The sequence below is a fragment of the Leptonychotes weddellii genome, chromosome 4 (assembly GCF_054177405.1).
Source record: "Leptonychotes weddellii isolate Sample4059 chromosome 4, ASM5417740v2, whole genome shotgun sequence".
Classification (NCBI taxonomy): Eukaryota; Metazoa; Chordata; class Mammalia; order Carnivora; family Phocidae; genus Leptonychotes; species Leptonychotes weddellii.
In genome coordinates this window covers 85,864,160-85,916,059 of record NC_138372.1, presented here as the reverse complement: position 1 = coordinate 85,916,059, position 51,900 = coordinate 85,864,160, and the positions used below count along the sequence as shown (strand labels likewise).

The window sequence follows — 51,900 nt, the reverse complement described above, 5'->3', positions numbered from 1 at the left end:
CAAGCTGAAAGATAATCAGCCATAAACTCAGAGGTGAGAATAATACACCCGGTAGGTTGCAGGAACAGCAAAAGGCCAGTATGGCTGAATGGAACCAGCTAGCCAGAGAGCAGGTGTGAAGAGAGGTGTGGAAGGATTAGATCCTGTGGAGCCTTGTGGGCTGTTGTAAGAGCAACTGAAAGCCATGGGAGGGTGAGCAGAGGAATGACCACATCTGATTCACATTTTTAAAAGTTATTCATGCACATATTCTTTACACATATTAATGTGTAAAATACACAGTAGGGAAGCACAAATGTCTACAAGAAGACCACTAAGGATGTTGGTGGTGGTAACTTGGAATAGGATGGCAACAAAGGAGTGAGAAGGCTATTCAGATACATTTTGAATTGGCATGGATTTGGCAGAGAGTGTGTGAAGGAAAAAACATCATGGATGATTCTTAGGTTCAGGTCCTGAAGGATGGGTTAATGGTGGTGCCATTTCAGAAGATGGGGAAGACTCAAACAGGAGAAATTTGGGGATGGGGGAAATCAGGAGTTCTGTTTTGTACATGTTACATAAGGTGCTTGTTATATATCCACATGGAACGTTGAGTACAACAGTTGGATATAAATTTGGGATTCATCAGCACGTAGATGCTTTTTACGCCTGAAATCTACATAAAAGCACTTAGGGAGAGTAGCTGGAGGAGAGGACTAAGAGGAATCCAACACTTGGAGATTAAGTAGAAGAGGAGGAGGAGCTACCAGTCAGATCAGAGGAATACCAGGAAAGGGTGAGTGATGGAAGATAAGAGAATTGTTTCTGGGAGGTGGGAGTCATCACTCTTATCAAATACTGCTGAAACAAGTTAGCTGAGGACAGAGTTTGAACACTGGATTTGGCCGGATGAAGGTTACCAACGTCCTTGATGAAAGCAGTTTCAATGGTGTTGTAGGGGAGAAAGTCTGATTAGGGTGTGTTAACAGAGCATGGGAAGTGCGGAAAAGAGAATGTTTATAGCAAGTCTAAACAGCTCTTGAGGAGCTTTGCTATAAAGAGTAACCGAGAAAAGGGTAGTAGCCCCAGGAGTATTTGGGATCAAGGGAGAGTATTTTAAGTTGGGAGATGTTTTCCTTTGTTGGTATGCTGGACCGATCCTTCAGAGAGGCAAATGTGATGGAACAGAAGACAAGAGGAGACAAGTGCAGAAAGATTGTCCTCAAGAAGATATGAAGCAATGAGACCTAGCATGGAAGTTAAGGTTGTGGCCTTGGATAGGAGCAAGGACAGTATGTTCACACACTATTTGGGGGGAGAAGGCAAAGTCTGTGGATGCAAATGCAGGTAGGTCAGGTAGTCCATTTGGTGGTGGCATGCTCAGACCACTGCAGAGCAGAAGGGGACAGGTGGGAGCTAATATCCAGCCCCTGTTCTGCCAACCCAGCTGTGAGGCCATGGCAGCCTGGAGGAAGTGGGGGGGGGCACCTTTTCTAATTACTCCACTTGGAAGAGTGGTGCCTTTTAGCCATCCTCCCCACCCTCCTACACACACACAGACACACACACACACCATGCACGTTTTCCCCGTTTGCATGGAGTACTGAATGTGCCGGATACCTCATTGGGTCTGAGGAGATAGATCTGGGCTGTGTGCTTTCCTTTATTCTGTGCAATGAAAAACTGTGAATGGGGAGGGGCTATTGGCTATTTAAGGAGCTAGAAGAAGGTGAGCAAGAATTCCCCTGAAGGGTGGAAGAGTTACTGGAGAAGTATAGTGTGGACAGCGCTGAGGGCCCTATTGAGTTGGCAGTCCTATATTGAAAGTGAGACCATTCAGCAAGGTTGTGTGGTTTTCTTCAGCCACATGCCATTGCTTGGGGGACTGCAGGAGGGTTGGATTTGATCCGGGCTGGGTTTGCTGATGAAAGTAAATGAGGGGGTGAGGGAGTGTACACCAGGGAATGGTTATAGTAACAGACCTTGGAATCTCAGCTGGGAAGGAAGAGAGGCAAGTAAAAAAGCGGTGGGGTCAGTGGTTTGGTGGTCCCTGTGAGAAAGAATTGTTCAGGAGGAAGCAGTCGAATAAGTGGGGAAAGGGGACTTTCCAAGGATCAAGCATGGGGAAGGTTGAGTGAGGTGGTTGGGAAAGAGGAAGCGAAGGCATTTGTGAGAAAAATGGGTTCAGGGAGGAGCCATGGAACTGAGGAACCAGCAGGGCCCTCGGGCTCTTGCCCTGTCACAGCATACTTGAGCTGTTGGTCTGGGGGGAGTTTGAGGGGGCTATGCAAACTGGAGAGAAACTGAGCGCAGCAGGGGATAAGCCAACTGGACTCTGCCAGGGCCTCTTTATAAGTCTTGGGATAGCCCACTGGGGCCTTTATTTTACCTGCCCTTTTTTTTTTTCTCCACTGACTGAGGACACCATGCATTTGTGTACACACTTTATCCTACCTGGTGTTTGACAGAAACTAAATGACATATTTCCTCCTAAATCCTCCTGATTTTGCCTTTTCTACTCGTGACACTATCTTTCTCAGTTACTCAGCCACCAAGCCTCAGCTGCCTGTAATCTTCCCCATCCCTGTGCCCCGTCAGTCCCCAAAGTATAACAATCTGCACCATCCAGTGGAACATTCTGCCATGTTCTTTATCTACATAGTCTTGTCCAATAGCCCCATGTGGCTATCAAGCCCTTGAAATGTGGCTAACACGACTGAGGAACTGGATTTTCAATCTTATTTAACTTCAACGAATTTAAATTAGCCTTAAATGGGCCCATATGGCTGGGGGCTCCTATATCGGACAGACGGGTAGAGGTCCTTCCTACACAACGTCTCTTCTACCAGCCACTCCTCTCTCCTTCCACCGCCATGACTGATTACCTCTAGTCCAGACTTTTCCTGTAGTCTCCTCTTTGGTCTCCTGCTTAGTTCCTTTCCCTTCCGTCCATCCTGTGTTCTTGACGGAACCACCTCTCTAAAGCAGTGGCCAAATCAGGACTCCACCCTATTTTTAAAATTATCGCTATTTCTCTGAAGAGCATTTATGCCTCTCTCTGACTCTGAGTACAATCACTGAACCTCAGAGAGAATGTCCTTATACTGGGGAGAAACAAAAAAAGGACAAGAAGCAGAAGCCAAAAAGCAATTATTTCACAGCACTCCTATTACAACTGAGAATTTCTTAAGTTGGAACGCCAGGTTTGGGGCCGCGCTCTTGGAAATTAAGAAGCAATGAATGAAAGAAGAACCAGCAGGGGAAAAAATGAGGCAGGAAACAGCTTTTTGAAATAGATCATAATCAGGACACAACTAATAGCCAGTTCTTGGAGGATGCTAGAAACAACGTGGAAGTGGATGAGTCTTTGTTCCAGGAGCTGCACGTGAGGACGATCTCACCTACAATCCCGCTGACCCAGAGAGTGACTGGACTGGCGAATGGATCTTCCTCTCTGCAGAGCTTGACTGCCACAGCGTGCTGAGAGGGTGGTGATTTGCCTTTCTTTTTTTTCTAAGAAAAAATCGTTTTCAGGAGCATATTCTTTTGCTAGCTTTCATCACTGGACTCAATGAACTGACCTTAAAATTAAAACAAAAACATAACCATGACATTTCCTAACATGAGATTCAAATTTTGAAGAGAAACAGACTAACTATACTGCTTTTCATGCTACTGTTCACTGAGAATTTCTTCCAAACACTTCCCAACTTAGGGCACTTTTACAACTCCGTTCTATCTCATAATCCTAGAGAGCGCAGGTATGCTTAGAACTAGCAGGACCAACACAGCTCGCTACTCTGACGGTCAATTTATGGAAGGGCCCTTTAAGAAGCATTCAGATTGGGGAACCTGGGTGGCTCAGTCGGTGATAAGTCGGCTCAGGTCATCATCCCAGAGTCCTGGGATCGAGCCCCACATTGAGCCCCACATCGGGCTCCCTGCTCAGCGGGGAGCCTGCTTCTCCCTTTCCCTCTGCCTGCCTCTCTACCTACTTGTTCTCTCTCTCTCTCTGTCAAATAAATAAATAAATAAAATCTTTAAAAAAAAAAAAGCATTCAGATTGTGATACAAATCAATAAAAAGAGGCTTCCATCCAATCAATGTTTAGAAAATGTGTTTTTAGACCAGGATTCTTGGAAACCTGTAACCCAAGAGTAGAATTACATATGCTATGCCCCGCAATACCTAATACACTTTTCTTGTTGGTGCAGTGGTTTTAAGGATTTGAAGAGCAGGCATATTTTACACAAAAAATATACCTCACACATATAGGACCTTACAAACATTTAGTCAACAAATCTTAACAGTGCTTGCTACTTTCTGCTTGTTGCAAAAAAAAAAAATACAAAGGACCTGGCATGGGTATACCATTTTACAGTTTCCAAAATGACTCTACAGTACCTAATTTAATCCTACCAACAATATCATTAAAGTAGGTATAAGTCTCATTTTGCAGAAGGGAAAACTTGCTTAAAGGGATTAAATGAATTGCACAGAAGCACAGAGCTATTAATTGGCAAGATCTCAAACAGGAACACAGACCTTTGGGTGTCAAAACATTGATTAGATTAGAATATAAATTCCCAGAGGGCACGGACTTGATCTGTTTTCTTCATTACTGTATTTTCAAAGCCTAGAATATAGGAGGCATATTGTAGGTTCTCAATAAATATTTCAGGAATGGGTGTGTGTGTGTGTGTGTGTGTGTGTGTGTGTGTGTGTGTTGTAGAGGGAGGGCTAAGGAGAGAATATAAGCCAACCATCTAATTCGTTAACATTTTTGTATATTTTAATTAATTACGTGCTAAGCTGATCTTTTCTTTATTAGTGCTATTCAAAGTATGGTTCACAAACTGGTGCTGGCCCACAAAATTTTTTTATTACCAGTTGTCTTGGTCCATTCGGGCTGTTGTCACAGAACACCACAGACTGGATAGCTTGTAAACAACAGAAATTTCTTTTTCAAGTTCTGGAGGCTGAAAGTCTTGAGATCAAAGTAAAGCAAGGTCACATTCTGGTTAGAGCTTGCTTTCTGGTTTACAGTGGTGCCTTCTTGCTGTGTCCTTACCTGGTGAAAGGCGCTAGAGATCTTTCTGCAACCTTTTTTTATAAGGGCACCAGTCCCATTCGTGAGACCTCTACCCTTATGACCTAAGCAAGGTCTCCCAAGTCCCCACCTCCTAATACCATCATCATCTTTGGGGGCTAGGATTTCAACATATGAATTGTAGGGGGATACAGACATTCAGATCATAGCACCGGTTGACATTAAGTGCAGAAAACAAGAGTAAGCACTTAGAATCCTTTGCGGCAACTTGAGATCGCTGGGACATGCAACCGAGCGATCAGGAGACTTGTCCAGTTGAGCAGGGCAGAGACAACAGGTGTTGCCTGACGGACTCGTGTGGTGGGTCACGTGTGGTATGAGTTGGGTACTAGTCATACAGCATCCAGTTTGTTTTTTAACCTTTTGACCCTTTTCACCTATTTCTCCTACTCTCCCACCCCCATCTCACCTCACCAATTTGTTCTCTGTATCTATGAGCTTGGGTTTTGTTTTGTTTTGTTTTGTTTTCCAGATTCCAAATAAAAGAGAGATTTGATAGTATTTGTATTCTCTGACTTATTTCACATACGTGTGTGTCTGTGTGTGTGTATATAAATTTCTTTACCCATTAATCCATCCATGGACACTTACGTTGTTTCCATAGCTTGGCTATTGTAAATAGTGTTGCAGTGAACATGGGGTTGCAGGTATCCTTCTGAGTTAGGTTTTCATTGACTTTGGATAAATACCCAGTACTGGAATTACTGGATCATATGGGAGTTCTGTTTTTCATTTTTGAGGAACCTCCATACAGTTTCCCATAGTGGGTGCACCAATTTGCATTCCCACCAACAGCGCACAGGGTTCCCTTTTCTCCACATCCTCATTAACACTTGTTTTCTCTTATTGTTGTTGTTGTTGTTGTTATAATAGCTATTCCGACAGGTGTGAGGTGATATCTCATTGTGGTTCTGACTTGTATTTCCCTGATGATGAGTGATGTTGAGCGTCTTTCATGTACCTGTTGGCAAGAACAATGTCTTGTCATTGTTCTTTGGAACAGTGTCTATTTAGACTTTCTGTCCATTTTAAAATCAGATTTTTTTTTGGTTTTTTTAGGGTTTGTTTTTTTTTGGCTATTGAGTTGCTTGAGTTCTTTGTATAGTTTGGATAATAACCCCTTTCAGATATATGATTTGCAAATCTTTTCTCACAGTAAGTAGATTGCCTTCTTATTTTGTCGATGGTTTCCTTTTCTGGGCAGAAATTTTTTAGTTTGATGTAATCCCACTTGTTTATTTTTGCTTTTGGTGCTCTTATCTTTGGTGTCAGATTTAGAAAAATCATCACCAGACCTATGTGAAGGAGCTTACCTTCTAAGTTTTCTCCTATGGGTGGGGGAGGGGTGTGTGTGCATTGTAAATCTCTTTCTTATAGTTTATTATTAGTATAGAAATTTTTGTGCATGTGTATTGATTTTGTATTCTGCAACATTACTGAATTCATTTAACCTAATAGTTTTTCAATGGAAACTTTAGAGTTTTCTATATGTAATATCATGTCATCTGCAAATAGTGACACTTTTACCTCTTCCTTTCCAACTTGGATGACTATTTTTTTCCTTTTCTTGCCTAATTGCTCTGGCTAGGACTTCCAAACTGTATTAAATAAAAGTGGTGAAAGTGGGCATCCTTTCTTGTTCCTGATTTTAGAGGAAGAGCTTTCAGATTTTCACCATTGAGTATGATACTAGCTGTGGGATTGTCTTTTGTAGCCTTTATATTAAGGTCTGTTCCCTCTATACCCTCTTTGTTTTTATCATAAATGGATGTTGAATACTATTTATATGTTTTCTATTTATTATCTATTTCTATTTATTTGTTTTCTGCATCTATTGATTTTGTCAATATGGTGTATTACCCTGACTGATTTGCAGTTGTTGAACCAGCCTTGCATCCCTAGAACAAATCCTACTTGATCATGATATATGATCCTTTTAATGTGTTCTTGAATTCAGTTTGCTGATGTTTTGTTGAGGATTTTTACATCTATATTCATCAGGAATCTTGGCCTGTAATTTTCTTTTCCTGTGGCTTCCTTGTCTGGTCTTGGTATCAGGGTAATGCCAGCCTTATAAAATGAGTTTGGAAGTACTCCCCCCTCTTCTATCTTTTTGGAAGAGTTTGAGAAGGATTGGTATTAATTCTTCTCTGAATGTTTAGTAGAGTTCACCAGGGAAGCCATCTGGTCCTGGACTTCGGTTCATTGGGAGGTTTTTGATTACTGATTCAGTCTCCTTACTAGTAATTGATCTGCTCAGATTTTCTATTTCTTCATGATTCAGTCTTAGTAGGTTGTATGTTTGTAGGGATTTAATAATCTAATTTAATCCTGACCAGTTTGGCTATTTGCCACCCACCTTTTCTCCGCCTGGATATCCTTTACTTTTTCGGAAAGAGAACACCTCATGCGTTCAGAATGAAAGAGTTAACAACAAATTTGAATTTAAAAACAAAACCAAAACTGCTTTTTCACTGCAGAAGCTATGTCTACTGATCTGATGCCACAGAGGCATTATTGCTCATAATTAAGCATGTGGTCTCTGGAGTGAGACTACATGGGTTTAAATGCAAGTTCTGCCACTGACCAACTGTGCAACCTTGGGCAAATTGCTTAACCTCTTGCAGCCTCTGTGTTCTTACCTGTGATATAATAAAAGTACAGAATTTCACAGGGTTTTGGTAAAAATCATGTGATCGGGCATGTAAAGTGCTGTCACGGAGCCTATCACACGATGACAAGATGTTGCTTTATGTTATAATAAATATTATCTATCATTATTTCATCCGGGGCTCATAAAAATTCATGCCATTTGAAATATTTAAAAAACCTGGACTATCAGGGTGATTCTGTAACTATCCAGGCTTGTCAATAGGTGGTCACTTTTCAGTTATTCATATTACTAAAAGATAATAAACATGAGCTAATTCCAAAGCCCTTTATATTTGTTTTTTAATGCATTTGTGATCTGGGGGGCAATCCATGTGTCTCCTAAGTGGCCATTAAAGGCAGTTTCTATTTCTGCAGCACAGGTCGTTTGGGTGGTAACAGGAGGCAGTCAGGTGCACGTCGTGCATTGTGGGGAACTACATTGGAGTGGAGAGTGCACACACAGATAAGCAAGAGTTGTTTGTTTTGGGGTGTATGCACTGCCTATTTATATGTTTTATACCACAGACTTTATATGCAGGGCCCCTTTCTGCTAAGAGGCAGACAACTCCTTTTCCATTACCTCCTGGGAACACTCATCTGGAAGGAAGCATCTATGCAGCCACTCGGCACTCTAACTCCTAGAAAGAATCAAGGATTTCTGCAGCAAGGAAGTTGGATAAGGATGAGCACCAGGGAGGACACTGCCGGCCACTGAAGGGAAAGCCCAATGTAGGCAGGAGGCCAGAATGCGCCAACAGCAAGCAAAGTTTTTTCTTATCAGGAGAGAAAAGCTTGCACTGAACTGTGCTATCAAGGAGAAGGCTGTCCCCAGCCATCAATAAATGGAGGGAAAAGGAATCCAAGAGGGCTTGCCGCAGCTTTGTGGATATAAGTTAATGTAATTTATTCTGTAATAAAATTCAAGCACATGTAAAGCACTGAATTAAGCAACCTGAATATAGATAGATCTATGAATTTATAGAAGGCAACATAGTGTGCTTAGGTTTGCTAGATTTGACGAGTAAAAAGACAAGATGTCCAGTTAAATTTGAATTTCAGATAAACAACAGATATGCTTTTAGTATAAATATGCTCCATGCAATATTTGGAGTTTGTTTATCTGAAATTCAGGACTTTCTGTATTTTATCTGGCAACTCTAAGTGTGACTAAACATGTAGGCTCTGGAATCATCCTGTGTGAGTGAGTTCAAATTCTAGTCCTGCCACTCATCAGCTATGTGACCTTGGTCATATTACTTAACCTCTCTGAGCCTGAGTTTCTCTGTGTATAAAATGAAAATAGCATTTACCTCGTTGAGTTGTTGTGAAGATGAAATAATACATAAAAATTCATAATGGTAACTGACACATAGTCAATGCTGAGAAACATACTTCTGTAGGACACATAAATGGTTATTTACTAACCCCCAGTTTTATCTTGAATTGACATTATGATTCCAGGTGCCCTTTTAAAGGTACTATTTTCATGGTACTTTCACGGTACTTTCAATTTTGTTTACAACCAATTAAATGAGGATAACTTTTAGAAGCTATAGCATAAAGGAACATACAACCAACATCTTACTATCAGTCTTCCTGTTTCTTTGCTTAACACTTGGACCCAATCTTAGAGATGTCCTAAATGCCAAATTTCCACTGAGAAATTTGTATAAACGCTCGTGAAGTATCACTTGAGTATTTACTGGATGAAACCCAGGAGCCAGGGCCAGCTCTAGAATGGGGTTGTGTCAGAATAATATTTGCTGTAATGGGATTTTGTGCTCTGTAGGTTCTTTTAAGAGCCGCCATCTTGTACGGATTTCTAGTTCTTGCATATAGGATTCTATTAGCATACAGTTAAGAAGCAGACAAGAGGAAACATGACGAAATGAAAAGAACAGTAGACCTAGTATCCAAAAATCTGGTTCTACCACTCAACACAGGTCACCTAGTTAGTACTTTTAAACATTTGCTTCCTCATTTATAAAATGAAAACATCGATACTACCTGAAAGGGCAAGAATTAAGTTAAATGAGATAATATAATGGACAATACAGTACTGGGAACAACAGAAGTGCTCGATGAATATTCATTAGCATTCACTGGGCATGGGCTTGAACTCACGACACTGAGGTGAAGACCTGAGCTGGGATCAAGAGTCAGATGCTTAACGGACTGAGCCACCCAGGTGCCCCTGTGCTACTTTATATGGCTGAGTTAAAACAGTAACTCCTTGCTTTGTCCCTGTCTGCTTCTGGATGAGAACCAATAAGTTCCAAACAATGATACAACCTAAGGGGAATTCAAGCAAGGACCGCATCTTTCTCATTGCCAGTAACTCCAGTGGGGGGCGGGGCAATGGTGAGATAGGGAAAGGCCAGGGAAGGAGTTGGAAATTTCTTTTTCATTTAATAACTTAATTGAACCAGATAGCAATCTTTGTGTGTAAAAAATATTAGTTTGAGGCCAGAAAGTAGAAAACACACTTCCAGTAAATTTATAACATTAATTTTGAGTTGCAGGAGCAAATCCCAAATTCAAACCAGATTCAGAAGTTATGACCTCAGCTCTTCCAGAGTTTGTACTGATTAAGCTTGTTACAGATTAACCAGAAGTAGAAAGTATTAGGGGAAAAACCTAGAAGAGAAAAATAGAATTCATGAGACCATCCAAGCTCAGAGAATGAAATCTCCTGTCTTAGCATTTGCTACAATGAAGAAGTATGGGATTTTCTAAGGAGGAGTAAAAGGGTGAGCATTAGGGTTTTGCCAAGGGGAGTACCAAGGGAGTCAGTTGTTTTGGACTGGAAGGTCATTAAGGACAATACTGGGATGATGGTAAACTGGGGGGACAGAGCTGGTAGTCATAGAATGAGCTAGATGACTGTTTTGAAAGTCAACTCAACAACATTCAGTTTTTTTTAAAGATTTTTATTTATTTATTTGAGAGAAAGAGAGAGAGGGCACAAGTGGGGTGAAGGGCAGAGGGAGAAGCAGACTCCCCACTGAGTAGGGAACCCGATGCTGGGCTCCATCCTGGGACTCCGGGATCATGACCTGAGCCAAAGGCAGACGCTTAATCAACTGAGCCACCAAGGCGCCCCATCAACAGTCCTATGTTAACAGTCCTTATATGTTAAGTGTCAACTATGTGCTCAACAGCATAATAAGCGTTGAGGGGCTACAATGACACGTAAAGCACAGACCCGTGAGACCTGAAGAGGAAGAAGATAAAAGGAAGGCTCTCACACCAGAGGGTTAAGAAATCTTGAATGACTAACAATTTGCTACCAAGAACAGGATGCCTGACAAAATGCATTAAGTGTCATTAAGTGTCAGGTACGGTGGGGACATGATTGGAGGCCTTGCCTGGGCTTTGAACTTGGCAAGGGGTAGAGGGCAAACCTTTCTCGAGGCCTTCCCTTGCCTCCTGTAGAACTGAGGTGAATGGTGTAAAGGAAGAAAAGCCAGAGCGTGTGCGTCTCTGGACAGGGTTCTGAGATGAATCATAATCTTCCTGGGGGGGCGTATAGTTGTAGGGTCCTGCCACCCCCCTCTTCATCCCCTGAGCTGTAATTGCCAAAATGAACAGATTATCACAATCTCAGCCTATGCAACTACCTCCCTAATGCTCATTTGCTGACTTTAATGAGTTCCCAAACCCATTTGTGATCTTACAATCAGCTCAGGTTCACCCCTGAAAGAAAAGCGCTGAAAGTCTTGTTAGAGAATTCGGCTCTGCAGAATGCAGATACATTGATATGAAAATAAATTCAAATGAATTCTTGTGGGCATTGTAAGGCATCCCAGTTTCCTGATACCATTCAGCACAAAAATGTTAGGTGTTGGATGTCCTGATGAGCCATCGGGCGTACAAAACCTGTCTTGCAAACTACATTCATCTCCTTTTGTTCTCTCTTCACATTTCACAGCTTCCTCTGCTCTGCCTAAAAAGGAAAACTCACATCTTCGAGCTGTTACAATAAAACTATTGGCAGTGTGTAAAGTGAGAATGGAGCCTTGCCTTAATTTATTGCACCATGTAGATTTATTACACATCAGGGTAATAATAACAACACCATGACTTGCCGCCTGATAATCTCCTATGCTCCAGGAGGAGTGCAGGGAAGGGAGCCTGCAGGCCCCGCAGACTCCCTGTATGGTGCTAAGCACTCCAGGCACACTCCTGGCCCAGTGCCACTGCACGATGTGATAATACTGGGCCATGCAGCGTCAAGATGTGATGCAGAGCTGGTGAGGAGATGTAGTGTTTGGACAGAAAACCCTGGAGGCCATTTGCCAGGGCTGTGAGAGCAGTGTTTCCACAGTAGCTCACTGCCGGGGGAGCAAGCATCCCCAGCTACCTTCTTGTATGTAAGAGGCTCCTCCACCTGAAATCTGAGGGGAACACAGGCTGACAACATTTACCGGGCATTTTACCTGCCTTTAGGTGGCACCATACTTAGAACCTGGGACCTTCCAAGGTAAATTTGTTCAGCGTCTGAGGAACAGTTAACAATATGCGGGGTTAAAGACAATCACCCCTCAGGCCCAGGGTCTCCTTTGGGGTGTTGGTCTCGCTTCTGGGCTGCTTCTCTGTCTGTTCATGGCTTCTGAGTCCAGGGGCGCCCAATCCATCTTGGCTGCTTCCGGGGAAACTGCTCTGAGGCGCTGGGGCAGTCAGCCTGCCCACCGTGCCAGTGACATCCTCCCAGAGGACAGCGTTCATCAGAGGGGCCCTCCTGCTGCTCCGCTTGCTCTGGAAGCTTCTCATTAGGGTTTCTAATTTTTAAGATAATGGGAACTTAATGGGGATTATTTTGATTTTCTCTCACCAGCCAAGGCTTTTGTCCCCGAAGCCCTGCTGCCCCCAGCTGCACTGCCTGAACAAATTGCATTCTGAGCAAGCAAAAGCTGTGGCCCAGGAGACTGTTGACGCAACCTCAGAAACACAGTCCAATCCCATGGCCCAGTTTTCTTTGCTCTTATGCCAAGAGTTTTGCCTGTAACAGTATTTGGGTTTCTGGCCATCTTGGCAACCCCTTTGGACCCACCCGTGTCTCTCCACCAATTTTTAGAGGGAAACATCTTTAAAAATCATCAATGGACGAATCAATTAATTAATTCTAAGCATTGGAGAGGCTCAGGCTCCTGTTGGTCTTTTGCCTCTCCTTCCATGTTTTATAAAATCAAGAATTTAGTCTGCCCATGATCTGTTACCTGGTTGTGCTCTAGGACAGAGATTTACCCTCCAAGGACAGTGCCAAGATCGAAAGGATTGGAAAATCATGTGTGATTAACCCTCAGAATAATCAAAGGACCTCAATAAATATATTTTGAGATCATGAGGTCCTGGGGATCTGAAGACATTGTCCCTGTCCTCTGCCAAAGCTTTGGTTTTCTTCTCAATAAACAAACTTAAGTTTGTTTGTTTTTGCATTTGTAGGGGGTGGCCGGTGGGGTAAATTGGCCCTTGGGGATTTCTATCTTGCCAAAATGATGGCCAAACTACAAAAATGTGCAAACCACCTTCACAGAATAGGCTCGTTTTGGGTGTCCCCTTCCCCCTGTGGGCTGCTAACTATGAGGACCCCCCAGCAAATCCCGAGTCTTGGAAAGCACTTCAGTCCTGTGGGTGCTGATTACTGACGGGTAAGAAACCATGTCAGCCTTCTGTCTGCAGTTTAATGGAGTTATGATCACTATCAACTTGAACCTCTGTCAGTAGGTCTTCATCTCACAACTAACTCCAAGGTAATCTCACAACATGGAAACCAGAGTCAGAGAGGTCAATGAGTCACAGAATGAGATAAACAGGGCCCTAGGTCTGTTCAGAGAGGCGACAGGCTTGGATGTTTCAAAGCACGTTGCTCATCACTTCTGAAATAGGGCTCAAGACTGTTGCAACTAAACTTGTTTTAAGGCTAAGTTTATCAGACAGGAAATTCACTGTTCAACCATTTTGTGGAATGACCGTCAACGGGTTGGCCCAAAAAGGAGGAAGAAGGAAAAGGATGCCAAAGACAGCAAGCGACAATGCAAGATGGGAAGTAGGTAGGAAACGTGGCGCCGTAAACAGGTCAAAAAATCAAAATGATTTAAGGGTAAAAGCTAAACTGTGGACACCCTTGCCCCTGGGAATTGATTTCGAGGGGAACCAGCATGTATCAGGGACTCAAAGAAGACTATGGATCCAAGCATGGTGCTGAGGGAGAAGGTGGAAAAGAGAACGAGGCAGAGACTTTAGGCCCACGAGAAGCAGCCTCCCGACCCCAAAGGATGTCTATGTCACCGACAGCGTCCAGGAGAGCAGACAGTGGGCAGAAATTCGGCCCGCCAGCCCCTGGTTACTGATTGCTCTGGCAGTTTCCCTGTGGGCCACCAGGCACATGCTCTTTGGCTGCCTTCACCAGCCTGTAGGTGCTGACTTGGCTGATAGTCTCCACCGCAGGCACCGGGCCTCTTCCCACTTCCTCCTCTTCACGCTGCTCTTGTGAGCGTGGCAGCCAAGGCCTCCTCTAGCCTGCTTTGCCCTCCCTTACCGACACCCGAGGTTTGGGAGGGCCAATTGCAAATGATCGTTGCCATCTTTTCTGTTGTGCTCTTGAAGTTTGAGCAGAGAGGCAACCAAGGGGCCCCTGAGCAAATAAACATCTCCATTTCCGAAATGAGTGTGAAATAAAGCCCAGCCAAGAAAAGCAAAGGCGACGTTCAGGGCAAAAGCTGAACAGGATCAAAAGCTGAGGAGAGTCTCAACCCCTGCAAATTTTACTTGTTTTGTTAAAAAGAGAAGGAAAGAAAAGAAAGAAGCTAGCTACTATCCCCTTTGTAGGCATGGTGTGAAGACGAATCGAAAAGATGCTCACTCTGTTTTTAAATTGCAGTCCTGAACAATTCAGCTGGGAGAAGTGGGTTTTGTATTCCAACACAGCTGTTCATGATGCCTCTGGCTTGGAAGGAGTGAGGTTGAGGTACTTTACAAAGAAAAAAAAAATAAGATAATTGTTATCTAAAATGTTCTACCTTGACAAAAATTTAAAGTTCTGTTGACCAGATCAAGGAACAGTCTGTCAAATCTTCACTGCACCCCAGCTGACACCCTATTGTTTGCCTCAGCCCTGCGAGGTCATCTTGGCACCTTTTATCTCAAAATACACAGTAAATACTCATTAATCTCCACAGCATTTTCAAGTTGGTCAAGTCATTCGCACTTAGAGCAATGACAGGCGGGGTAATAGGTAGCAATTTTCCTTTGCTGTCATTAGCCTTCCCACATGCTGGGAAATGGGCATGGAAGGCTTTGAGGTTCTGGGCCAAATCAGTGGTGGTCCAGGAACCCAGCATTGGGTGCCTCTGTCCTCTCTGGGAAGTGGCTTCTGGACTCCGCGGCAGGTACTTTTCCGAGTCAGCTCCTGTGTGTGTCCGCAGCTACGGTGACTCCTCCCGTCCAAGGGGCCCCCGGTTGTTGACCTCCGCTCCACCTCTGGGAAGTTCTCTGGCAGTTGAAGAAAATGGAGCAGGTGGGAAAGTAGGGTGAAGCCTTGGAGATTTGGTGGTTGGGTGCTTGAATGGATCCAAGTGGGGAAAAAGGGCTCTATGATTGTGAATTAATACAGCTGGAGGGGACTAGTTGCAGACTCAGCTTTGTCCTTAAACTCTGGTAAGAAGCTAGCAGGATGTGTATGACCTCCCTTGATAATGAAGCATCACGGTGCCCAGGCCGAGCCTGACCCCTGGCCTCACTTGTCCTGCCTGCCCCCTTGGGTTTGCGCACATCCTGCAAACCTTGGTAGGGGCCGTATTGGGGTAGATTTTCTTGAGGCCTTATTTGTTTCCGCCTTCAATAGAGAGCCACAGGACACTTTTACCTAGGTTTATCAAGATGATCTTAGAGTAGCTAGATAAATTCGGTATCAGCTGGACTTGGATCTTTTTTTTTTTTTTAAGTACTGGAAGAGAAAGACGGACAATTTTCACCAGGTAGAAAAGATTAGAACAATGGGTGCTTGTTTCCTCCCATCTTCATGATCTCTTGCCTCAGAAAAGTGGGAGGAAAATAAACTAACACATTATTTGATGACTGCCCCCTCCCCACGCTGTAGGCTAACTCTGTATCTCAGCAGGAAATGGGGGAAGAGGAAGTGGGAACTGACATTGAGCGCCAGCACTATGCTAGTCACTTTATAGAAATAATTTAACTCTCCCTCCCCATACCCTACTATGTAGGTATTATTAGCCCAATATTTAAAAAAATTTTTTTTATTTAAATTCTATTAATTAACATATGGTGTATTATTAGTTTCAGAGGTAGAATTCAGTGCTTTATCAGTTGCATATAATACCCAGTGCTCGTTCCATCAAGTGCCCTCCTTCATGCCCATCACCCAGCTTATCCCATCCCCCAATGCTATCCCCCTATTTTTAAAGACCACTCTCTTCGGCTCTTGTAGTTAGGAAGCCAAGAAACCAATGTTTAAACCCTAACAGTTAAAACTGACTCCACATTCCTTCCGTGAGTATTGTTGTCTTGCTGACGCGCCCATTCTGAAATGAAGACTGGCCTGATCCTGAACTCAGCCTTCAGCGGGAAAAAAAGAGTAGTCCCGTACTCTCTTCTGACACAACACGGTTATCAGACTGTCCAGTGACACGAAGGGTCAGGATGTCAAACTCATTTTGAAACCCTCTTTTGCTGAAGGATCTGAATGAACACTTTTTTTTCCAGGGTGTGGGCTGCAGGTCCCTGCGAAGGTCATTGGCCTGTGGAGGGAGATAGTCTATGACTTGTTTGTTGAAAAATTCTCTTAAAGTTTACCCTCAATCACCTGTCAATAAATTTAGGGATACCTTAAACTAGAAGAAACTTCAAAATCATACCATTTTATCCTTGTCAGAAAAGTAATCATTGCCAAATTGATCGAGGGCCTATTCTATGCCAGGAACTGTTCTTTGGGCTTTATATGCGTTATTTATTCCTCTAACAATCCTATAAAGAAGGTACTATTAGTTTCTCCCGTTTTACAGATGAAAGTACACATGCAAGGTGTTAGGAGAGGTTAAGTGACTTGCCCAAGGTTATACAGGAAGGAAGTGACAAAACTGGGATTTGAACTTCCCAATCTGGGCGCCTATCAACTATACTTTCTGCTGCGGGTCATAAGGGAGGATGGACAGAGATAGAAAGGCTCATTCCTGTACTTGGAGAAGAGTCTTCTTTTCTCGTTTTCCATGTACAGAGTAACGGCAACCTTCTGCCACATAGAACCCTGAGCCCCTTTACCCCGAGATGTGTTAACCTTCTAGAGGCCTGCTGAGACTAACTCCTCAGTCTCTCATGACAGCTTTGCTCATCTCTTGCCTTCTCCTCAGGGGGTCTTCAGCACCTTCCTCTTGTGATGGGAATGAGGGGTGCTTGGAACCTTAGGTCTTCCTTCTCAGCTGAGGGTTACCCCGCTGTGGTGGTCAGTGTCCTCGTCACCCACGGGCAATAGAAATTGGCTGCAATTCTACTCCTTGGGCCTAGAGGATGCCACCATCATCACTGACCTCACCAGAAAAAACACAGGCAGTTTACCCACACTGAACACGGTGGTTGAGCTTAGTGAATGTGTTCTTTTTTTTTTTCAGTAATCTCTACACCCAATGTGGGGCTCAAACCCATGACCCTGTGGTCAAGAGTAGAATGCTCTACCGACTGAGACAGCCGGGCACCCCATTGAACGTGTTCTTTTATTGTCTAAATATAAGTATGTGGACCTCACTGGGGGAGAGACCAGGTCTTCAAAGAAAGGTCCTGGGGCTCCCACCCCCCTCTGCTATGGAGAAGGGAGGAAGTGAAGCCCTAGGAGCCTCTCCGCTTTTGATTTTGACTGCTGAAACTCACATCTGCTTACCCTTTCATGTGTAAACCAGGATTCACAATTACTCACTCCACTCAGTTGTCTAAACAACACATAGTTTCTTTTCTCTCTGAATCACCCTGATATCTCTTATGAGCCTGCACCTGCTGGGTAGCAAGAGGGAAAAAACTAATTTTAGTTCAATAGGTTTTAAAATTTAGTCATTCACTGATTTAAGCAGTTTCTTTAGGCCTAACTCTGTGTCTTTGGGTTAAGGCTCAGTCTTTCAGTTTCTTCCCATCCTGTGCTTGCTTCTCTCTAAGTGGTATTCGTGGTTCTGAGACCAGGTCCCTGGCTCTCTTGTCACCGCTATGCTCTTTTAAACATGGTAGGCTAACAAGGGATTTCACAGGGAATGGGAAAGAGCTGTCCTGCTTTGATTCTTCTAATTTATTTCATTCTCCTTCAGGCAGAGACCTGGACAGGAGAGGCCAGGAGAGGGCAAGGGGGCTCTGGGCCTGGCACGTGGCCTCCTCTTCCAGCCTCCTCCTAGCATCGGGCTGGAAGAGGAGGCCTACCAGCCTCTATCACAACCAGAGGAATCTCTCTTTGTACTAAGGGGAAACTGAAATCACAGTGCTTGGTTCTTGAACTTCTAAAGAGTGTAGATTACCCAGGTGGTTTTTCAAGTTTGTAGTAACAGTCCTGACCTGCCTGAGGCATGATGCCTCCAGGCAGGCCTCTGGGATGTGAGCCATAGAGAGATTAAGAGAGGAATTGAGGGCGCCTGGGTGGCTCAGATGGTTAAGCGGCTGCCTTCAGCTCAGGTCATGATCCCAGGGTCTTGGAATCGAGTCTCACATTGGGCTCCCTGCTCCTTGGGAGCCTGCTTCTCCCTCTGCCTTTCTCTCTCTGTCTCTCATGAATAAATAAATAAAAAAAAAAAAAAAAGAGAGAGGAATTGAATTGCTATGTTTGCTGAATAGCATATCAGTGTAAGCTTGGGATGGTTGAAGGGGAGAGTGGGATTCTAGAATGTGCTTAGAAGGACTCCTCAAAGGAGAGGCAGAGTACTGCGGTGCTTAAATGCACGGACTTGGGGGTCCAGACTGAGTTCTGCTATTTCCTTGTGATTTGGACAAGTTTATTTGCTTGAAAATTCAGTTCCCCATCTTTAAAATGGAGGATTAGATAATAGCAGTATCTACCTCATAAGATGATTACAAAGTTAACATATATGAAGAACTCTGACTTTTGCCTATTTCACAGTAAGCACTCCACACATGCTAGCAATTTATTTTTTTTTTAAAGATTTTATTTATTCGAGGGGCGCCTGGGTGGCCAATCGTTAAGCGTCTGCCTTCGGCTCAGGTCATGATCCCAGGGTCATGGGATCAACCCCGCGTTGGGCTCCCTGTTCAGTTGGAAGCCTGCTTCTCCCTCTCCCACTGCCCCTGCTTGTGTTCCTGCTCTCTCTCTCTGTCAAATAAATAAATAAAATCTTAAAAAAAAAGATTTCATTTATTTGAGAGAGAGAGAGTGCACATGCACATACAAGCGGGGGCGTGGGGTGGGGAGAAGATGGCTCTCTGCAGGCAGAGGCAGAGGGAGAAGCAGACTCCCCGCTGAGCAGGGAGCCCGATGAGGGACTCAATCCCAGGACCCCGGGATCATGACCTGAGCCGAAGACAGACCCTCAACCAACTGAGCCACCTAGGCGCCCCTAAATGCTAAGTATTTAGAAGACAAACACATATAACATTAGATTTTAAGCCGTAGAAGCTTCTTATGTATGATATAGGAGAAAGAGCATGGATTTTCAAAATAGCCTAAGTTATATGATGTTGAGCAAATTATTTGGTCACTGTGATACTGGTTCTGAAAAACGAGGATGATCGTATCATAAGAAAGCTGTCGGAATTAAATGAAATAATGTGCGTAAAACACTTAGCAAAAAGTTTGGCACACAACTGAGGATCAACCAAAGTTTCTTCCCTTTTCTCCTCATGTCAGTGACATGTTCTCTTATAATTGTTTACTGTTACATCCTCAACCAGGAATCTTAAGCTTTTATAATCTCCTAACTGGCCAGCGCAGAGAAGCTCCAGAAATTCATTGACAAATTCAAATGAGCCTCCAAATCTGGGGCTCAAGACCCACACCTTCTCCCCATCGAGTGTGGCTGGTCAGAGGACAGTTGCTTTAACTCTTCCAGGCATATATATTTCTCTCTTCTCTTTATTAAAGTGACAGTGTGGTCCCTTGGAGGCATTTGCATCTGCTTCACTCACATTGCTCAACCCACACTTGGAGAGAAATGTGTTTGCATAAATACTAGCAGATGAATTTTTTAAATATCACTTTTTCTTTCCTGGCACTTGGTGAGAGAAATGAGCAAATATAAACAGAAGAGTATCACACCAGAAATATAGCAGATGGGTTCCTGCTGGGGATCTGGACTTTCCTGGAGTTTACACATTTGGGAGATGTAGGATTATGACAAAATCCACTTGTAATGCTCTTACTTTTTGCTTCTTGGGCACAATATTAATTGCTTAATGATGGGGCTTAATGTATACTTTCAGCCCAAATTTTCCCTTTGGGGAATAAGCAGGATGCTGTAGGCACTCTCTGCAGGAGGGATTCTCTTCCTAAGCCTAGCATTAATCCAGTTTGATTGAGGAATCAAGGGCAAGAGAAAAAGAGAATGTTTATCTTCACTCCATGCTGCAAGAGCAGGGGAAAAAGGAAACTCTTCACTTCCCAAGTCAGATGGCTACATGCTTCCCAACCAAGAGTTTATTATGAATATTTTAAAAATGGAAGCTGATTGCACACACTCCCTGATCAATCCTGCTTTGGGCCACCTCAATTCAGATGGTACATCCTGAGAAACACATCCATACCTGGGGAGTTGATCATGAAACATCCTTAACTCCAGTAGACACCTTTGGCACAGACTTGGTAAGATATTATTTTCATTCATTCATTTAACAAATTTTATTGAGCATCTACTGTGGATGAAGCACTAATTTAGGAGTGAGAATATAGCAATGAAGAAGACAGGTATGGTCCTTGGCTTCACAAAACTCAAGTCTAGTGGGAAAACACTTATGTTATGATCTAATCATTCTGTTATTCAGGTATTAAAAAGCACAGTAAACTAATTGTTTTCATTTCTATCAACCATAATATGTCTCAAGGACTGGCCTTGGACAAAATGGGAGGTGGAAGCTCCCTATGGGCTCTTGTTGTCAGAGCCTCCATGGGGTCATTAAAACCATCTTATGGGGGTGCCTGGGTGGCTCAGTGGGTTAAGTGTGTGCCTTCGGCTCAGGTTATGATCTCAGAGTCCTGAGATGGAGCCCCACATCGGGCTCCCTGCTCAGCGGGGAGCCTGCTTCTCCCTCTCCCTTTGCCCCTCCCCCCCACTTATGCTGACTCTCTCTCTCAAATAAAGAAATAAAATCTTTAAAAAGAATAAAACCACCTTATGGACAAGCCCCTTTTCCACAGTTGATTTGGCTGACTGCTAGTCTTCATGGGTTGTCCTTAGGGCCTCAAGAAAATGCTATGAAGGATCCTACCTGTCCATAATGATGACTTCCGGAACTCAGAGAAAGCCCCACCTTTTATCAATGAGTATTAACTCATCTTTTATGTTTATCTATTAGGTTTAACAAGAGAGGTGGCATGATATATTGCAAAGACCACAGGCTTTGAAGTTAGCCCTGGGTTCTAATCTTGGCTCAAACATTTTTTAGCCATTTCCCTTTGGGAGGATTATTTCACTTCTCTGTGGTTTAATTGCCTCATGCAAAATGGGGAAAATAGCACTTAACTTGGGATTGTTCACATTCTTAAATGAAATAATCACTAAGAAGTGCTTGGTATGCAGCAGATTCTCCTCCATGATGCTTGGGAACTATATATGACACAGATCTTGCCTTTGAAAGAATATAGCATTTGCATGAAATATTTAATGACAACCATACACAAGCTATTTGGTAAATGATAAATTATACCCATAGTTGACTCTGCCCGTCCTGAATGCTGCCAACTCTTCCTGCTTCTGCTGCCCCAACTCTGTTGCTCAAACCACACTTCTCCAGCAAGTGGCCTCGCCAGGAAAGCCCCAAAGAAATCAGAATGCTCCAGTAAGAAACCAGAATAAGAGACAGACACTTCATGTTCTTTTAAATGAGATCCTCAGCTTTGTCACACCAAGTGTAGCCCCCGTCCTCCATTTTACTGTTTTTTCCGCTCACTGGAAATATTTTGTCTTATCTCCAGGATGCTGGAAAATATGGAGCTGGAGATAGAACTTGTGGCCACATCTGGCAGAGAAATACACAGCTAGATGCTAATGATAATGCCTTAAGCAATTTCTATGTCCTTTAAGACCCTTGTACCAGAAATCCATGAATCTTACAGCTCAAGAGGGGTGAGATTCCCCCATAGAGTCTGAAGGGCAGCTCCCACCGATTGTCTTGTCCTACAGGGACTTCCCCTGGCTAAGTGATGGGCTGATGGGAAAATCTCCAAATTGTGTACATTAATTAAATAAAGACTCAGAGTTTTAAAAACAGGAAACAAATATAATGTCCAAAACAGAGCGAGTGATTAAGTTAACTCTATGGGTTAAGTTAATTCTCTCTCTATATATAATGGAAAGTTATGTAACCATAATTAATAATTTTAATAATAGCAGAATTATTATATATATAACAGAGTTACATATATAGCAGAGTTATTATATATAATATATAATAATAATTAATAATAATATAATTTTCCATATGATAGCAGGAAAAAACAGTAAGATATACTTAGCAAAAAGCAGTGTACAAAATCCTATATACGGAATGAGAGCGACTGTGTTAAAAGAATAAATCTATGCCTGTAAAAAAAAACTGGAAGGAAACACTTTAACATTTGAGTGTTGGAACTGTGGCTAATTTTTTGTTTCTGTTTATTTTCATAATAAGCATATATTGTTTATAGCATCTTAAAAAAGCATTTTGAAATGAAGACTTCTGAGGCCAAGCATATGGACTTCCCGGAGGCAATTTGCATGTATCATTTCCAAGAAGGATATTCAGTAATTCACCGGTTGGCTCTGCTGGGAGAGGGTCAAAGTGAGCAGAGGCAACACTTTTTTAGGAACTTAACGGGGATCAGAAAGTTTGCCCTGATCAGGTCTTGACTTCTGGTCTTTCTTCACAGGGACTGTAGTTGTTTTCTATCTAGCTGCCGAGCCTCGTTAGCTTTAAGTCTCCCCACTTCCTCTTGAGATCAAGCTCCGCTCTTTCCGAGTCATGGCATCTGGTTGCGCACTTATGCGGGATAGGGGCAGGAGGGCTGCTAGAGATGAAACCCAAGGCTGAGGCCGGCCCCCCTGCAGGGTCAACTGAAGCGGAACTTGGCTGCAGCCATAAAAAACCCAAATCAACTTATTCTGTTTTCCTCTGTTTTTAAGCTAGTCTCCAAACTTCCTGGTTTTGTCCTAAAACGAGAACCAGCTTGTGAGCAAATCCTGTCATCCCCATGATCTGAGACAGCCTATCTCAGGGGACATTTTATACATTTTTTTTGTCTTTTTCCAAAAGATTCTCCTGGAATCTCACTTTAGTGGTACTGCGTGCCTCTTGGCCCTTGTTCCTTGAGCACGTGTTTTTTCTTTCTGGCTTCTTGTGACAGTTTAAAAGTCTTCGAGAAGGACTGTGGGCTGGTCAGCCAGATCCCCACGAAATCAGACCATTAGACATGTTCCAAGGCCTCGGCCTCCGTAGGAGTCATGTCCTAAGCAAGACACACGCCCTGGTGGCTTCTCAGCCAAGCCCATCCTGGTGCGGCAGCGTCCCTGCATCCCTCAGCACAGCCGCTGCCTGAGTTGGCCATGGTGTGTGTGTGCGCCCCCCCCTCCCCCCCATTCTGCCTGCAGCCTTAGCTTAGCCTTGGGCCGGCATCCAGCACCACTATTATACTTCAAGATCAGGTCTCAGGAAAATATGCATTCTAAAAAATCCCAACTGACTGAAAAGTACCAAGAAGCCATTTGGGTTACACCCTGACTCTTGTCACCCAGATACCACGTGACCAGAAAGGGAATGGCCCTGGAGCAACATCATTGTGTCCCTGATTAGCAGCCTTGCCGCAACCTGAACAAAGAATTCCAAGCCCCGGGACCCAGAACTTGTAAACAGAAGAGAGCAGTCAGGTGACTTATCCAGCTGAGCTTTACTAGACAGCCCAGTATTAGCAGTTCCCGAGGGGCCCGCACTTAGCCTGAGTCAGCCAGGGTGTGACAAGCCACAATGCTGATCTCACCTTTGCAATCCACCCAAGTTCCCCGCCCCTTCCACCCACTCAGCTGCTGTCAGCCACCTCTGCCAACTTGTTCATTTTGTTTCTATTTTCCTCCCTCTCTCTTTCTCTGGGCAGTCACCTCTTCTGCTATTTATCCCCTAACATACCCGGCTGATCTTCAGAGATCTGCCGTTGAAGTATGGTGACTCATTTGTTACTTAAGGTATTTTGGGTTTGTTACTTCTCAACCACTTTACCAAGAACCACTCAGAGCCAAAACAGAGAGAGAGGAAATGGGGACGTGCAGATGGGAGGGGGTGGGGCAGAAATCCAAAGCTGCTATGGAAAAATTCAGCGGAGGGGCCGTGGTCAAAGCTTGGACTCAGAGAACAAGGCCATTCCAAAAGCAACAATGGGAAGGAAACAGTGCTTTGATTAAAACTTCATTGAGAGGCCTGCACACACACCCCATAGTTCTCCCACAACAGAGATGGTGTGGTCAGGAATCCAAAAGAATCGTCATTGCTCTTTGGGAATATTTATGAGCAACCACACCCAAACTGTGTGGACTTGACCAAGGCAAGGTGGAAGGGTGCAGCCGGGGGACAGCCAAACACCACCTGCAAGATATAATCCAAATCATCTGCCCTAAACTTCCGTCTCCCACTCCCCAATATCCATGTGCCTTTGGCTCGATCATCTAGGTTTGCTTTGTGGCTAATACCCGGTGTGGAGCTGCAGCTGTCCTGAGTAGACAGACGCCGCTTACGTTGTGAACAATGGAAAAATCACGTGGGACAGGTCGGCCAGAAGATTCATGAATGTATATGTTTGAGAGACTTCCAGAAAGTTGTTGTTTAGAAATTGTCCCCCCAAGCCAGACTATGCAGTACATGATTCTTCTGCTTGCGCTGTAAGTCACTCGTGTTTTGGTTCCCATAGCTTTAGTAAGAGTGTTGAATTGCTGTTTGCGACATTTACCATCCGTTTCTGGTTTGGGGCTTGCAAGATTAGCATGCTGAGAGTATTCATTCCTCTTTAATTATGCATTCTTTACTTTGACAAATATTTCCTAAATGCTAAATGTTGGAGGCAGGCCTTAAGGTCCAGAGCTGGGGCATGAGATAGAGCCCAGGCTTCCGATGAGCAATTCCAGAACAGGATTCTGAACTCTATCTGGGAGGAAGAAGCTGATGAAAAGAGAGAGATACTATTTCATGGATTTCATGACAAATCTAATGATTATTCAGTCTGGGCTGTTGATTCCTTCTTATGCAGCATGGTACGTTGTACTTCAGCTGCTACGTGCAAACCATCTTCCTGGAAACAGTGAGAAATACAAAGAAGGTATGTGACAGAAGCATTGTATTAGGATGACAAAACAGAAAGATGGAAGGATGCAGGCCTCTGATGGCATCATAAAGCTATCTATCTCAGCCCAGACGACAACAAATAGTATCATAGAGATCACAGCCTCCGAACTACAAGAAAACTTACTTTAAAAGTTACTTGTTAAAAAACCTAACCTTGGGGGCTCCTGGGTGGCTCAGTCGTTGAGCGTCTGCCTTCGGCTCGGGTCATGATCCCAGGGTCCTGGGATCGAGCCCCGCATCGAGCCCCTCATCGGGCTCTCTGTTCAGCGGGGAGCCTGCTTCTCCCTCTCCCTCTGCCTGCTGCTCCCCCTGCTTGTGCTCTCTCTCTCTGTCAAATAAATAAAATCTTAAAAAAAAAAACAAAACCCTAACCTTGATTTCCATAAATTAAGAAAATTTAAAATACTTTTAAAGAACATTAGGAATAAATTATAATTAATGGTTCAGAGAAATAAATAACTATATTTATATAATCTTATATATAACCAAGATTAGATAATGTAGAAACTAAAGAAACTGTATTTTAAGACTTGTTTGATGAAGCAAAAGCTACAGAGAAATTACAGAGAGAAACTTACAAAAGCTTTAAAATGCTTCCTTAGAAAAGAAAAAAGTCTAGAAATTAATGAGCCATGTGTCCAACTCAGGACACTGGTAAAACAGCACACACAGCATACCCACAAAGGAAGTAGAAATAATATGGAGGAGATATAATAATAAAAGAAATAATATGGAGGGGAAATTAATTAAATAGAAAACAGAGGCACCTCGGTGGTTCAGTTGGTTGAGTGTCTGCCTTTGGCTCAGGTCATGATCCCAGAGTACTGGGATCAAGCACTGAGTCAAGCTCCCCACTCGGTGGGGAGTCTGCTTCTCCCTCTGACCCACCCCCTCTTGTGCTCTCTCATTCTCTTTCAAATAAATAAATAAAATCTTTCAAAAAAATTAAATAGAAAACAAAGTTACAATGGAAATGATTAAGAAAACAGCTAGTGCTTTTTTTTTTTTAAAGATTTTTATTTATTTATTTGACAGAGAGAGACACAGTGAAAGAGGGAACACAAGCAGAGGGGGAGGGAGTGGGAGAGGGAGAAGCAGGCTTCCTGCTGAGCAGGGAGCTCTATGCGAGGCTCAATCCCAGGACCCTGGGATCGTGACCTGAACCGAAGGCAGACACTTAACGACTGAGCCACCCAGGCGCCCCAGAAAGCTAGTGCTTTGAAGGGCACCTGGGTGGTGCAGTCAGTTAAGCGTCTGACTCTTGGTTTCGGCTCAGGTCATGATCTCAGGGTCATGAGATCGAGCTCCTCATCGGGCTTCCCACTCAGTGAGGAATCTGCTTAAGATTTCTCCCTCTCCCTCTGCCCCTGCCCCCCAATGCTTGCATTCTCTCTCTCGCTTTCTAAAATAAATAAATCTTAAAAAAGAAAGCTAGTGCTTTGAAAGACTACTAAAATTGACAGATTAAAAGGGAAAATCACTACATATATAGTAGAACTTTTAAAAAATAAGAGAATGTTAAAACTTCATTCAACTAAATTTGAACACTTATATGAAATGTCCAGTTCTCTAGAAAAATGAAACCTACTAGAACTGACTCAAGAGAAAATAGGAAATCTAATTAGAGAGCTATAGCTATTTTTAAAAAGTTGAATTGGTAGTTTAAAATCTACCTACAAAAGTGAAACAAAATACAAAAGGGCTAGACTGGTTTATAAGCAAATCTGACAGAGATTTGTCACTTAAGAAAAAGAGAAACATAATCCCAGGCAATCTGTTTCAGAGAACAGAAAAATAAAAGATGACTACAACTCATTATATGATGCTGACAGAATTTTGATATCAAAACCAGACAAGGATAGATAGAAAAGGAAAATTATCAACCCATCTCTCATAAATATAGATGTAAAAATCCTAATTATTTAGTAGAAAATTAAATTCAGCAATGCACTGGAATTAACATTTATGATCTATTTGGGTGTATACCAGAATACAATGCTAGAACATTAGAAAAGCTATTAATAGGGGCACCTGTGGCTCAGTTGGTTAAGAGTCTGCCTTCAGCTCAGGTCATGATCCCAGAGTCCTGGGATCAAGCCCCTCATCGGGCTCCCTGTTGAGCAGGGAGCCTGCTTCTCCCTCTCCCTCTGCCTGCCGCACCCCCTGCTTGTGCTCTCTCTCTTAAAAAATGTTATTAATATAATTCACTACATTTATATATTAAAGGAAAAAACCACCAAATCATCATTGCAATGGATGCAGAGGAAACATTTGATAAAATTTAATTTATGGTAGAATTAGCAAATTCATATGGAAGGAACTTCTTTAACTTGATAAAAGGTGTCCACCCAAAATTTATTGCAAACAATAATGTTTGTTAGAAGCATTCCCTTTAAAGTCAGGAATAAGACAAACATGTCGACCATCACTACTTCTATTAAATTGAGTGCTGGAGGGCTTAGCAAGCAACCCTAAGATAAAAAGAAATTAAATGTGTAAGGATTTGAAAAGAAGAAACAAACCATTGTTACTCACAATATATGTAATTATATAGGAAATTCAAGATAATCTACAAACTATTAAAATAAGAGAATCCAGCAAAATCCATAGAAACAAAATCAAAACGCAAAAATCAGCTGCATTCTTATATAGGAGAAACAAACCATTAGAAACTATAATTTAAAAATGATGTTTCCTACCAGGAAAAATTAAGAAAAAAAAAAGGATTGACTCTAACCAAAGGATGTATAAGACAATCGTGGAAAGAGCTATAAAAACAAATACCTCAACAATTACTGAGAGGTACTGTATTTTGTGAAAGGAAGACACAGTAAAGATGTCACATCTTCACAGGGTAATTTATAAGTTCAGTGTAATTCCAATCAAAATCCTCAAGTGTTGTTTTGTTTTGTTTTGTTTGTTTTTTGAATGGCACTTGGCAAGCTCAATCTAAATTCAGAGGGCCATAAATCTGCAACACAATTTTGAAGAAAAACAAGTTTGGGAGCATTTGCCCTACTGCATATCAAGTTAGTATAAATCAGTACAAGTATAAATCAATACAAGATACCGTTATCTCTCTAATTTGTCGCCGAGGCAAGGGGAAAAAAAGCAAAAATGAACTAGTGGGACTTTATCAAGACAAAAAGCTTCTGTACAGCAAAGGAAACAATCAACAAAACTAAAAGGCAGCTACGGAATGGGAGAAGATATTTGCAAGTGACATAATTGATAAAGGGTTAGTATTCAAAATCTATAAAGAACTCACCAAACTCAACATCCAAAAGACAAATAATCCAGTTAAGAACTGGGCAGAAGACATGAATAGACGCTTTTCCAAAGAAGACATACAAATGGCTAACAGACACATGGAAAGATGCTCAACATCACTCACTATCAGGGAAATACAAATCAAAACCACAATGAGATACCACCTCACACCTGTCAGAATGGCTAAAATTAACAACACAGGAGACAACGGATGTTGGAGAGGATGTGGAGAAAGGGGAACCCTCTTACGCTGTTGGTGGGAATGCAAACTGGTGCAGCCACTCTGGAAAACAGTATGGAGGTTCCTCAAGATGTTAAAAATAGAGCTACCCTATGACCCAGCAATTGTACTACTGGGTATTTACCCCAAAGATACAAATGTAGGGATCCGAAGGGGCACCTGCACCCCAATGTTTATAGCAGCATTATCAGCAATAACCAAACTAAGGAAAGAGCCCAAATGTCCATTGACTGATGAATGAATAAAGAAGATGTGGTATATATATGTATATATATATACACACACACACACATATATACATACATATATATATATATACACACACACACAATGGAATATTATTCAGCCATCAAAAAGAATAAATCTTGCCATTTGCAATGACATGGATAGAGCTGGAGTGTATTATGCTGAGTTAAATAAGTCAGAGAAAGACAAATACTATATAATCCCAATCATATGTGGAATTTAAGAAAGAAAACAGATGAACATACGGGAAGGGGGAAAATAGAAAAGGAGAGAAGGAAAAAGCCATAAGTGACTCTTTATTTTTAAGATTTTATTTATTTATTTTAGAGAGAGAGAGAGAGGGGAGAGGAGCAGAGGGAGAAGGACAAGCAGATTCCGTGCTGAGCACAGAGATCGACACGGGGCTCAATCCCACGACCCTGAAATCATGACCTGAGCCGAAATCAAAAGTCAGACTCTTAGCCGACTGAGCCACACAGACGCTCCCACCATAAGTGACTCTTAACGACAGAGAACAAACTAAGGGTTGATGGAGGGAGGTGGGCAAGGGATGGGTATTAAGGAGGGCACTTGTGATGAGCACTGGGTGTTGTACGTACGTGATGCGTCACTGAATTCTACTCCAGAAACTAATATTGCACTGTATGTTAACTAACAAATTTTAAAAAAAATAAAAAATAAGTGACAGTCTTGCTTTAAAAGAAAAAAAAAAGATACTGTGCCATTGACCAAAGGGTGGGCAAAATAATCAATGAAACAGAATGGAAAGCCCAGAAACTGTACCAAACATGTATGGAAATTTATCATATGACAAGTGGGTGGTGTTGTCCTGGAGATATTTAAATCCAACAGAGGAGTGGCAGCTAATCAGGGAGTTAAGGAAGGCTTCCTAGAGGAAGAGATGTTCGAGGAGGATATTTAGTGGTTAGTTAGCTGGACCAATGAGGAGAGAGTAGGAGAGCATCCGAGGGTGGGGCCCAGAAGCACCAGACATCCTGTGCATATGGTTAAGTACGATTAGAAAAAGGAAAGTGTTGGGGTACTTAGTGGAATAAGGGCCAAACATGTAGGCAGGGGCACATTATGAAGGATTAGGTATTTAAGGGGTTTTAATTTTATCTTGAAAGCTACTAGGGAGCCATCAAAGTATTTTAAGCAGGGAAATAACATGATCTGATTTGCATTTTAGAAAGATCATTCTGGCAGTAATTTGGCAGGTAGATTGGAGAAGAAGAAATTAGCAGTCCACTATAATGATCCAGGTGATGGATGACGAAGGCCTCACTAAAGTAAAAGCAGTGGAAATGGATTCATGAGAGGGTAGGAGAAGGCTCTAGAAGCCTAAGTAACTGACTAGAGGCACAGGCCAGAGAAGGACGAGAACAAGGGGATGGTCACATTTCCAGCTTGACAATTACGTGGACGGTGATGCTGGCCACTGAGGCAGAAGGAGGAATGGGTTTATGGGTGAAGATGATGGGTTTAATGGAGACCCGTTCTCATCTCTCTGGAGAGAAGTTTGAGTTCAACATATTTGGAACAGATTTGGGACTGAGGTCATATGTGGAAGCTGAAGTTGGATGTTTGACTAAAGACCACCAAAGAGAGTTCATATGTAGAGTAGGAGAGACAAAGGCTGAAGACAGAGCCTTCGTCTGACTGGTCAAAGAACATACAGAGAAAGATGTGAAAAAGGACACAGTGGTCTCACAGAAACCAAAAGGGAAGCCATATTAAGGAGGGAGATTCTACAGCATTAAGTGCTATAGGGAGATAAGGGGAGATGCCGACAGGCCACATGCAAGTCAGTAGTGACCTTGGAGAACAATTTTCTTGGCCCGCTGAGGATGTTTGCCAGATTGCAGTAGACCTTCAGGTGAATGGGAGCCCAAAGCAGAGACAACGGGAATGGGTAGACTTTACAAACTTGGCTATGAAGGAGAGGGAATGGGACTATTGCTAGGAGAGAGTGTGCTGTGGAAGGGGTGGAGGCTGTTTTTAAAGAGTAGAGATGAAAATATTTACATGCTGTCAGGAAAGATCAAGGGGAGGGAAGCTCGGAGTAAAGGAGGTAGAGGGGATGATTAATAGAGCAAGAGTTTCCCGAGGAGGAGGCAGAGGCCAGATGGAGGGATTAGCCTTGACCTGGAGAAAAAGTCACTGTGGACCAGGGGAGGAGGGAAAGATGGAATCAGAGGTTTCTGTGTTTAGGTGCTGGGAAGGTTGCCCAGGGGGTTCCAACCACCTGGCTGTCCTGAGAAAAGGACATTCCTGAGAAAAGGACAGCCAGGCGGTTGGAACCCCCTGGGCAACCTTCAGAAAGGAAGGTTGAACTTTCCTTTTTCTAAGGACCTTCCCTTCAGAAAGGAAGATGGTTTTGCTGAAAGTGGAGATGTCAGGGGTTGGAGGGAACTGGGGAGGGGTGGCAGGGCTGCTGAGAATGGCAAAAGAACAGGTCAGCACAGCTTGAGCGACACCTGAACCTGGAGCACATGAACCTGGGAGATGGCTGGTAGCCACCTGGGGGCCCAAACCCCAAAAGCAGGACTGTCAGAGGTCAAAGCTGGAATGTTATAGAGTGGTTGAACTACAAGGGCAAGGAGGAAGAGGGCTGATGGGCGGGGGGCGGGGCGCTGCAGAGAAGAGGGCCATGCCACTGGCCTGGAGGAATCAGGGGACAGTAAGACCATGGGACGTGAGTCTTCCACGTGGACATTGACGCTTCACTGTTTGGTAGAGGCGTAAGAGGTGGTGGCGAGGGAAAAAGGAAGGCGGACCGGGATGCCAAATCCTTGATGGAAGTCTGGGAGACTCGTGATTCCAGCCTGCTCTGGTGATCCAAGACTGCAGGCTAGGTTGCCACCCAATAGGAGAGCCTGACAGAAGGCAGGGAGCTGCCCTCCCCGCCTTCCCAGTTAGCTGTTCGTTGCTTTGTTCATTCACGCTTTCACCTATCCTTCCCTTCCGGTCCTTCAACAACCTGGAAGTACTTCCTGAACGTTCACTCTGCACTAGACCCCCATCGCCTGAGGGGAGCGAGGCCTATCTCCACTCATCGGTTCTGGAACGCGTGCCCCACGCCAGCCCGCAATTGTCTTACATCTCTGAACTCAGTTGGGATGCTTGTTTCCGCTGAGGTCAGCTAGGCTGCAGTCGTGATGCGGTTGTCGTGCTTTGCCCAGGCTCAAATGTCATCATATCTCTTCATGTGGTCATGACTTCAGTGGAGTTAAGTACACCGTTCGTAATAACACGTTGAGCTCTGTTGCTGCTGAAATTGCAACACTTACGCTATCATTTGGCATTGAAATGAAAAGTTATTGCACTTGTAGAAGGCGTGGAAATAGTGGGGCATGAATCTGATATTACTGAAGCCGATATTTATTTTGGAGAAATCACCACAGTTCCATATATACTTGCAAAAAAACCCCAAGAACCAAGTGTTTTAGGGGACCCACAAAAGAAGATATACCCCCAAACAAATAAAAATTTGTATTATGTTTTGTTACTGATATATACACAAAGTAATTGCCTAAAAAAAGCTGAACGATGCAATTGAAGACAAGGAGAATTGTCCCATAATTTAAAACTGTGAGAGGCTGGTATGACTAATTCCTGGGTCACGGGGTGATGAGTAAGTCATTGTGTCATAATTTAGTTGGCAGGATTTTTTTCCCTCTCTTAGTGATAAATAAAATAATGGTGTGTCTTGCAATTAAACGTGGCTTAGAATGGATGATATATGATGATTCATGTCCTAAAACTCTCTAAATATTTTCTTTTGGAGAAACATAGATGTCAGACCCATAAGAACCAACTCCCTCCTTTCCAAATGAGGAAACTGAGTCCCAAGAGATAGGCGGCTGGTTCAGGACTGCACCCCACAGCACGTTGGAGGCAGAGGAAATTTATTTACTGCAGAGAATATTGCTGTGCCTTCTGGCAAAAGGAGCAAGAAAAGATAAAAATTACATAATGGCTTAAAGGCCCAGACCTCCATTAAAAATCCTATGATTGCTTTTTTTTTTTTCCTATTGGAAGGACACTAAATAGGTTTAGTAACTAGTAATCTTTGACAACATGCTTCTGATTTATGCCCACCATCGATATCTATGTCATCTTCTTAATCACGAGCCGTGCTGGCTTTAAAGTTTCAATGCTTCATAGAGCATACACTTTTGGGGTCCTTTTTATTTCTCTCAATAAGTTTTCAAGACACACAAGGTAGTTTTAAAAATAGATATAGACAGCAATCTATTATTTGATGTGATTAATATTTTTTCAATACCGAAGACTCGACGTTGCTCACTGTTAGTCCTCTCCTAGGGCTGGGATCGTTAAGGAAAGCAGGTGTCCCAACTTGAAAGGGAGGATTAAATCCAGAACGGGGTGGGCTAACTAGAGAGGGGTGGCTCATGCTATGATAGGGGCGATCTCTTTGCTTACTGTCCGCAGCTCCTAATACTAGTAAGCAACTACAGCAGAGTGTGAACATAAAGATGAAAGATACTTCATTTTCTAGTTTGCAGTGGAAAGCTGCAGACTCTCGTGGTGATAATTTTATGGTGAGCAGCTCATCTTCTTAGGTCCAGTATCTTAACTGAATAAGACTCAATTTTTTTTTTTTTTTTTAATTTTGGTTATACTAGCTGCTACTGTTTCTACTCTTACTAAGTAATGGCATTCTGGTCACTATCCACACTAATCAGTTATAAATTATTTCCTATTTATAAATAAATTGCTCTGAGATGCCTTCGTTAAGCGTCTGCCTATTAAATAAATTAATAAATTAAAATTTATTAAATTAAATTAAAAATCTAAAGTCATTAGAAGAATGTAAAATCACTCTGAGAGACCTTATTCCTCTTTCCTCTCCTCTTTGAGGCTCCTTTTATCTCTAAGGGTTTCCAACATAAGAGAGGTTTGTCCTTTTCTGATAGTAAAATTGATCCATAGTGTATCTTGTTATATACATCCTTCTGATCTTTCTTTTTTTTTTTGGTCAATAAAACAATTATGAACTTTATTTTTTTTTAAGATTTTATTTATTTATTTGACAGAGAGAGACACAGCGAGAGAGGGAACACAAGCAGGGGGAGTGGCAGAGGGAGAAGCAGGCTTCCCGCCGAGCAGGGTGCCCGATGCGGGGCTCGATCCCAGGACCCTGAGATCATCACCTGAGCTGAAGGCAGACGCTTAACAACTGAGCCACCCAGGAGCCCCAGTTATGAACTTTAAACAACTGATGGCTGGTTATGTCTTCAGAAAACATGATTAGATTAATCCATTAATGGTGGCTTCAAGTTTTTCTGAATTAGCTCCAGAAAATTCACCCATCTCTTGTCCCCTGTTAAAACACTGGAAGGTTGGTATGCATTGACTTGATACTTTGAAGTAACATTCTGATGGTCATCCATATCTACTTCAACTTTAAGGAATGCAACACTGGACTACTTTTCAGAGAGAATGAAAGAAAGGCTTGCTCATTTTGCAGGGCTGAGAAGCCCACGCTGAGGAGCCCACAGCTGTGAGTGTATCTCCTGCCCTGCTCAAGACTTCTTGGAAAGCAGCTGTAAGAACTGATGGAAATGGATCCAAAGCGCAGCACCGAGCTTGCCGATCCTTTGTCTGTACATGCTCTTCACAGTTAAAGTATCCATCATATATATAATCATGTAGCTTGTTTTGCTTATTCAGCAGTCTTATATAAGCATTCTCTTACAACACTCATTTTTTTTTTGTTTTAAGAAGGCTTCACACCCAGCGTGGAGCCCAATGCAGGGCTTGAACTCACGATCTGAGATCAAGATCTGAGCGGAGATTAAGAGTCCGACGCTTAACTGACTGAGCCACCCAGGTGCCCCTGTTACTAACTCTCTTAAGTATAAATATTTGCATAATATTTCACTGTGAATATATCATACTTTTAAAATTTGGTGATTATAGAGTTAGCGTGTTTTTAAGGTTTTGTTATTGTAAATAATGCTGTGATGAACATCTTTCTGCATTCATCTTTTTCTGTGTGAAATGATAGTCACCTCTTTCAGGTTGGCTGGGTATTTCTTAATATACTGAAACATTAATTAGTGAATTAGTAGCCTAAAAGTGATAAATTGTGTTTAAGTTGACTGTATTTTAAAAAGCCTGTACATTTACTTATCACCGTCGGGGGTGGATCCCTTGTCCCAGAGAATAACTGGGCATATGTCCAGCAGCCTGGAACATGTTCTGCCCTTTTGCACTTTTCCAGAACAGGGAAATACGTTGGGGGTAGGTTGGAGGGGAGAGTGGAGAAAATCAGCAGTGATCTGGGCCTGGCAACCTCTGTTCTGTGACCAAGAAGAACAGGAATCTCTGCAAAATCCTTTGTGAAAATCATTCTGTCCTGCTTTTCCAATGAAATGATCCATTCCATGGAAGCAGAGTGCACACCAGAACTCCATGCACCCTTCCTCCCCTTGTAGTCATTACGGGACCGTATGGATGTAGGAGTTGGGAATCCAGAACAGCCAGGATCAGGGCCAGGAGACCCAGCGCTAGCCTGGGTGGGAGTAATCCTCTCACTTGGCACCCAGTAGCTTCAAAGGACAATTTGATCCCAAAGCCCTTAGGTCACACTTTCTAACATAGCTGTCAGAATACACACCCTGTAAACAGGAAATGCCTTAGGAAGTACAACTGAGTACTTCTTATTTTTATTTTTTAAGAAACTATTAAAAAGCCTGAGCAGGGGATGACATTTAACTGGCATTACAGTTAACAAGCTAATGCTGCTCCCCGACAGTTTTATGTTCTGGGCAATTGTGTGCCCACTGCTGTTTAACAGGTGCTTAAATATTCCCAAATTCATCCATAACTCATTTTGCCTTGTAAAATGAGTGTCTCGCTCGGTCAAGGGAGTTGTAAGTTACATAGCTCGTGTTTGCTGTCCTAGAAGAAGAAAAGATTTACTAAACCCTAAACCAATATTTAGATACCTCTGTGCTTGGAATATGGAAATTTTAACACTGGGTAAAAGGCAAACCATGTGGAACAGAGGATGAGGTGGCTCTAGTTAGCTTCAGGAAAGGCTAAAATTAAGAACTGCTGACTTCTAGAAAAGACCTAGCTATATGGTGGCCACACTACTCATCTACCCCTTGTGCTAGCCAGGTCCCACCCCCACCCACTGCCCTGGCCGTGTCCCATTTGTTTCACACACAGCCTCACCAACTAGACTGTTTCCCACCACAGGGCCTTTACACGTGCTCTACAATACCTAGAATGGCCCTATTCCCTTCCTCTCCCCTCTTTGGCAAATTCTTGCTCATCCTTCAAGGCCGAGACATTACTCGATTTGGTCACAGCATGTAGATAGCATAGCATAGTGGAGAGAACTTGGACTTCAGAGTAAGATGTATCTGGGTTTAAATCTTAGTACCATTTTTTTCACTAGATGGGTGACCTTGGACAAGTTGACTTGACCTTTGTGAGTCTCTTTCCTCTACAGTTAATGGAGCTAATACCTTGCTCACTGGACTGTAGTGAATATTAATTCACACAACTATAGACAGTGCTTGGCATACAGTAGATACTGAATAAATATCAATTTCCTTCTGCCATGCCCACTTGCCATGCATTCCTTAATTCTCCAGGTAGCATCATTTTATTCAAAACCTAAGATTATGTCCGTGTCTTATCTCTCAGTCTGTAGTATCTACATAGTATTCAAATTCTTCATGACATGCTTAAATTATAGGGTTCCCAGATGGAGTTTTAATTCATTTATTTGTTCAACAAATATTTATTTGTTCAACAAATATTTATTCAATGGTATCAGATGGCAGCTAATCCTATCACTTGTGTTCTTTTTTTTGGTAAGATTTTATTTATTTGAGAGAGAGAGTGAGAGAGAGACAGCATGAGCAGGGGGGAGAGGGAGAAGCAGGCTCCCCACTGAGCAGGGAGCCCCATGCGGGACTCGATCCCAGGACCCCAGGATCATGACCTGAGCTGAAGGCAGACGCTTAACCGACTGAGCCACCAGGCGCCCCTCACTTGTGTTCTTGATATGTTTTCTCTTCCTTTAGAATAGGGTTTCTTTGACACTATCGACATTGGGCCACATCATTCTTTGTTGCGGCAAGTGGGGGGCAACCCGTGCATTGTAGGGTGTTGAGCAGCATGCCCAGCCCCAACCCACCACAAGCTGCTAACAACTCCCCCAACCCAGATGTGACAACCCAAAATGTCTCCAGACACTGACTGCCCTTGGTTGAGAAGAACTGCTCTAGAACTCTGCTTTCTTGCTGATTCCCCCTCTCTTGGCTCTGTATTCAGCCTCTCTTGGCACCTTTCTCTCATAAAAATGTGTTTTCTCCAGTCTCCCAAAACAAAACAAATGAATCCAGCCCCAAACGCTTTCCCTTCAGTCAAACTCTCCAAAAGTAGAGCCTGCTTTCATTGTCCCTTTGCCTGTGATCTTCCACCTGCTGCAGCCAAGCTCCCCTCACCTCACTTCATGAACAGCTCTGGCCATGCTCCCGCTGAGAGAAGGCTAACCCTGCGTTCTCTTTCCACGGCTCTCGTCTTGCTTGGCCTCTTTGACGTCTGACACTCCATACATTTCAGCATGTCTTTCTTTCCTGGTTCTTTTTTGACTCTCTGTCACAAATCCTAGTGGGGTCTCCCTTGCTCTGCCCCTTAAGGTCTGTCATTCCCCAGGGCTCTGTTCTTGGTCTTCTCTCTTCTCTCTTAAGACTTTCCTTTTAAGGATGTCTGGATGTCTCAATCAGTTAAGCATCTGCCTTCGGCTCAGGTCATGATCTCAGGGTCCTGGGATCGAGCACCATGTCGGGCTCCCTGCTCAGCGGGGAGCCTGTTCTTCCTCTCCCCGTCCCCCCACCACCCTGTGCTCTCTTTCACTATCTCTCTTTCTCGCAAATAAACAAAATCTTAAAGAAAAAAAAAGGCTTTCATTTTAAGATAGAACACTGACTCCGAAGTGTTTAGTTTCAGGTCAGCTCTCTCTCCTGAGTCCCAAACCCATATACCCACTTGTGTGTCTCATAAAGATCTCAAAGAGTACTTAGTATCTTCATCTCCTTGTGCCAGAGTTGCTTCTCTTCCCGTCTTCCCATCCCCCATCTCATCCGCCCCGTGGAGCAGTGTGAGCGTTAGGCCCTGGCGATGCAGATGCTGGGCCCTGTTGTAAAGATGTTCCTCTTAGGTGACCCAGTCATGCAAGGCTGGGTCCAGAAACGCTCCAGAACATTAAGAGTTGGGTATGCATAGTGAGATTATAAGTGATTTTTTTCTTGTGTTCTCTAATTTTTTTTCCCCGTTGAAATTATTTTTGCAACTAAAGAAAAAAGTCTTCCTTAAACACTCTTACAGGCATACCTGATCATACCCACTCCTCTCTACTGGCTGTTCATTACCCTCATGGTCGGGTCCAAAACTCTCAGCATGGCTTACAACGTCCTCTGTGATTTAGCCTTGATCTAGTTATGTGACCTTATCTCATCCTCTACCACCTCCCCCGACACGACACACGTGGGCCACTCCAAACCTCTTCCAGATCCCTGAACCAGCCAGGCTGTTACCCGTCTCTGCATAGGATTCTCCCTCTGCTTGGTGACTGACTCATGCCCTGCGCCCTTCCTTCCCATCCTGTCTCCATATTCAAGTCCACAGTCAGACGCACACTCTGGGACACCTGGACAATTCTTGTTTCTCAAAGCGCAGTTCAAACACATCCACTCTGAAACTTTTTATTTATTTATTTTTAAAGCATGCACCCCTCTCAGCTTTATTTTATCTGTGTACTGGACTCATTTTGCCTGCTAGATGGGATTGTTTCTAGTTTTTAATTTTAACAGTGGTTCTGTGCCTTCTGGCCTGTGATAGTAGTTCAAATGAATGCTTGTTGAGTTCCACTCAATCAACCTCTCTAGGAGTTCTGATGTGGCCGGTTGGACACTCCAACACCTTCCTTTATCATTGTTAAAGAGAGGATTGGCCTTCAGAGCCTCCTATCCATAGGGCTACAGTAAATACTGGTGCACGAGCTTGTCCCCGAGAGGCAGGACCAGTTTGATTTCGGTGCAGGTTGATGACAAAAAGTACAAGGGATCCACAGTGTGGTTGTGGTGGTTTGTGCAGTGAACATACATTATTAATTTGGCCCAGATCAGTTGGTCCGGGTGTGGCTTCCGCTGGAGCCTGGCCTCATGCACAGCCAAGACTTTGGGGGCTGGTGGGACCCTTGTAGAGGATAGAGAACCAGTTATGTAGACTACTGGTTTATTAGCGGCCCAATGGAAGAGATGCATAGGCACCACTCACCCCAAATTTTGTGTTCATCAACCCAGAAGCTCCCGAACTCTTTCTTAGCTCTTCCAAACAAGTAAACATGCTCTGCTTTGTCACTCTTTGCCCATTTTAGACATTTGTTAGGGCACCTTAGATATTTGATTATACTTCTTTGTTGATTCATCTGTCCCCTTCTAAGGGACTGTGTATTCCTTAAGGGCAAGCACTGTGTCTTTTATTTGGCAAACAGGAGAAGCTCATTTCATTTCAATTTTATCTAAGAAACGCTGCAGTGAACTTTAGGATGAGGGGAGGGAGGGGGGTATGAGGCTTGCAATTGTATCATGGAGATGAATGTCATCAAGTGTGGTCAGCAAAGAAGAAATTATAACAACAGCTAAACACCGTATATGCTTTATCTCTCACTTAATGCATGATTTACTTGGAAATATGTACTATTATTTTGTAAATAGGACAAATTGAGACTTTAATGAGGTCAAGTGACCTGACCAAGCAGCTAGTAAGCTTCCAAAATCCAAGCTCCTAATCTAGACACTGTAACATATTTGATCCTATGGTTTGAATGAAGTCCTCCAAAATCTCTTCAGGGAGAAATTTCCATCGGGGTCATCTTGACCACTTACCTTGCCGCAAACCTGGATTCCTGCAGAAGCACACCCTGATGTTACCTGGTCACTCCAAATTTTCAGGGGCTGAGATTTCTGCTACTCCTCAACTCACCTTGGCACAGCCAACCCTAGAAAAGCACTAAAACACAAGCTTCCCTGAGTTGCTGGCTCCACATCTACTCGCCCCAGGGAAACCTGTGGGTCTCCACAGACAAGGAGAATCTGCCCTGGCTGTGGTAGGTACCTGGACAGGAGTGCTTGGGGCATAATGGGACCAGCAGGTCCTGATGGGCATCTATCTATCGGAGAGGTTCCTCTCAGGTTACCTAGCCACCCAAGCCTGGTCTGCTCTCCCTCCCACACACGCCCTCTTTCCAGAGTTCTGGCTGTCGGTCCACAGGGAAGCCTACCTCCTGGTCGCTTTGTTAATGACTTTAGTGTCTGATTGAGATCAGGTGGCCTCCAAGCTGGCACCAGCTTCCATTATACTCTCCAAAGATAAGGAAACCAAACATTAGCTGGTTGGTAGCAAACAGTGCCATAAACACACCCACGCCTTCCTCTCCTCACCCCTTCAAAGGAGATGCAAAATGCCACTTCTGTCCTTATTTGGATGGGGGAAGTGAAGACACCCTCCCTTGGACTAGTAAAGGTTGCTTTAGCCCAGAGAGGTTCTCCTACAGAGAAGGCTTTCATTTCCCCTGCTGAATCAAGGGCCTTCTTGTCTCCCTCTGGGAATTCTCCAAATAACATCACCTGCTTGAGCACCTTACCCCTATGGCCCTTAAATGGTACTGTGAATTCTAAGCATCAGATATAGATACAGGATACAGTTGAGCGAGGGTTTTCTAGCCACTTGATACATTTTGTTTTGTGTCTTGTGCATCTGAATAGTTTATAGCTCCCCTTGGGACCAAGCAATGTATTTCTTCAGTGTTGCTTGGTGGGGTCCTCTGATCAGGAGCGTGAGAATTAGCTTGGAGCTTGTTAGAAACGTACACTCGCGGGTCCCACCCAGACCCACCATCAGAATCTGCATTTTGACAAGATCTCAGGTGATTCATGTGCACCTTAAGGTTTGAGAAGCTCTGGGCTACCGTATTGCTTACAGACACAGACCCTCCCATGGTCCCAGTACGGTGGTCAGTCAGTATACAGGACCGGGTCTGTTTTCTCTGTCCCCGCCAAGGTCCCCCTGCGTGGACAATAACTCTACTTACCCTTTTTTCATATTTTTGCACTTATTATATACTTTTCCAGAGCCCTGCACAGATATTTTTATTAGTAGTAAACAGCAATAAGAACAAGAAATATTTACTGAGCATTCACGTGCTAGGTGATCTACATGTGCTATTTCGTTTAATTATGATTGTATTAGTTTGATCAGGCTGCCGTAACAAAGTCCCACAGACTGTGTGGCTGGTAAAACAGAAATTTATTTTCTCACAGTTCTGGAGGCTAGAAGTCCAAGATGTAGGGGTCAGCAGATATGGCTTCTTCTGAGACTTCTCTCCTTGGCTTGTAGAGATTTATTGTGTCTTCATGTGGTCTTTCCTCTGTGTGTGCCCATGTCCCGTGTCTCTCTCTGTGTGTTCGAATTTCCTCTTCTTAGAATTCAGATCGGATTAGGGTCCACCCTGTTGGCTTCATTTTTTTTTTTCTTGAGATTTTATTTATTTATTTGTAAGAGAGAGAGACAGACAGACAGAGCACAAGCAGGGGGAGCGGCAGGCAGAGGGAGAAGCAGGCTCCCTTGCTGAGCAGGGAGCCTGATGTGGGGCTCGATCCCAGGACTCTGGGATCATGACCTGCTGAGCAGAAGGCAGACGCTTAACTGACTGAGCCACCCAGGCATCCCTGATGGCTTCATTTTAACTTAATTACCTCTTTAAGGGGCTTATCTCCAAATATGGTTACAGTCTGAGGTACTAGGGGTTAGGACTTCGTATAAGTTTTGGCAGGACACAGTTCAGATCATAATGACTATAAAGTGGCTAATTATTATCATCCCCATTTTACCGATGAAGAAACAGAGGCTTAAACAGTTCGTTAACTGATTGATGTCACACAGTAATGATAGAGCCAGAAGGGAAATTGTTTGTTTACTCATTTGTTTAGCAAATATTTACTAGATACCTACTATGTGCCATGCAGTGTAGCATGTGATAGGGATACAGAAATCATGGATTTTGGTCTCATAAACTACATTTTTGTGGATTATTTTCTATTCTAGAGTTTACGTACTCCTCCCTTGTGCTACTGTAGAGAGCCATTTTTGTGTAGCTTCACACCATTATTTATCACCAAATTCAAGTGAATAATACAGCAACCTTCCAAACAAAATCGGGCTCTGACTCTAACCTCATCATCACCTATCTGGGACTATAATTGTTTCAGGTCAGTCCTGGCCATTTCCTACGGCGACCAGCTCATCTTAGTTTGCCCGGGACTGGGACATTCCCTGGTTTCAGCACTGAGAGTCCTGTGTCCCTCCCTGGGGAACCTCTTCTGTCTCGGGAAAACCATTATCATTGGTCACCCTACTATTCCCCGACTTGTGCCCTGCTGGGACAGAGGATGAGGAAGGAGGAGACATCACATGATGGAACCCAATTTCCAAATTGAGAAGGACCGATGGGCCAATGAAGCTTCAGTTTCACCCAGGGCGGCTCCCTACTGCTGAAGTAGAAATAATCTGGGGCAGCCTCCTGCTTCCTCTGATGGGGACTGACCCAGGGGATACAGGGAACATCTCAGCATGGCTATTCTCAACGTAAGCAGGAGCTCTGTGAATTAACAAAATAATTTCTCGAGATTCCTCAGCTGAGGACTTACGAATCCCCAAGTTCCAAGTATCCCGCTGCCCCCCCCCCTTGGCATTTTGGTTAACAGCACATGGGAAAATCTACCAGTGGGGAGCAGCGGTTGCCCAGAACACCCTCTCCTGAGTCGGCCTTCTTGGGGAGAATGGGGAACATTGCCTTGTCTAAACGTGGGAGCCCTTGGAATGTGGGGGAAGGAACTTCTGAAAGGCAGCCAAACCCTATTGTATAATTGATTGCCTCAGCACAGCCCTGCTGACTTGCTCTGCTACTTCCCTGGTGCTGGTGCCTCTCTGGATCACTGTCTCGTTGCAGCTCGTTTAGATGTGGCATCTGGCAAGCTCCTGCAAAATGGCACTGGCAGGCCTCTCCGTTGCAGGGGTGCTGAGTGCTCGGTACTCCGGCCTCTGCTTTTTGTCATTCCTTTCGCGCTCAAGTCTTCATTGAAGGTGTCAGGGAGTAAGGACCAGTTCGGGGAGCCTCATAATTAGTTACATCTATGGAAACTCCTAAATAACAACAACAACAAAATCACCAAAACGAATGCTATTTTTATCTATTCTCTCACCAAATTCAAGGTTATAAATGGAATTTGGATTGGCAGAAAAAATTGGGACTGTCACAAAAACAAGGGTCTCCTATTATCTTTCTGATTTCAGGGAAAGGGGATTCCTTAACCATGTTTAGTCCCTAATTATGTTCCTTGCATTCCCCGTTAGTCAAGGAATTAATTGATACGTGTTTGACTAAGAGCCTACTAAGTGCGATTGTGGTATAATAAAAAATATGTTTAGTCTTTGTCCCAGATTCCTAAAACCTTTGGAATTTCCTGAGGGATAGGAATGTCTTTTGTTATTCCTAAAGAACGCCTTTGGACCATACCTGTGATTTCGCTAATGAGTCTATGCAGGGTGTGACCTCTAGGTAGCTTTGGGGTGAAGGTTCGTCCCCAGGAACACCAAATTTTAAGCCCTACTTCCTGACCACCAGGGAGAGGACAGGGCTGGAGACAAGGATCCAGGGTCTTCCAAGTTGGTGAACACGCTGATGTGTTGGGAGGGTGGTGTGCCCAGAGAGGGCAGGCAGTTCACCCCCACCCCCACTCCCTCATACGTTACCATATGTGCCTCTTCCATTTGGCTGTTCCTGAGTTATATCCTCCATAATAAACCTGATATATCTAAGCAGAGTGCTTTCCTGAATTCTATGAGTTGTTCTAGCCAATTATGGAACCGGTGGGGGGTGGTGGTGTGGGAACCCCTGAATTTATAGCTCACTAAGCACAAGTGTGGGTAGCCTGAGCACCCCATTTGCGGTTGGCCTCTGAAGTGGAGGCAGCTGTACCCTTAATCTAGGGGGTCTGATGCTAACTCCAGCAGTGAGTGTCAGAACTGAATCGATGGACACCCAGTTGGATGGTGCTGAAGAAATGGAGCTTTATGGGAAAACTCCCACACATCTGGTGTCAGGAAACATTACTCAGCAATGAACATACTAAAGCACAAAGGAGACACAAAAGTAATAGGTGGTCGTTCAAGTTTACAATCAATTTGGGGTTCGGGTGCACATGAAAAAATGTGCAATTCAAAGCCATTTGGATAAGTGCTCAATGAGTGAACTGCTGTAACTCCTTGGGTCTTCATTTGACCTTGAAGTCCCTTTTAACTTCAATAGGGTTTCAATTTATGTATATTCTAAGGTGCATGACTATAGGTCTAGAAGAGAAGAGCAAGGGGCAAAAGATGGCTCCTCCCTCACATGGCCCTTGGTTTTGCAGCCTGCCTCCAAAGAGCCTGCCGCACTGACCAGCCACAACACTGCAATGATGCAAGAGCCGGGGGCTGGCCATTGTTTGCTCATAGAGCATTTGAGTCTCCGTACCAAAATGAAGGTGAAGTTGGCAAACATTTGCATGTCCTCTGGGAAATTAAGACGTTTCCCCACATCACAGGCTCAGGACACAGCACTCAGCAGTTTCCTCCTTGACATTTTATTCTTGGTTTATTTTTTTTTCCAAGTGGAAGGAACATCACAGAGGCTCCTTCTCTAACTGGGAAAAGACTCTAGTGTTTCTCGTTAATCAGAACTTTCTAGAGAGACCTCAGAATTCCCACCTGCCAAAATACATTCATGGCTCCAAAAGTGACAAAAAGCAGTGGACTCCAAGACTTTTGAGTGGGTAGTATAGTCACCTCTGCATCCAAGACTGATTTGAATACTGCCTCTTGGCCAGAAGTACCCCCTATCTTAGAGCATGCTTCCTTTCTGTGGGACCTGGAGACATTTCAGGCCTCAGAGTCCCTTGGAAGTGAAACCTAGAAAAATACAGTCTAAAATCTGGGAGCTTAGGGATGACTTAGCCCACCCCTCATTTTACAGTTCAGAGTCAGGACTTCATTTGCCTGGGGTCCCATACCCTAGACAGTGGCCAACCTGGCCTATTGCTAAGTAACACTAGGCAATATTAGGCTACCTCCTTTAATCCCCATGAGCAGAGAATCATTTGCTAGCTATGAACATGACCCTTGGGGGATGATCCTAAAACCCTAGAGGGGCTAAGGTGTCAGGAAGAAGGAATAGAGCCCATGGGGGTGAGGGGACACCAGCCACAGTTCTTGTCTTTCCCCTGGGAATATGGAGGGAGGCATAGCAAGGCCAGCTGCTCCTGGTTCTCTTGTCCAGGGACCTGGCATAGTGAGAAACTGACCACGTGGCTCTAGAGGTCTGTCTTCTCTGCTCAGGCTGCCATGACAGTACCACAGACCAGGTGGCTTAAACCCCAGAAACTTATCTTCTCCCAGTTATGGAGGCCACGTGTCCAAGAACAAGGTACAGGAAAATTCAGTTCTGATGAGGCCTCTCTTCCCGGCTTGCCAGGGAAGGAGGGAAAGAAAGAAGAAATGAGGTAGTGGGGGAAGAGAGAGAGAGAGACAGAGAGAGACATGAATCTGGGATCTCTGTTTTTAAAACTTTTAAAATTAATTAATTTTTTTTTTTTTTAAGATTTTTATTTATTTATTTGAGAGAGAGAGACTGAGAGAGAGAGCACATGAGAGGGGGTAGGGTTGGGAGGGTCAGAGGGAGAAGCAGACTCCCCGCCGAGCAGGGAGCCCGATGCGGGACTCGATCCAGGGACTCCAGGATCATGACCTGAGCCGAAGGCAGTCGCCCAACCAACTGAGCCACCCAGGCGCCCAAAATTAATTAATTTTAATCTTTTTTTTTTAAATTTTTACTTTTTTGCTGTTCTTTTTCTTTTTTGAACAATTTCTTTATTTTTCTTTTTTCCTTTTGATAGTGTCTCTTCCTTATAAGAATATCAGTCCTATCAGATCAAGGCCCCATGCCTTTTGACCTCATGAAACCTTAATTACCTCTTTAAAGGCCCTATCTCCAAGTGTAGTCACAATTGAGGGTTAGGGCTTCAACACATGAATTTCGGGAGGACCAAGTTTAGTTCATAACAGCGTTGTCATTTTATCTTGGGAGGAGGATCTCAAGTTCTTAGTAAACCATTCATCTTGGCAGTGATGAGTCTTTTAGCAAGAACTGAGTTTGCCGTTTGAGACCCTTCTACTTTTGGTTGACGAATTTTGCAGCTTCATGTGACACAAAATATCACCCCTCAGGAAGACACCCAGACCACCCTTCCCTCAGGTGACTCAGGGGCCTCTTTTCTCTGTACCCATGATACCCAGTGGATATCTGGGTATCTTGCATGCCTGATACACTGCTCTGATGACTTGTTTAACTTTCTCCCCCACCAAGGGTGGATTTCTTGAGGGCAGGGCCTGTGTCTCATTCTGTTTATATCCCCAGTGCCCTACTCAATGCCCATAACACATTAGTTATTTGATGAATGTCTGATGGGTGAACAAAATGGTGTCCAAAAGCTGTTGATACTGAGGCAGATATACCAGGGAGCTAAGGAAGCTTAAGCATCAGGGCCCCTCAGTTGCAGGAGGACCTACCTGGCAGTTTTGAAGTCACAATTGAGTATTCTTTTCTTTAAAGAAAAGAAAATCTATATGAATTTTGGGATCCCCCAAACCTGGGTGTGTCCCTGGGTTGCTAAGGTGAGGTGTGGCTCTCTGCTATATTGAATATTTTTTCCCTTCCCTATTGGCCACTGGAAGAGAGGGACGCACCTCACAATACGGGTCTCTTTCCAAGACTATTTTTGAGAGATATAATCTTGTCACTCAGCCATCTTTTGATCAAATGAAAATACTTGAGCTGTGTGCCTGGAAGCATGAAGTACACGGACTTCCAAAAATCATATTAATTAAAGGCAAAATCAGACACCCTGAGTGCAATTCCAGGAGAGTTTTCTTCCCACCAACTATTACTCATCATCGTGGTCGAGAGGGGAGGCACAGCCAGATGGTTCACACCTGGCGTCCCTCGAGAGGCTAAGTCGTTTGCCTGGACACTCAGCTTTGAGGACAGTAGTCATTTGCCCCTCATGCTTGCTTGATTGAGAGGCTAGCCAGCCTGACCTCTCATTAGTGTCCCACATTAGTCCACTTCTGTCTTTGCCTCTACTGTCACTGTCTGGGTCTCCTGCCTGATTATTGCGACTGGCACTAACTGCTCTTCCTCCTTCCGTTCTTGTCCCCTTCCATGCTTCCTTCCCATGGTAGCCAGAGTGACCATTTCCACAGTTCCAAGCGTGTTGTGTAGCTCCCATGCCCAAATCCCTCGGTAGCTCCCTGCAACCCTCAAGATGAAGCCCAGATTCTGTCGTCCTGTATCCCAAGCCCTTGGGACCTGACTGGTGTTCACCTTCCCTTCTTGTCACCCCCACTCCTCGCTGGCATCTCAGGGCTCATCACAATGAGTTACTCGTAATTCCTCGAAGGTGCCAAGCTCTCTCTACCATCTGGGCTTTGGCACACATCGGCCCTCTGCCTGGAGGCTTCCACTTCTGCTTTGCCCTGACTCACCTCTCCCTCTTTCAGTTTAGATTTGTGCTCTCCAATACAAATACTACATGAGCCACATGTTTATTGAATTGTACATTTTCAAGTAGCCATATCTTTAAAACATTGAAAGTATGCAAACACCACAGCCCAGTAATAGCGTACGTGATGTAACAGCCAGTGTAGAATGTGGTCCTGCTAATACAAAATATTTCACATTGCTTCAGTGTCTACATTTAAGTTCATGAAAATTAGTTAAATAAAGTTAAAAGCCCATTTCCTCAGTCATGCTGGTCACACTTCAAGAGCATCATAATCTCGTGTGGTGAGTGGCCAGTGTGTTAGTGCAATGTAGACGTCAGTTTCTCTGGCATGACCAGCTTGCGCTGGGCGCCCTCCTCATGTTGCTACAGGATTTTGTGCTTAACCCCATCATAGTACCTATTGCACTGTGATAGAGTTGCCTGCTTACTTGTCTCTGTTTTCCTTTAGACTCTACGCCTCTTGACAGTTGGGACTTGATCTTATTCATCTTTGTATTTTCAGCATCCAGCACCCCTGGTCTCAAATAGTTGCTCAGTGTGTTTGTTTGAACAAGATTGGATGCCTGAACAGCCCCAATCTTCTCTGGGCCTTCAGCTCTATAAAATCTGGTCCGTGACCTGCTCTTGGACCTCACCTCCTACCACCCTCCCCTTGTTCACTCCCCTGCAATCACCCCGGCTCTTTGCCATTCCTGGAGGCCCTGCAGATGTGCTAACCTCAGGCCCTCAGTGCTATGGTCCCTGAGCCCAGACAGCCTTTCCCCTGTAGAGCCAATGAGCTTCGCTTGGTACCTCGGAGCATTCAAGCACCTCATTGAAGCTGCTTTTTCTGGCCACACTTTCAAAAATAGGCCCCATTCTGCCAGTCATTTCCTAACCCCTGAACTTTGTTTTTCATGACAGTGCCCATCACCACCTGGCATGCTGTTTACTAGAGTGCAAGTTTCATGAGAGCACTCACTTTCCTATATTGCTCAGTGATGTATTTCCAGAACCTAGAACAGTCCCTGGCATCCCATAGGAGCTCAATAAATACTTATGGCCTGCAAGAAGGTTAGACTGTCGATCACGGGGGAACTTAGGCAAAGAGAAAAGATAACAAGGCACTCAGAAGCAGAGTTCCAGAAATTTCAATATTTCTCCCACTTCCAAGTTTCAAAATGTCCGTTGGAAAGTTTAACAACAACCAGCTTTTCCTTGGGTATATGGTGTCAAAGTTGCTGTAGGAGAAAAAGGATAATCATCAGTTTTAGGAGGTTGAGGCTTCATGAGTATGTTTGATTCTCTGCCCCCAGAACCAAGGGACCCCTGATTCTCCAAAGGCAGAAGGGTTAGATGGGTGGAATGTGGTTGTTGGAAACTTCCATGGCAGTTGGTAAAGGAGACCACCAGTTGGACTGATGGAAGGGATCCAGCAGGATGCACAGCATAGAAAGACACCAGGTAGGGAAGCTTCTGGGAAAAGCAGTCAGACTGGATGTTGGGCTGCCCTGTCCGGAGTGGCTATGAGGCCGAGCAGAAAATGTAAGGGCTGGAGGCAAAGATACTAGGTCTCGGTCTGCATAGAGAACACTCTGGAACATGACACAGTGACGTGGGACAGCCCACTCACTCAGCGCTTTGTCCTTATTTGTGCAATGGAGGTAATTTGTATCTCCCAGGGTTGTTGTGAAGATGACGTGCCACGATATCTGCGAAAGTGCTCTGTAAGCTGTTACATCTCTGAGAAATACCAGTTATTAGCACCATGGGCATTTTCCCATGGGTTCTCTTGTCTGCCCACCCTACACATGCAATTATTGAGTTTATTGATTGTATACAACTCAGGGGTCTCATAAACTTTTATTTTGTTATCAGACTCAGAGCCTTTCCTCTTGGATGTCCCCTCACGCTTCAGAAAAACGAATTTGATCTAGCCTTGAAGAACCACCATAATCTGTGACTTAGGAGCTGTATTTGGCCTTTCAACAAATACTGTTTTCCAATGATTTCATATGTGAATTTGTTATTTCCCCAGATACACTGTAAGCTGCTTGTTGTTAAGAGCACAAACTTCAGAGTCATTCAGTCCTGGGTTTAAATCTTGGCTTTGCTACTTACTTGCTGTGTAGGGCTTTGGGTAGATTATGCAATCTCTTTAAGCATTAATCTTCTCATCCAGGATATTGACATTGTGATGTCATTTGTAAAGTGTAGTGAGAATTAAGACATATGCATCTAAAGTTCCTAACCCAGTACCTAGTAGATGGTAAGAGCCCAATCAATTGTACCTTCTGAACAATAGCTGCTAGCACAACACTAGGTGCCAGAATGGGTTTTGCCAAAATGCTTGATTGAGAACTGGAAGTAAAGTAAAGGAAGCAAACAGTAACTCAAGGCTATTTTTAGCTGTAAGCTCCCAGCCTATCAATAGGCTGATTGAAAGGGTATGGCTTGATCAGAAAGGGTATGGCTTCCTGACCCAGGCAGAAACTTACATGGTAATATAAAAGCAATTTATTTTCTTGGGTTATCAACTGATAAATTTCACTTGAAATATGGCAGTAGGTTTGGGTAGAGGAAGGGGAGATTGGTGATATTAGTCCTGACAGATTTGGCTGATGGGATGGTTGTGGAATATGAACATGAGACAGCATAGTTTTTTAAACTTTATTTGTCAATATTTTTTTTAGATTTATTTAGAGAGGGAGAGAGTGCAGGGGGAGGGGCAGGAGGAGACAGCGAATCCTGAAGCAGACTCCCTGCTGAGCATGGAGCCCGTCTGGGTGCTCAATCCCAGGACCCCAAGATCATGACCTGAGCCGAAACCAAAAGTCAGCCACTTAACCGACTAAGCCACCCAGACGCCCTGAGGCAGCATAGTTTTGAGGCTATTTCCCAATTTCAAAGCCTCTGCCCCATTTTCAGACCATGTGTCTTGATTTTGTTCAAAGAATTTAATGGACATAAAGGTAGATGTCTTATTGTACATCACCAAAATGATTAGCATTTTATTTATTTGTTATTTGCTTAATTTATGCACATAAGCAACAGTTCTTAAACTACTGAGCTCTGTGCTACATTGTACAAACCAGGGATGAGACACAGTTCTTTTTTTGAGAGAGAGAGAGAGAGTGCGTGCAAGCATGGGGAAGGGGTAGAGAGGTGCAGAGGGAGAGGGAGAGAATCTTAAGCCGACTTCTTGCTGAGCGCAGAGACTGACCTGGGGCTTGATCTAATGATCCTGAGATCATGACCTGAACAAAAATCAAGAGTTGGATGCTCAACCGACTGAGCCACCCAGGCGCCCCTGAGATACAATTTTTGACCTTAACATTCTGGTGCGGGAGTCAGACACATAACCAACTATACTGAAATGCTAAATGTGCTATTTTTGCATTTATGTTCAGAATGACATGGGGAATATTTTCCTATCTTTGTAAGATTTTTAAAATAAGGCATACATTGTTAGGCAGAATTAGTTTTCCTCTCAGTCTTTGGAACTTCTCTATTTCGCCTTCATTATGGTGTTGAGAAATCAGTCATCAGTGTAAATATCACTCCTCTGGAGGTGATACCTTTTCGCTTTGACTAGTCTTACTATTTTCTCTCTGTTAATCTGCAGTTTTACAAGGGATTCATTGTGATCCCTTAAGTTGATCATTTGTGTCTTTATAAGTTCTGTAAAATGATCTACACTTATCATTTTTTCAAGTTTAAAAAAATTGTGGTAAAATATACCTAACAAAATTTACCATTTTAACCATTTTTAAAATTTTTTTTATTCTTATGTTAATCCCCATACATTACATCATTAGTTTTAGATGTAGTGTTCCATGATTCATTGTTTGTGCATTCTGCTCCATGCAGAATGTGCCCTCCTCAATACCCATCACCAGGCTAACCCATCCTCCCACTCCCCTCCCCTCTAGAACCCTCAGTTTGTTTTTCAGAGTCTATCGTCTCTCATGGTTCGTCTACCCCTCCGATTACCCCCACTTCATTCTTCCCCTCCCGCTACCTTCTTCTTCTTTTTTTTTTTCTTAACATATATTGCATTATTTGTTTCAGAGGTACAGATCTGAGGTTCAACAGTCTTGCACAATTCACAGCGCTTACCACAGCACATACCCTCCCCAGTGTCTATTACCCAGTCACCCCCTCCCTCCCACCCACGCCCGACTCCAGCA

The 51,900-nt window shown here is 43.6% G+C and overlaps 1 long non-coding RNA gene across 1 annotated transcript; it reads right to left on the bottom strand.

Moving 5' to 3' along the window:
* Nucleotides 1-16,112: 16,112 nt before the first annotated feature.
* LOC145721126 (uncharacterized) lies at nucleotides 16,113-43,150 on the bottom strand. The gene is made up of 3 exons (XR_014144591.1): nucleotides 40,354-43,150; nucleotides 39,959-40,082; nucleotides 16,113-16,503 (listed from the first exon to the last, which is right to left on the bottom strand). It is a non-coding gene; the product is annotated as an uncharacterized LOC145721126 (long non-coding RNA).
* Nucleotides 43,151-51,900: the final 8,750 nt, after the last annotated feature.